Source organism: Triticum aestivum, chromosome 5D, assembly GCF_018294505.1.
Source record: "Triticum aestivum cultivar Chinese Spring chromosome 5D, IWGSC CS RefSeq v2.1, whole genome shotgun sequence".
Classification (NCBI taxonomy): domain Eukaryota; kingdom Viridiplantae; phylum Streptophyta; class Magnoliopsida; order Poales; family Poaceae; genus Triticum; species Triticum aestivum.
In genome coordinates this window covers 542,447,351-542,517,656 of record NC_057808.1, presented here as the reverse complement: position 1 = coordinate 542,517,656, position 70,306 = coordinate 542,447,351, and the positions used below count along the sequence as shown (strand labels likewise).

Here is a 70,306-nt window from a genome sequence, read left to right as displayed (position 1 = left end):
TATTTCTATAAGTTCTTTTTTCATACATTAGGAACATTGTATTTACTTTCTACCAATTTACTACATTTAATAATAGAATAATGTCTATTTAGAAAACAAAAGATATTTTGAAAAGACAAAAAATAGAAATTAAAAAAACACAAAAGTTAGAAATAAATAAATATGGGAAATGTGGGAAAATTGTAAATTCGGCACATGGGTGGGCGAAATGGCTATTATTCTTTGCTTAAGATAAGTGAATTACAAAAAACACCAGATTCGCTTCAGATATTTGGATTTGCCACCACATTTCCCCGCCTCCCCAAAAGTCTACAACTCTAGTGGTAAAAAAAAGTAAACACCGATGACCGATTTGAACCATTTTAATCCGATTTGTAACATGTCAGGCTCGCAGGTCAGTGCCACGTGGCACTAAGAATCAACAACGTTTGTTCTCACCATTAAGTCAGATGTGGGGTTTAGGGTTTTTAAGTCAGTGATAATGTTGTTCATATCCTCAGGCCCTGGTAGAGCTGGCACACCTGTCTCCTTAGCCTTCCGAGCTTTCAACTCCCTCCACATGTCTTTCCCTATGAACATTTTTGACATGGTGCTCATGAGAAGACTTGCACGTCTTGAACAGATAATTGAAACCTCGAATAAACATATTCTTCTCCTTCTTGGAGTCATCAGCAAAACTTCGGTAAAACAAGATGCATTTTAGATTCATCGGCAACCCGTAGCCGATATCAATGTCGCTCTACCATGCCCAAGCACCTTTTCCTCCATTTCGTGGCCGCACTAGCCATCCCTTTAAACCCTCTCTTCTCTAGCGCCGATAAAGCCCCCCTACCCATCCACCCATCAAACTCTTGGATTATCCTCGTCGGCCAGGATGGCAATGGGCCGACCCGGCCCTGGCCTTGGACTAGGCCCCTGTGGCCCCAAGGCCAATTTGAGAGGCCAGGGGTCGACCCATATAAAGAATAGTCAATGGCCTCGTTGGCGCGATGGGTATTTCGTGTCTCAAATTCGGGTCCTACGACAATGCCGACGTGACAAAGATTGCAACTACTGTGAGATATAAGACTGTAAGATGAACTGACCCGGCTGGCCCGGTGGGTCACCCGGTGCCGACTCTGTTGACCTAAATCTCATTTGAGACCAACCCACATGACCCATTGGCCTCAAATTTATGGGTCACGGCAGCGACCCGGCCCATTCCCATCCTGACTCGTCGGACACCGCAGCATCAACCGTGTCGTCCTATCTCTGGCTCATTCTTAGATTCGGTTCTGTGTAGGATTATTCTCGCCGGTGTTCTTTGTACTGCCATAACCATAACAGCTAATGAATAGATTGGAAGTTTCTCGAAAAAAAAAATCCTCGCCAGTGATGCCGCAGCCAACCGTGCCATTCGCAGAATTTACTGACGCCCGAACCATTTTCGGTCAATTTCAAATAACAGTCACGGAAAAAAAAAGTGAGCATGAAACACGAGTGCTCCAGCACTACCAACTGGCCGGAGCAGTTGCCATGTCGTAGCCAGAGCTCAGATGACCAACGGTCACCTTCTACTTGCACCCTTTGTTTATACGACCCCACTGGTCTTGGTCTTGGTCTTCTTCTTGCTCTGCTCTCGTCTGGATGGCCATTGGCCACAGCCACAAGACCCGCTCGCCATAAGTCTCCGGCTCCAGCCCCTCTTCTCCCCGCCCCTCCTCGCCGGACTTCCCGCTCCAGCTCCACGCTTCTCTCGCAATCTCCATCCGACCAGCCAGCCAGGCGAAGCGAGCCATGGGCACTTTCTGGGAGTACGAAGATTGGAACTGGAAAAAGATCGGCATCTGGGCGGCGATCCTGCTCGTGCTCGGGGCCGTCCTCGTCGTCCTCATCCTCGCCTTCGCCGTCATCAAGCCGCCGACGGCCACGGCCGAGGACGCCCTCCTCACGCGCTTCGACCTCGCCCCGTCGCCCAACGCCTCCAACTCCACCACCGCGAAGCCGCCGCTCCAGCTGCTGTCCTACAACGCGACGGCGACCGTGTCGATGCGCAACCCCAACCTGCACTACGCCATCAGCTACGGGCTAGTGGCGGTGGCCTTCTCCTTCAACGGCACCCGCTTCGACGAGTCCGGCACCGTGGCGGCCTTCGACCTCGGGGCCCGGAAGGAGACCACGCTGCGGCTCAAGGTGGGCGGCGTCGACCGGGCGCTGCCGAAGCTGCCGGCGGGCGGCGCGGCGGAGTTCGAGCGGCAGAAGGAGGCCGGCAGGTTCGAGGTGGAGGTGCGGCTGGACACGGTGATGCAGTACAAGGGGCGCAAGACCAAGTGCCCCCTGGCCGTCATCTGCCCGCTGAGCCTGCAGCTGGTGGACCCGGACGTCGCCGCCACCTCCTTCCAGAAGACCAAGTGCACCATCCTCCGGGCCAAGATCTCCGGCTGCTAGCCGGCGGCCGCCATTGGCGCCGGATGATCTGATTCCATTCCATTTTCCTTTCATTTCCTGCTGTAAAAATCTCCTGTTGCTGCCCGCCGTTCTTCATTATTGCTACTAGTGGATGCAGAGCAAGCATCATTAATTTCTCTTCTAGTTTCGCCCAAAGAACAAATTTCGCCTGATTGATTGATGTGTCCGTTGGTAGATTAGAGGGTGCTCTCTCTATGACTGGAATATTCGATGCTATGATTGATGATTGGGTGCTTGCTCTGTCTCTGTGCTGATTTGGGGGGTTAGAGCATCTCTAACAGACTTCTTAAAAAGCGCAAACTGTAAAAATCCGACGATCATACGGGTTTGGTCCGTTTTTGGGCCAGACCAAAGCCCGTATAGTCGCCCCGGCTCATAACTCTTTTTCGATGGCCCGGAAAAACCCTCCTCGCGCGTATAACTACGGGTTCATGGCCGCGATACGGGTCGAAACCATATCCCCCATCGCTGCGATTCCCCATCCCCCCCTCCTCTGATTTCTCGCCGCCGGTGACCTAAATTCGCCGCCCCCGCCCACCGATCTGCCACGATGTGGGGCGGGATGTGGAGCTCTGGCCGGCCGGTGGCGGCGAAGACCCGGAGCGCAAGCGTTGCGTCGCCACCGATGCGGCGCGGAAGCGCTCGGCCCGACGGTACACCAACTGCGGGCTCGAGGTGTCGACGTCCCTCCTCTGCCGCGAGATGGAGGAGTATGACCCGCCAGGCGCGGCGCTTCGACGCGGGGAGCTCTTCCGGCGCGCCGCCGCTTCCGGTGAAGAGGGAGCTGTTGGAAATATGCCCTAGAGGCAATAATAAATTGGTTATTATTATATTTCCCTGTTCACGATAATCGTTTATTATCCATGCTAGAATTGTATTGATAGGAAACTCATATACATGTGTGGATACATAAACAACACCATGTCCCTAGTAAGCCTCTAGTTGACTAGCTCGTTGATCAATAGATGGTTACGGTTTCCTGACCATGGACATTGGATGTCGTTGATAACGGGATCACATCATTAGGAGAATGATGTGATGGACAAGACCCAATCCTAAGCCTAGCACAAGATCGTGTAGTTCGTTTGCTCAGAGCTTTTCTAATGTCAAGTATCACTTCCTTAGACCATGAGATTGTGCACTCCCGGATACCGTAGGAATGCTTTGGGTGTACCAAACGTCACAACGTAACTGGGTGACTATAAAGGTGCACTACAGGTATCTCCGAAAGTGTCTGTTGGGTTGGCACGAATCGAGACTGGGATTTGTCACTCCGTGTAAACGGAGAGGTATCTCTGGGCCCACTCTGTAGGACATCATCATAATGTGCACAGTGTGACCAAGGAGTTGATCACGGGATGATGTGAGTTACAGAACGAGTAAAGAGACTTGCCGGTAACGAGATTGAACAAGGTATAGGGATACCGACGATCGAATCTCGGGCAAGTAACATACCGATAGACAAAGGGAATTGCATACGGGATTGATTGAATCCCCGACATCGTGGTTCATCCGATGAGATCATCGTGGAACATGTGGGAGCCAACATGGGTATCCAGATCCCGCTGTTGGTTATTGACCGGAGAACGTCTCGGTCATGTCTGCATGGTTCCCGAACCCGTAGGGTCTACACGCTTAAGGTTCGATGACGCTAGGGTTATAGGGAAAGCATGTACGTGGTTACCGAATGTTGTTCGGAGTCCCGGATGAGATCCCGGACGTCACGAGGAGTTCCGGAATGGTCCGGAGGTAAAGATTTATATATGGGAAGTCCTGTTTTGGTCACCGGAAAAGTTTCGGGTGAAATCGGTAATGTACCGGGACCACCGGGAGGGTCCCGGGGGTCCACCAAGTGGGGCCACGAGCCCCAGAAGGCTGCGTGGGCCAAGTGTGGGAGGGGACCAGCCCCAGGTGGGCTGGTGCGCCCCCCCACCAAGGCCCAAGGCGCATGGGAGAGTGGGAGGGGGCAAACCCTAGGTCCAGATGGGCCTTAGGGCCCATCTAGTGGGGCGCCCCCCCTCTCCTCCCCTTGGCCGCCCCCCCTTGATGGGATCTAGGGCTGGCCGCCTCCTCTTGGGGTGGGAAACCCTAAGGGGGGCGCAGCCCCCTTCCCCCCTATATATACTTGAGGTTTGGGCTGCCATACGGACACGAGAACGTCTCTCTTTCGGGCAGCCATACCCCTCTCCCTCCTCCTCCTCTCCCGCGGTGCTTGGCGAAGCCCTGCGGGATTGCCACGCTCCTCCACCACCACCATGCCGTCGTGTTGCTGCTGGATGGAGTCTTCCCCAACCTCTCCCTCTCTCCTTGCTGGATCAAGGCGTGGGAGACGTCATCGGGCTGCACGTGTGTTGAACGCGGAGGCACCGTTCTTTCGGTGCTTAGATCGGAATCAACCGCGATCTGAATCGCTACGAGTACGACTCCCTCATCCGCGTTCTTGCAACGCTTCCGCATCGCGATCTACAAGGGTATGTAGATGCACTCCCCTTCCCTTCGTTGCTAGATTACTCCATAGATTGATCTTGGTGATGCGTAGAAAATTTTGAATTTCTGCTACGTTCCCCAACAGTGGCATCATGAGCTAGGTCTATGCGTAGTTTCTATGCACGAGTAGAACACAAAGTAGTTGTGGGCGTCGATGTTGTCAATTCTTCTTGCCGCTACTAGTCTTATCTTGTTTCGGCGGCATTGTGGGATGAAGCGGCCCGGACCGACCTTACACGTACACTTACGTGAGACAGGTTCCACCGACTGACATGCACTAGTTGCATAAGGTGGCTAGCGGGTGTCTGTCTCTCCCACTTTAGTCGGAACGGATTCGATGAAAAGGGTCCTTATGAAGGGTAAATAGAAATTGGCATATCACGTTGTGGTTTTACGTAGGTAAGAAACGTTCTTGCTAGAAACCTATACAAGCCACGTAAAAACTTGCAACAACAATTAGAGGACGTCTAACTTGTTTTTGCAGCATGTGCCTTGTGATGTGATATGGCCAGAAGATGTGATGAATGATATATGTGATGTATGAGATTGATCATATTCTTGTAATAGGAATCACGACTTGCATGTCGATGAATATGACAACCGGCAGGAGCCATAGGAGTTGTCTTTATTTTTGTATGACCTGCGTGTCATTGAATAACGCCATGTAAATTACTTTACTTTATTGCTAAGCGCGTTAGCCATAGAAGTAGAAGTAATCGTTGGCGTGACAACTTCATGAAGACACAATGATGGAGATCATGATGATGGAGATCATGGTGTCATGCCGGTGACAAAGATGATCATGGTGCCCCGAAGATGGAGATCAAAGGAGCAAAATGATATTGGCCATATCATGTCACTATTTGATTGCATGTGATGTTTATCATGTTATGCATCTTATTTGCTTAGAACGACGGTAGTAAGTAAGATGATCCCTCACTAAAAATTTCAAGAGACGTGTTCCCCCTAACTGTGCACCGTTGCGAAGGTTCGTTGTTTCGAAGCACCACGTGATGATCGGGTGTGATAGATTCTAACGTTCGAATACAACGGGTGTTGACGAGCCTAGCATGTACAGACATGGCCTCGGAACACAAGCAAAACACTTAGGTTGACTTGACGAGCCTAGCTTGTACAGACATGGCCTCGGAACACAAGAGACCGAAAGGTCGAACATGAGTCGTATAGCAGATACGATCAACATGGAGATGTTCACCGATGATGACTAGTCCGTCTCACGTGATGATCGGACACGGCCTAGTTTGACTCGGATCATGAATCACTTAGATGACTAGAGGGATGTCTATCTGAGTGGGAGTTCCATAATCAGATGAACTTCATTATCATGAACATAGTCAAAAATGTCTTTGCAAATTATGTCATACGCTTTAGTTCTACTGTTTAAAATACGTTCCTAGAGAAAATTTAGTTGAAAGTTGGTAGTAGCAATTATGCGGACTGGGTCCGTGAACTGAGGATTGTCCTCATTGCTGCACAGAAGGCTTATGTCCTTAATGCACCGCTCGGTGTGCTGAACCTCAACGTCGTCTGTAGATGTTACGAAACATCTGGCATACACGTTTTGATGACTACGTGATAGTTCAATGCGTAATGCTAACGGTTTAGAATTGTGGCACAAGAGACGTTTTGAAACGTCGCAGAACATATGAGATGTTCCGAAGACTAAAATTGGGATTTCAGACTAGTGCCCACGTCAAGAGGTATGAGACCTCTGACAAGTTTCTTAAGCCTGCAGCTAAGGGAGAAAAGCTCAATCGTTGAGCATGTGCTCAGATTGTCTGAGTGCCACAATCGCTTGAATCGAGAGGGAGTTAATCTCCCAGATGAGATAGTGATGGTTCTCCATAGTCACTGCCACCAAGCTAGTAGAGCTTCGTGATGAACTATAACATATCAAGGATAGTTATGATGATCCTTGAGCTATTCGCGATGTTTGACACCGCGAGAGTAGAAATCAAGAAGGAGCATCAATTGTTGATGGTTAGTAAAACCACTAGTTTAAGAAGGGCAAGGGCAAAAGGGATACTTCATGAAACAGCAAGTCGTTTGCTGCTCTAGTGAAGAATCCCAAGGTTGAACCCAAACCCGAGACTAAGTGCTTCTGTAATGAGAGGTACGGTCACTGAAGCAGTACTACCCTAGATACTTGGTAGATGAGAAGGCAGGCAAGGTCGACAGAAGTATATTGGATATACGTTATATGAATGTGTACTTTACTAGTACTCCTAGCAGCACCAGGGTATTAGATACCGGTTCGGTTGCTAAGTGTTAGTAACTCGAAATAAAAGCTGCGGAATAAATGGAGACTAGCTAAAGGTGAGATGACGATATGTGTTGGAAGTGGTTCCAAGGTTGATGTGATCAAGCATCGCATGCTCCCTCTACCATCGAGATTTGGTGTTTGCGTTAAACATGATTGGATTATGTTTACCGCAAAATGGTTATTCATTTAAGGAGAATAATGGTTACTCTGTTTATTTGAATAATACCTTCAATGGTCTTGCACCTAAAATGAATCTCGATCGTAGTGATACACATGTTCATGCCAAAAGATATAAGATAGTAATGATAGTACCACATACTTGTGGCACTGCCACTTGAGTCATATTGGTATAGAACGCATGAAGAAGCTCCATGTATATGGATCTTTGACTCAGTCGTTTTTGAAAAGATTGAGACATGCGAACCATGTCTATTGGTATATATGCATGAAGAAGCTCCATGCAGATGGATCGTTTGGACTCACTTGATTTTAAATCACTTGAGACATGCAAATCATACCACATGGGCAAGATGACTGAAAGGCCTCGTTTTCAGTAAGATGGAACAAGAGAGCAACTTATTGGAAGTAATACATTTTGATGTATGCAATCCAATGAGTGCTGAGGCATGCAGTGGATATCGTTATGTTCTTACTTCACAGATGATTTGAGTAGATGCTGAGTGTATTTACTTGATGAAACACAAGTCTGAATTATTGAAAGGTTCAAGTAATTTCAGAGTGAAGTTGGAGATCGTCGTGACAAGAAGGATAAAATGTCTATGATATGATCATAGAGATATCTGAGTTACGAGTTTGGCACACAGTTAAGACATTGTGGAAAGTGTTTCACGATTAATACCGCCTGGAACACCATAGTGTGATGGTGTGTCCGAACATCATAACTGCACCCTATTGGATATGGTACATACCATGATGTTTCTTATCAAATTACCACTATCGTTTATGGGTTAGGCATTAGAGACAACCACATTCACTTTAAAAGGGGCACCACGCAATTCCGTTGAGACGACACCGTTTAGAGAAACCTAAGTTGTCGTTTCTTAAAAGTTTGGGGCTACGATGCTTATGTGGAAAAATTTCAGGCTGATAAGCTCGAACCCAAAACGGATAAATGCATCTTCATAGAATACCCAAAAACAGTTGGGTATACCTCCTATTTCAGATCTGGAAGCAAAAGTAATTGCTTCTAGAAACGAGTCCTTTCTCGAGGAAAAGTTTCTCTCGAAAGAATTGAGTGGGAGGATGGTGGAGACTTGATAAGGTTATTGAACCGTCACTTCAACTAGGGTGTAGCAGGGCACAGGAAGTTGTTCCTGTGGCACCTACACCAATTGAAGTGGAAGCTCATGATAGTGATCATGAAACTTCGGATCAAGTCGCTACCAAACCTCGTAGGACGACGAGGATGCGTACTACTTCAGAGTGGTACGTGATCCTGTCTTGGAAGTCATGTTGCTAGACAACAATGAACCTACGAGCTATGGAGAAGCGATGGTGGGCCCATATTCCGACAAATGGTTAAGAGCCATGAAATCCGAGATAAATGGATCTTTGAGAAGAAGACGGACGTGGACGGTAATGTTACCGTCTATGAAGCCCGACTTGTGGCAAAGAGTATTTCTACAAGTTCAAGGAGTTGACTACGATGAGATTTTCTCATCCGTAGCGATGCTTAAGTCCGTCGGAATCATGTTAGCATTAGCTGCATTTATGAAATCTGGCAGATGGATGTCAAAACAAGTTTCCTTACCAGTTTTCGTAAGGAAAGGTTGTATGTGATACAATCAAAAAGGTTTTGTCGATCCTAAGGATGCTAAAAGGTATGCTAGCTCCAGCGATCCTTCCATGGATTAGAGCAAGCATCTCGGAGTCAGAATATACGCTTTGATGGGGTGATCAAAGTTTTTGGGTTTATACAAAGTTTGTTAGAAACTTGTATTTACAATAAAGTGAGTGGGAGCGATACAACATTTCTGATAAGTATATGTGAATGACTATTGTTGATCCGAAATGATGAAAAAAAATTCTGGAAAGCATAAAGGGTTGTTTGAAAGGAGTTTTTCAAAGGAAGACCTGGATAAAGCTGCTTACATATTGGGCATCAAGATCTATAGAGATAGATCAGGACGCCTGATGATACTTTCAAAGAACGCACACCTTGACATGATTTTGAAAGAGTTCAAAATAGATCAGCAAAGAAGGAGTTCTTGGCTGTGTTACAAGGTGTAAGTATTGAGTGAGACTCAAGACCTGACCACAGCAGAAGATAGAGAAAGGACGAAGGTCGTCCCCTATGCTTTAGACGTAGGCTCTATATTATGCTATGCTGTGTACCGCACATGAAGTGTGCCTTGCCATGAGTTGGTCAAGGGGTACAATAGTGATCTGGGAATGGATCACATGACAGCGGTCGAACTTATCCTTAGTACCTAGTGGACTAGGGAATTTTCTCGATTATGGAGGTGAAAAGGAGTTCGTCGTAAAGGGTTACGTCGATGCGAACTTTGACACTAATCCGGATGACTCTGAGTAGTAAACCGGATTCGTATAGTAGAGCAATGACTTGAAATGGCTCCAAGTAACGCGTGGTAGCATCCACAAAAATGACATAGATATTCGTAAAGCACACGGATCTGAAAGGTTCAGACCCGTCGACTAATAACCTCTCTCACAAGCATAACATGATCAAACCAGAACTCATTGAGTGTTAATCACATAATGATGTGAACTAGATTGTTGACTCTAGTAAACTCTTTGGATGTTGGTCACATGGTGATGTGACCTGTCAGTGTTAATCACATGGTGATGTGAACTAGATTATTGACTCTAGTGCAAGTGGGAGACTGTTGGAAATATGCCCTAGAGGCAATAATAAATTGGTTATTATTATATTTCCCTGTTCACGATAATCGTTTATTATCCATGCTAGAATTGTATTGATAGGAAACTCATATACATGTGTGGATACATAAACAACACCATGTCCCTAGTAAGCCTCTAGTTGACTAGCTCGTTGATCAATAGATGGTTACGGTTTCCTGACCATGGACATTGGATGTCGTTGATAACGGGATCACATCATTAGGAGAATGATGTGATGGACAAGACCCAATCCTAAGCCTCGCACAAGATCGTGTAGTTCGTTTGCTCAGAGCTTTTCTAATGTCAAGTATCACTTCCTTAGACCATGAGATTGTGCAACTCCCGGATACCGTAGGAATGCTTTGGGTGTACCAAACGTCACAACGTAACTGGGTGACTATAAAGGTGCACTACAGGTATCTCCGAAAGTGTCTGTTGGGTTGGCACGAATCGAGACTGGGATTTGTCACTCCGTGTAAACGGAGAGGTATCTCTGGGCCCACTCGGTAGGACATCATCATAATGTGCACAGTGTGACCAAGGAGTCGATCACGGGATGATGTGAGTTACAGAACGAGTAAAGAGACTTGCCGGTAACGAGATTGAACAAGGTATAGGGATACCGACGATCGAATCTCGGGCAAGTAACATACCGATAGACAAAGGGAATTGCATACGGGATTGATTGAATCCCCGACATCGTGGTTCATCCGATGAGATCATCGTGGAACATGTGGGAGCCAACATGGGTATCCAGATCCCGCTGTTGGTTATTGACCGGAGAACGTCTCGGTCATGTCTGCATGGTTCCCGAACCCGTAGGGTCTACACGCTTAAGGTTCGATGACGCTAGGGTTATAGGGAAAGCATGTACGTGGTTACCGAATGTTGTTCGGAGTCCCGGATGAGATCCCGGACGTCACGAGGAGTTCCGGAATGGTCCGGAGGTAAAGATTTATATATGGGAAGTCCTGTTTTGGTCACCGGAAAAGTTTCGGGTGAAATCGGTAATGTACCGGGACCACCGGGAGGGTCCCGGGGGTCCACCAAGTGGGGCCACGAGCCCCAGAAGGCTGCGTGGGCCAAGTGTGGGAGGGGACCAGCCCCAGGTGGGCTGGTGCGCCCCCCCCCCCACCAAGGCCCAAGGCGCATGGGAGAGTGGGAGGGGGCAAACCCTAGGTCCAGATGGGCCTTAGGGCCCATCTAGTGGGGCGCCCCCCCTCTCCTCCCCTTGGCCGCCCCCCCTTGATGGGATCTAGGGCTGGCCGCCTCCTCTTGGGGTGGGAAACCCTAAGGGGGGCGCAGCCCCCTTCCCCCCTATATATACTTGAGGTTTGGGCTGCCATACGGACACGAGAACGTCTCTCTTTCGGGCAGCCATACCCCTCTCCCTCCTCCTCCTCTCCCGCGGTGCTTGGCGAAGCCCTGCAGGATTGCCACGCTCCTCCACCACCACCATGCCGTCGTGTTGCTGCTGGATGGAGTCTTCCCCAACCTCTCCCTCTCTCCTTGCTGGATCAAGGCGTGGGAGACGTCACCGGGCTGCACGTGTGTTGAACACGGAGGCACCGTTCTTTCGGTGCTTAGATCGGAATCAACCGCGATCTGAATCGCTACGAGTACGACTCCCTCATCCGCGTTCTTGCAACGCTTCCGCATCGCGATCTACAAGGGTATGTAGATGCACTCCCCTTCCCTTCGTTGCTAGATTACTTCATAGATTGATCTTGGTGATGCGTAGAAAATTTTGAATTTCTGCTACGTTCCCCAACAGGAGCCCGGCGAGCTTCCGCTGCTCCGCGCCGTCAAGAGGGAGCCTGGGCTCAGGCGCCGCCGCCCCACATCGTGAAGACGGAGCCGGGGGAGGAGCCCCTGCGCGACCGCGGCGTCATCGGCCCGGAGGCCTACCTCGTCGGGCCCGACGTGGACGCCTTCGAAGCAGCTCGCCGAGCGCACTGCGCACGAACATGAGGAGGAGGACGCGCGTCGCCGGTGGGACGAGGAGCTCAGTGAGCTCCTCTACGAGCAGGCGCTCACTGCCGCGCGCAAGTTTGTTGCCAAGCAGGCAGGATGGCGCCGCGAAGCCGAGGAGCAAGACAAGATGTACATCGATCTTGTCTCCGACGACGACGACGACAAGATGTACATCGATCTTGTCTCCGACGACGACGACGAGTGAGCGTCGTCGCCTCCGCCGCACCCGGAGAGCTCCGGTGAGCTCGGTTTTTCGCTAGTTTAGGATAGGGCGGCATCGCGACATAAAATATCTTCGAAGTGTAGCGATGATCAAACTATGTATGCAGTGTTGTGTTCTTTATTTCGTCCGGGAATGTTTTCTTTTCCAAATTTACAGTTTCAATTGCGGGTTCTGTTCGGCCGCAGCCGATTTCGCTCATCAAACCTCCGATTTCTCGGTCCTTATCCGCGACTAGAGATGCTCTTAATTTGGGTGGATTGCAACGACTGTTGGATGATGGATAGAATGTGCACTGCATTGTAATTTCGTTGATGTTGCTAGGAGGAGGAGTTGCCATGACTTTGAGGGTTGACTAGTGACTGGTTTGTTGGGGCATGTTGGCTCTGTCGGGCGCACAAGGTGGAGGCGGCTAAACCTAAACTGAACGCAGGGTTGTTGAGGCCATGATTGGCGACTGACAGAGAGGAGAGGGCAGCATTCTACTACAGAGACAACGACAAAAAACGCGTTATCCGGGAGCCTAAATGTCCTTCATCTTCATCTCTAACAGTTATATAATGCTTGCGTCGCTGTAACGGTAAAGAACACGTTCAGAAAGCGCGTGGCAAAGTTAAACAACACGTTGAGTACAACCGAGAGAGAAACAGACAGAAAGACAGTCACACCCCTTTTCTTTCTTTTTTCCAACCGGGCATTCCATTTCCATTAATTTCTCAACGGAAAGATAAGAGCAACTCCAACGCGTCAATCCAAACGGACGACGATTTTTATCCCCTTTTTTGTTTGTTTGGATCGTCCCAGCGGACACCCATGTCCGCTTTCGCGTTTGGGTTGGCGCTTGCGCCCAACGCTGGCGTGACACTATTTTATATGACGTGCAAAAATAAAATAACGCACATATTTTGAAAATAAAATATGATAATTAAACATTAATGCCGGCCACAAAGGCCGGCGAGAGTCCATGAGTCCACTTTTACATTAACTAAAACATTAAATAAAACTAAAAACTAGGAGGAGGCGCGCTGCCCTAGGCGTCCTCATCCTCGTCGTTGGGGTCTGTGAGGTCGATGAGCGTCAGCGTCGGGCCAGCCCAAGTGAATGCCGTCGACCAGGCTCTAGCGACGTCGTCCGCCGCCGGCTAGGCTGGCCCATCACGGGCAAGGTGCTCCTCCTTCGCCTTGCGCTCCAGCTGCTCGAGGTACTCGCCCTCGTGGCGCTCCTCGACCAGCCTTCGCTACCGCTATTGCTCGAGGTAGGCTGCTCCTGCGCCGGCCTCGCCCCTACCAGACCGGTGGTGTGCTGGCCCACTCGTGCACCACCCCAGTCCATGAGTACCACCAGCCGCCGGAGCGGCAAGCAGAGGGGAATGTGAATCCACGGACTCGCCGATGAAACCTGGAGGGAAAAGTTTGCCCTAACCAACTATGATTAGGAAAGGAAACAAACAATCTGGCTTACTCCATATCGCCATTTTGACCAATGTAATGCAAAACCATATACTATAAAAGATACCCCTAGAAACTTGTTTCGGTCACAAATCCAATGGTATACTTTGGTGTCGAGCATCTTCAACAGCCGCCCAACACGCGGCGCGTTAAAAATCAGAATACAGCGTCGGGTGAGCCAGCTTTTGCGCGTGGCGGTGCGCTGGCTTCAACGGCCGCCGCAAAATAAAGTGCGCCCGAGCCGCTCCAGCAGGCGCGCTATATTTCATCTTTTTTTCCTTGACGCCTACTGTGTGAACTACGATTCAATACACATTTGGTTCCGATAGTACAAATGGGAGATAGTTCGTCACATAGCCTGCTTCTACGATACAAAATAGTGCATAGATAGTTCATAGTCTTCTACTACGATAGATAGATAAAACGAAAAACTACTACTACTCGTCATTCTCCGACTCGGACTCTGCCTCGGTGATGTCCTCCTCCGACGTCTGAGCGTAGGCGTCAAGGAACCGCTCCTCGTTGGAGTCCCAGGACGACGCATCTCCTAGCGCGATGTTGAATTTAGCGACCGCCTTCCGCGTTCGCTTGTCCTCGCGATAGACGACTCCCTCCTTTCCTCCCTCTCCGCCCTCCTCTCGATGAAGAACTATTGCTCGTTGATGATGTCTTGCAGGAAGCGTTGGCGTCACAGCGCCATGGCTTCCTCGTCCATCTCGGGCAGGCTGAGACGGCGCTCCTGCCTCTGGTTCTCGCGACGATCCTCGTCGGTGATAAGCCGCGGGGGAGGCGCCAACTCCTGTGCCCGCTCCCGCATCGCCACGTCCGGGAAGTTCATGTCCCAAAGGGATCGCCGGAGGCTCCACGCCGCAGCGTCGTACGCGCGGGCGCCCTCCTGGGCTGTGTCGAAGGTCCCGAGGCCGAGGCGCACGTCGCCCAACCGAATCTCAGCGGAGTAGGTGCCGGACGGACACACGCGGACGCCGTGGTAGCCCGAAGCTCCCCGGCGGCGCGGCGGCATGGTGGCGCGGTGGTGGCGTCTCGGCGGCGAGGAGAGAAAGCAGTAGAGGAAGAGACGAGAGAGCGGCAGAGGGCGCTGCAATTTTATAGGCGCGCCAGACACGGTGCGCCAAATCTAGTGCGCGAGCTGCCGCTTTTTCCCGCGCGCGCTAGTTTCCCGCCTCCGCTGAGGCGCGCGAAAACGTCCCCCGCGCGTCTTTTGGTGCCGCTGTTGGAGATGCTCTTATAAGCCAAAAGATGGACTATTTTATTGCGGGATGATCTCTCTCTTTTTTTGCCAAAAAATAGCATATGACAAATAGTTTGATAATAATATTAAGTTATTACAAAATTAGTGTTAAGTACACCATATACACTATATTCCCTTTTTTGTAGGGGGTGCTTGTCGAGTTGGGCATTTCGAGGACCGGTCTCCATGAAGGCCTTAATTTTGAAAAAATCAAACTTTTCAGTTTCAAAAAATTCTGAGAATAATACACATGTATACAAGGATGTAATGTGTGTGTAAATTTTCAGAATGAAATACTTTCAATTACGAGCTGCACAAAAACAAATTACGAACTTTGAGGATGAACATTTTTAGCTCTCATTTTAACGTATTTTGATCTGAAAATTTACACATATATACATCATGTCTCTAGGTACCATTTGGCATTTTCGATGCTTGTCTAACCAGTTTTCGCCTATTTGCACTGGTCAACTTGTTTTTCTACTTGGGCATGCACGCAAATACCAAAAGATGCCAGGGTGGCAAGGAAAAACATTGACACGGATCGCCAGAGGGGCGGATGGATGGATGGCTGTGGTTGGAACACGGGGCCACCCAATCGCTCCTGCCATCATCTCCCCCGTCTGCACCACTCAAAACCACACCCCCTTCCATCCTCCCTCTGCGCCAGCCTCCCTCCCTTCCTCGCCCAGCCGGCCATGGAAGCTCTGGCCGTCGCCTCGCCGGCCGCGGCACGGCCGCAGCCCCGTCGACGACGCCTCGCCGCAGGTTCTTGTAATTCTCAGTCACCCAGCTAATCGAGCTGCATTTCCATGCCTAGTTCTTCTAGTTCCCTGTTGTGTTTGTAGTCGTCACGTGTAATCAAGCACTGTCTGCTCTGGGACTGGGATAGCCTAGAATTTGTTCGTTCAGAGAACAGGTGCACGGTGACGGTGCATCACATCAGTGATAGCACCATAGACTGGGTGATGCGCTACGTGCACTGGCGCGTGGCCACATGATCTGCCTCACCTTCTCTAGTTTAGGCCGGCCCTTCGCATCTCCTCGCCTCCCGTGATGAAATCTTCTATGCTTTCTTTATGTTTTCTTTTTCTTTCAAAAGAAGCAGAGACTTAATGTTTGTAGTTCTGAAAGTTCTGAAAAAGGCAAGGTTTTGCTTATGGATATTTGGTTCCAGTTATGCATGATACTGCATTGGGATTCAAGGTTGTGACAGTCTACATTATACTGAGCCAACTCTGTCAGAATTATATCGGTTCAAAACCCTGTGGTAGGATCGCAAATCATGGAGTTCTGAACCAAATCAGGATCATTTCAAAACGAACAGAGGCTTAATGTTTAGTAGTAGTTCTGTAAAAAAAAAAAAGCAAGTCTACCGTTGCATCAGTTTCTGTTATGCATGACAGTGCACTGGAGGCCAAGTTGTGCTAGTCGACGACACACCAAGGTTTTCAGTATCTTGGATTATGAATCGGATCAGAACTCTCTATGAGAAGATCGCAAATCGTATTGTAGAATGGACAACATTGCAGCGTGCACTCTATGAATCTAAGATAAAATTTCAGTATGTTTCTGACACCATTCCTGATTTCCAGGTTCATCGTGCCAGGGGAGGACGAGCCAGCTGCACACCTCCTTCAGCGGCATCACCGTGCAGCGCCGGCCACAGAAGCCGCTGCCACACCGGCGATCATCGACGGTGGTGGCGATGGCGACGACGTCGCGGCCGTCGATCCAGTTCATCCAGGGCACGGACGAGCAGACGATCCCGGACGTGCGGCTGACCAAGTCCCGGGACGGCAGCAACGGGGTGGCCATCTTCACCTTCGAGCAGCCGTCGGTGTTCGACTCGTCGGCGGAGCTGGGCGACATCACGGGGTTCTACATGATCGACGAGGAGGGGACGCTGAGCTCCGTGGACGTCAGCGCCAAGTTCGTCAACGGCAAGCCGGCGGCCGTGGAGGCCAAGTACGTGATGCGCACCCCCAGGGACTGGGACCGCTTCATGCGCTTCATGGAGCGCTACTCCCAGGCCAACGGCCTCCAGTTCCTCAAGAAGTAGCAGCCATCTCCGTCCATCCAATCCATCATCATCATCCATGAATAAATCTTTTGATCCTTTTTCTTCTACCTTTTCTTTCAAGGATTCCTGACAGAAACTACGTAGCTGCTATCTATAGCTGCATTGAGTTCAGTCATCACCGTGACTGCTGATTTGTGTCAGTGCTCTGTTGCTGCGTGCCTTATTCATGCTGCTTTCTCTCCTTGATTCTTTGGTAATATGCTTTTTTGAACAATACTCATGTGCTTATATTCTGATGATGTGTCAAAAACGCTCTTATATTATGGGACGGAGGGAGTAACTAATAACACATGCTTGCAAAAGCTCATGTAGGTTGTAGAGTGCCTGCCTTACCTCTTTCTTGCAGACCACCACATCGCCGAGAAATTGCTCCACCGAATACAGACTGCAATGAGGAAGGTGGCGGATAGAAAGAATCGATGATGATCGCGGCAGGGATCGGTATGAGTACATTCTCAATCTCAATGAGGAAGGTGGGCTAAATTTACATGATACAGTTACAATATAATCCTGTACAAGCCGAGGGTGAAGATGTATTAGAAGGGGGTGGTCATAGTGCTGTCAATAGTACAGCACATCAGTACACTGCAGAGCATGTCCTTGATCCGGTTGTACTCTGACGCAAACGACCTGGGCATGTCCACGCGCGATCAGTCATCGATTATCTGATGTCTGTCCGCTTCGGAGTAACTGGCTGAAGACTGATTCGAGGAGGCGCCATGAGCAGTGCTGTTGCTGCCACGGCAATGCAGTAGCTGCACCTGGAGGCTCTGGATGAGCTCGGTGAGCTGCTGGATGTTCTTCTCCTGCGCCAGTATTATCTGTAGATTGATACATAAACTTGTGAGTGTTGAATGTTGATTTGAATCCGCGCAAAAGGGATGGAAACAAGAAAACCGCCTTGCGTGTCATAGGCACTGGCACTGAACACCTGCTTATCAAAAAGTGTCGCATGAAGCGCAATACTTCCCTAAAAGTTCTTGCGTAATAAAGCAATCACCATACCAGTAAGCATGGCTGCATAATGTATCAACTAAGGGGCTGTTTGGTTGCAACCCTGAGGAGCATGCCTGAGTGTGGCCTGACGTTGTATCATAAATTGAGGAAGATTGCATACACCTTCTAAAAATAAAGCCACTGGCTCTTTCTTCAGATGACAAACTTATGCTATTCCTGTTCTACCGTCAGATCCATCACAAAGCATAGGCGTTGAGAAAGAGTAATAATTAGCGCCATCACAACAAAGAAACAGGTCACTCAACTTCCACAGGTCACTCAACTTCTTCACTAAGCAATACTTGCATATATTGGGGATGCGCTAAACTCAAAATTGACTTTCTTGAAACTGAACTATAGTACGTACGTAATTAACAAACTTATGTTGTTCCCGTTCTACAGCCAGATCCATCACAAAGCATAGGCGTTGAGAAAGAGTAATAATTAGCGCCATGATCGTGACAAAGAAACAGGGCTAAATCTGTATGCTCCAAATACAGCAGAAAGTGGACAAGTGATCATGAAACTTCCACAGGTCACTCAACTTCTTCACTAAGCAATACTTGCATATATTGTAAGTTTAGAGAGGGGATGCCCTAAACTTAAAACTCACTTTCTTGAAACTGAACAGCAGTATGCAATTAAATGGAAAGAAGAAAAGGAAATAGTACAGAACATTCCGACATAAATGCACACAGATTATTCTGAAGCCAGCTACTAGTATCATGCCACACAATTTAACTATTTCGATCAACATTATAGTAGCATCAAAAAAGAAAAGTTGGCTTCTAGAGAGGATGAAATGCAACCAAAAGAACTAAGTTGGTCACACATCACAGGTTTCAATTTGTTTTCATAGACAACACTTGTGGTGGTGGTTCCAAATTTTCAATCTATGTGTGTTCAAAGTTCTAAAAACGCTACCATATGCCAGCACCAATTCTTCCGCAACATGTACAAAACAAGGTAGCACAACAAACAATGGCAATAAATAGGGGTGCCTCCAAGAAGATACGACCTAGAGCGAGTGCAATTTGACAAACGACAAGAACGCCAGGAGAGCGGCTCACTCACTTTCTCTTTAACGGCATCTTCCCTTACGATCTGCGGTTGCTGCCTCCGCCGTGTAGCTTCCGGGCTCGCCTCGGCCTCACCGATCTGCTGCTTCCACTCGAACTGCGATGATATGATGAGCACGAGCAGGAGGAAGACGAGCACGATCGGCCTCGAATTCATCACTGCAGTCAGCAGCCAGAGACCTACAGAAACACATGCCACCGTCAGCTCGTTACAATCTCCAAGGATCAAAGCCGCGAAACAATCACTATAGCACACGCGAGCCTAATGCCTATTCATGTGTAGTGCAAAAATCCCCAAAATGCTACATCAAGTATTTACCAAAATCCCACAGTGCCGCGGCCAACTCACGCGCAAAGGAAATGGGGAATTTGACTCGAACTGGCAGCGCCCACGGATCGAGGCCGGCCTGGCCGTCCCAGCACGAGAACCGCCCGGGGGGATCCGGCGACGATCTCGCCCGAATTTGAACCCTAGAAGGATAACAAAATTACTGCTGGGTGGGTGGGGGGCGGAGATCGAACCATCGCAGAGGCGGGCTGCGGAATCGGATGGCCGGCCCGGCCGAAGCTCCGGGGAGCCTCCTCTCTGCGCCGGACACCCGCGGATCAGATCTGCTTCTGCCGCCGGCTGCCAGCCCTAGCCGCCGCCACCAACCTCGGAGATCGAGAACTGAGACTGCTTCCTCTCTCCTACCTCGGCTTTCCGTCCCGCCGCGCCGCCCCCAGTTTTCCAAGTAGCCCTCTTCCTTCCCCCTTCGTGCGGCGCAGTCGGCCAGCCAAATGCTGCTGGCTGGAAAAACCGATGATGCGATGCGTCATGCGTTGCAACTTGGCATCATTGCTTACGCGTCGTGAAGCAAAGGGAGGAACCGTCCTGCAAGGCACGTGGGTGCTTCTAGATGGTCCGTTGTAGGAGTATTCATCAAACATTTCATCTCCATCTCCATCTTCACTACTATTAAACAATCAAACAAGAACTTTCTTATATGCACCCCGCAAAATGTACACGGATTCATTATGACCGCATGATTAAGCCCTCTAAACTTAATCTAACGGCTAGCCTTAACCTAATCCATTCTCTATGTGCACTTAACAATTTACATTGACTGACCATGCTTCACCATATGAAACTCCACGTCCGATCAATTAGGAAACTATAATTATGATCGCGTCTTCTTAGGAAACTAATCACGATCGCGTCTTCGTAGGAAACTAATTACTATCGTGTTTTATTAGGAAACTAATCATGATCGCGTTTTATTAGGAAACTAGTCACGGTCGCATTTTATTAGGAAACTAATCTGGTATTCGCACACATTGACACGTCCATCACCTCGGCCTCCTGGATCACGATCCTATCTCTCCCAAGAAAAACCACCACGGCCAGCCTCCACTCGGCATGGCGACAAGGAACTGAGGACCAACAACTCCTTCTCAGGGGACGCCGCCGGAGTGCCGGTAATTCTCTGTACTTGCTGACTTGAAGGGATTATGATTTACAAAATGACACTTTTGCCGAGCTTCTAGAAGAGAATCAGCTTGTATGAAATATTTAGCATGCACTTCTGAAGAAAATAGTAGTTAGCAAATGCCATATGACCTAATAGTCCTCCTGCCAAGCAACCTTTTCTGGAAAGAGAAAATATTCTATGATGACATGCAATGTGATAAGTAATGAGTAGTGGAAGGTTCCTAAATTGACATGATAGCGTGATTAAATTTTCTTTACTTCACCATTTTTTGAGGGAATTATTTACTTCACCATGTTACTTATGAGCAATTGCCATATTTTGACATAGGTTCCTGGTTTCCTCACTTCTACTGAGGTGAAGGCTATTAATCGAGGTGAAAATATGAAGGAACCACTGGGTAACCGCCCCCACCGCCTCTGGGGATGTGGGAGTCACATTTGCCGCTGCCACCAAGACGCGCTAGGCGCTGCTGCCGCAGGGGACACGAGCGCACATGGAAGCCCATACTTCTCACAAGTTCAAATGTGGTTTTTGTGGTACTCTATTTTTAGTTTTGTTTCCTTATCGAGGTTTTTGTGATACGGGCGCACACGGGTGCACTTTTATTATTTTCTCAATAATATATTTCTGTTCGTTTTGGCACATCTTCACTACAGAATGTGACCGCAATGGAAGAGGCGCTCCTGCAAACTTTGCTTCATGTACCTTTTAATTTAGATTTGTTATGTTGCTTGTAAGACAACTGCCCAGCCAGCATTTATGGTTTCTTGTGAACTTACACGGCGTGCCTGACTTGTATACTTCAAAATAAGGTTTCTATGCATTGCTAACCAGAGTGTGCTATCTTTATATCTTCGGTGTTTCTTAGCAGATGCCGTTTACATGTGTCATCAATACATTATTTGTTTTTTCTTAATTTGTAACACTTGTATTGCTGGAGTTGGTTTATTTTAAGTTGTTACATTTGGAACTCCTTTAAGTTGTTTTCCTGTGTCTACCCTTGTATTTATTTAGCGCATTGTTCTTTTCGCATTTTGGCATGAAAGCTTGTTGGCTTGGAGGAGGATGAACACAGATGAAAGAGGGGAAACTTTGTAGAATTGTGTATGTTGCTTGCCAAGTTTAGCTTTGGATTTTTAGTGCTTTGACACTTCATGCAGAATGAACTAAACATTTACATGTCAAGAGCATCTTGATGCATATAAAAAGTAAACGGAGGCATGAAATTGCGAGTTGTATGGGTTGATTTATATTCTCCAGTTTTATGTATGTTTGTGACTTTGTGTGTACCAGACATGAACATTCATCGTTTCATGCGTTGTCAATTTTTCCTATACGCCACGAGACACAAAGCAACCTTTTATCTACCAGATGTTGGCATCTACTTGAAATGCAATCAATAATTATACGTGCGTTGCACGTGCACACTTACTAGTTTAAATAACTGTAAAAACGTCTTACATTGGTGTATAGATGTTAGTAGCTCCCACGATGATCTATCGTATATGTTGTCATGTGTTTTTTTAGGGGATATGTTGTCATGTGTTGAGGACGGGTTGCGTATTATAACGCTGTGTTCGAGAACAATGGCATGTTGGTGTCGGCCATGCTAATTTTGTTATTTTTTCATTTTTTTTGTATTTGTGATAGTGTATTATAGAGTTTGGGGTAGCATCGGAACTTAAAGGGCAATACATAACGGTGTCTACATTAACTATGAGGTGGAAATCTAGTTTCTCTACTATTAAAAGCATGCTCGTTTTACGCAGAGAAATAAAAAAAATATAATGCATATACAAAACACACATGAGATATGCTAGAGAAAATGAGAGAGATGACATGTGTTATGAAAACTTTTGTCGAAAAGTGCCATAGAGAAAACATCATTAGAGATGAGTCCTTCAGGCTCCCTGCACGCACCCATCCTGCAACCGCCGCCAACCTCCAGTATCACCGTTACGCATGACAGAGGCTATTGCCATCACATGCGAGGCTATGTGCAGAACCGATGCGAGCCACAAGACAATTGTCGATGCGGTATGACGGGTGGGGCCTGGGGGAATGTTCCCTTGTTGACCTAGGCCCGGATCCGTCGTCGACGATGCCGAGGAAGAACACCAAAAATCCTCCACCGAGAAACCTCCAACCAAGCTCTAAGACGTCACCCTTGCTCCGTGGTGAGCAAGAGACCAGGGGCCCAGCTTATTCCATGTGACTGCCACCCTTGCCGCTCCGGTGCCACCAAACGGAAAGCCGAGCCTTCCTCTGTATACAAACGGAAAACTCTCATTATCGTCGAATCAATAGACAGAGCGTGGGAGGGGATGAAAGCCGTTGCCACGCCGTTGGGGACCCACCTCCGGCTTCTCTCAAAGGGTGAAGAGAGCGGAGTGATGTTTTGGTTTTCCTACCGAAAGCAAACATTGCATTTTTAAGGAAACTCTCAACAAACTTGTACATACCTAAAAAAAATCTACATACCAAAATAGCATTTTTGTTTTTGTGAGACGACATACCAAAATAGCAGGGTGCGGCCTGCCGTGGAGCATGTACGCGCGGCCCACCCACCCATCCCGTCCACCAAACCAAAGAAAGGTTCCGAGCCCACCGAAGCGAGAGAAAGGAAGGAAGGACAGAGCTTCCCGAAGCAGGCGTCGGCCTGTCTGCCTGAATCCCACGCCCAACGACGAATACGTCTGTCCGGCCCCGCCTGCCTGTGAGAGTGTGAGTGACGCCCAGCGCGGACGGAAAATATCTCGCGCCGCCGCCGGGATTTAGGGTTCCAACGTTTCCACTCTGGTCTAGGATCGTATCATCCCATACATATAAAATCCCCCCCGCGCCACTACTGTACTGTACGACGCGGTCTCTCCTCCGCTCCGCTCCGGTCAACCCAAGTTCCTCCTCGCCTCCCAAGCCGTCTTCCTCCTCCTCGCAGGTGAGATCTCTCGCCTCCTCCCCCGCCCCAGCCTCTCCCGGAGATGGCCGCGGTGGCCGGCTGTCTGGTTGCGTGCTTTCGGCCCTGTTTCTGTTCGCTCTCGATCGTCCCACGGGTCTAGACTAGGGCTTGATTTGGTCGGTGCTCTGTAGAATATCGAGCGATTGGTTGCTCGGCCTGGCTCCAGTCTGTATCTCTAGTCTGAATGAAGCTCGCGTTTCTGGTGTCCATTCCGCATCCAGGACGAATCCCCCAACGGCACAACGCACATCTAAGATTTAAGCTTCTTATTACTGTAGCGCTGTTCGGCAGTTCATCCCATCCTCCCTAATAAAACTGAGCATGTTTTTTTAGGACACCTGTTTCCTCAATTAGCCTTGGGTAAAATACTAGTACTCCCTTCGTCTCACAATATAAGATCGTTTTTAAGCTATGTTAGAAGATCCAGAAGAATTGCTTTTCCTTTTTATGTTAGAAGATCCACAATGTAAAAAACTGCGATGCCATTCTGTTTGATGTCCGTAGTCGGTTCAGCTTCTATTCTAGTACTATCTGTTTGTCCATACGTGTTTCAGCTTCTCTCCTCTGCTACTCTGCTTCCAGTAAAGCATCCTCTTCTCGACCAACAGATATGCAGTTTAGCTTAGATGAGTTGATTGATACCGCCTATTGACAAATTGCCATGGCATGCTCAGTTTTTCCTTTTTTTTTGCTGCCTAAGATGTACTAAATCTTTGAGGTACCTATGAATCGAAGCACTCATCGCTTAGGAGGTTGAATGAACAGAATATTTGTTGATCGCCATATAATCTGTATTGCTCTTGTTCTTTTGGCAAGCTCTAACAGTTTCTTACCTGCCCATCTGTTGTTGGATGTGTTTATATCCCCCCAGTGATGGCTGATGAGGATGAGTACCGATGCTTCGTTGGGAACCTGTCCTGGTCCACAACTGATGAAAGCCTCAAGGATGCATTCTCAAAATATGGCAAAGTTACCGAGGCAAAGGTGACGTGGACAATCTCTTGGTCATCAATTCTCTGTTTACAATTCAACAACTGCATATGTTCGAATTATTTTCCTGATCCTACGCTCAGCGTCTGATAGAGCATTGATGAAGCAATTTTTATGCCTTCTGCTGGACTCTTTTCGTCACTAGTTATTCACTTATTTTGTCTCAGAGATCAATCTTTTCCTCAGTTCTGTGTCCAACCTTGATACAATAGAGCTTTAGGACATACGGTTGCATATCTACACATTCCCAACTATTGATTATATGTGGAATGTTTTTTGTTTACTTGTTATTAGTTCCTGAATTGTTTTGCAAATATTGGCTTTATGTTGGTTGACTGAGTGATGCCTTTTATTACCTTCACAACTATTCCTCATATGCACTTTGCCGTTTATTCATCATGAGCTTTTATTTATCTTTGTTTTCTGGTAATGTGCAGGTGGTTATGGACAAGTTTTCTGGACGTTCACGTGGATTTGCCTTTGTGACCTTTGATGAGAAGAAAGCCATGGAAGAAGCTATCGAGGACATGAATGGATTGGACTTGGAAGGGAGGGCCATCACTGTTGATAAAGCTCAGCCTCAAGGGGCTGGTAGAGATCGTAACGGTGACCGTGATTTTGATCGTGACCGTGGGTCTCGTGGTGGCCGTGACTATGGCGGTGGTCGTGCGCCGCGTGGTGGTGGTGGTGGGGACTGCTTCAAGTGCGGCAAACCTGGACACTTTGCTAGAGAGTGTCCAGATGGTGACGGCGGGAGAGGTGACCGATATGGTGGCAGAGATGATAGGTATGGTGGTGGTAGATCTGACCGTGGCGGTGATCGTTCTGACCGTGGCGGCGATCGTTCTGACCGTGACCGTTCTGACCGTGGCGGCGACCGTTCTGATCGTGACGGTGATCGATCTGAGCGTGGCAGTGACCGATATTCTAGCCGTAGCCGAGATGGTGGAAGCGGGGGTGATCGTTACAGTCGTGACCGATCAGGTCCCTACTGATGGCCTGGATCTTGAGAAGTGTGTTTCATCCAGGTATGAAAACCCTATCTACTATCATGAGGTGTGTTTCCTTGTGTCTGAAACTTTGTGATCATGTATTTGAATCATAATGATGTACCGTGAGTAAGCAGATCCTTTATTACAGACCATATTACTGACCTGCTTATTATTTGCTTCCTGGTTAATGTGAGTCACATGGACTTTGGCCATAAAATGCTTGGCGCTGGGCCCTACATGTTTGCTTGATATGCTGCTCGGTGGTTCTTGCTTGGTTGAGAGGTGGCTTTTGGTCGCGCTGTGTGTTGATGCTCCATCATGCTGGTTGTGCTCATGCGAGATACGTGGGTTATGTGGGATTGGACGGGCATACCATGTTGTTGTTCCTGTGGTACCGGGAAGGAAACGGTGAACTAAACTTTGCTTGAAAAATTCATCGCAAGAAAAGGGGGAGATGACAATCATCGGTCCGTAAAAGGAAAAGCAAACCGGTAATCTCTTTCAATGCTCTGTTTTTGAGATTGAGTTGACCTATCAATCTTAAATGATCTTCTGTTTTGGCAGGCCCCCTTTTGGGTTGCTTATTTTGTTCTGGATCGGTTTCGTTGTTGTCTAATAATGACTGAGGTCATGTTGGCTGATTCCAATCCGTGCCAGTATACCATAGCCATTGGAGGACCCCTGCTTCTCTGCAGCCTGCCTAAAAATGTTGGTCTGTGCCTTTGCCGCTGTTGGTCGGCTTTGGTACCTGGTCACTGGAGTTTGTCCCTGTTGGTCGGCCTTGCTACCTGGTCGCTGGAGTTTGCTAGCTGTTGTTTCCTTGTTTCGTTGAGCTGTGCCGTTCGTCGCTAGAGATGCATCACTGGGCCGTGTTCGTCGCGAGAGATGCGCATGAGAATAATGCTGAGCTACCTGGCTATTCTTCTTTGGCAATGCACCACCGGAGTAGCAGGTTCCGTTAGTATGTAGTGTATTATAGTGTGCCATTGCAAGTTTACATGGCCATCAGATAGGTCATCTAAAGAGTTTTTCCTTGTTTAAATTTAGTTTACATGGCATTGCAAGTTTTACATGTTTTAATCGTCTAAAGAATGTTTTGTTCACTTTATTTGTTTTTCCTTGTTTAAATTCATGAGCTGTTCATCCTTATGTGTGTGGAATTGTTGTACTAAGAAAAGTGATTGCTGGTTTCAGTTGCTAATACAAGCAAAGTTTGCATATAGTTGGTCCATACAATACATGTAGCCTCAAAATACCATAATCTGACCATGCCGATGACAGCATCTGTAGAGTGCGTGTCGGTCTGTCACATGCCGAAAACAAATGCCGCCACCTCGCCAATTAAACTAATAACAAGTAAATAATTCAGGAGCTGGGGTCAGAGCGAGCCAGCATCGGCGCAAATCGCCGGAGATGGAGTTCAGGGGAGCGCGGTGGCGAGGATGGGGTACTTGTTCTTGGGCATGCGCACCAGCGTCGGCTGCACCGAGGCGTCATCCTCCAGCGCCTTCCAGCTGCACAGAAACAAACACCATTATTACCGTTAGCCGGCCGTTTCAGAGCTAGTGACTGGACACGGTGGCCGGCGGCAGAGTTCGCCGGCGGGGGGACAGCGACTCACTCGTATGTGCAGACGAGGTGGTGTGCGAAGACGCAGATCTCGAGCTTGGCGAGGCTCATCCCCGGGCACATCCGCGGCCCGCTGCCGAACCCCAGGAAGCTGTACGGCTTCAGCGACCCCTGCATACGTGCATTGCACAAAGTCAGTCGAGTCGTTAGCTAGCTCGGCTGCTCGCCGGAGACGAGGAAGAAAGGAAGCTAGGCTAGGCACGCACGTCGAATCTGTCCGGGTCGAAGCGCTCGGGGTCGGCGAAGACGGCGGCGTCGTGGTGGATGGACACCACGTCCAGGTTCACCGACGCGCCCTTGGCCACCTGGAAGCCGTCGATGTTGAAGTCCTGCGCGGCCTTGCGCGAGTACCACGGCAGGATGGTGGCCCGCCGCAGCGTCTCGTTCATCACCTTGGTCGTGTACGGCATGCTGCTCAGGTCCGACCACCACAGGTGCTGCGTGTCGTCGCCGTCGTGCGCCGCCCGGATCCCCATGTGCTCCTCCCTGAGCCTGGCGAGCACGTCCGGGTTCTCGCCGAGGAACTTGACGAGCCAGGTCAGGCCCGCCGTGGTGGTGTCGTGGCCGGCCACCAGCAGCGTCAGGATGTTGTCCTTGAGCTGCGCGTCCGTCAGCTTCTCCTCCTCCGCCGGGTCCGACGATCCTTGCTGGCCGCGGGCGTGCTTCATGAGGAGCGTCTGGAGGAAGTCCTCGCGGACCTCGCCGGCCCTGCGGCGCGCGATCACCGCGTCCAGCATGGCGTACATCCGGTTCCGGCCGCCGAGGCCGCGGTGGAAGGCCGTGCCGGGGAGCTTGAGCGGCAGCGACGCGAAGGAGGAGGAGATGGCCTTGAAGTTGGCCCGGAACTCCTCCTGCTCCGGCCCCTCCGGCTCCAGGCTGACGAGCATGTTGGCGATGACCTTGAGCGTGAACTGGGAGGCCTCGTCGAGGACGAGCACGCGGCCGCGGCCGGCCCAGGAGCCGAGGATCTGCACGGCGAGGCCGTCGATGAAGGCGAAATGCTTCCGTAAAGCGTCCACGGAGAGGGGCTGCGCGATGAGCCGGCGCAGCCGCCGGTGCTCGTCGCCGTTGGTGGTGAGCAGGCTGGTGGGGCCCAGCACCTGCTTGCCGGTGTAGAAGAGGTTGAGGCTCACCACGCCGTCCTTGCCGGACAGCAGGATCTTGGCCGCCTCCCGCCCCGTCATGAACACCGTCGTCCGCCCCAGCACGTACGTCTTGAACACCTTGCCGTACCTCGCCTGCCGCTCGCGCATGAAGCTCAGGATGCCGGCCGGGTTGGAGAAGGCGGCGATGAAGGCGAAGGTCTCGCCCACCACCGGCCACCCCATGTTCCCCGGGATGCCACGCATCGGGTCGTCGGCCGGCCGCCTCAACGCCCGGAGCCAGAAGAGGAGCCCGCAGGCCGCCCCCAAGGCAGCGGCCAGCAGCACGGGAGCTCCCGTTCCCAAGATGGCCGCCATTGATGGTGTCGGAGGAAGGTTGACAGAGCTGTACGTATCACCATCGCCATTCTTGGCCTTATATATCGTTGTCTCTTGTCCTCTGTTGCCTCGTCGTCGTTACGCCCGAGAGGGAGCCATTTGGTGCCATGCCAGAGGTTCACTCGAGTTCCATTGTGATCGGCTCAGCTAGCTCTAGCCTTTGTCTTTGGTGCCGATTTGGTTGTCTTTTTTCTTTTAGATTATACACCATGCATACATCTATGATTACGTGCTCTGCTTTAGCCCTTGTCTTGTTCACACAGTTTCCTTGTAAACTGAACATATCGTTTTTCTTAGGTTATATAGAAGTTGCTATAACAGCTCCAAAGAAGTACTAGTATTTGTGTGACCTGTAGAGTGTGCCGGCCATGTGCATGGAGATAAGCTTTGTTTTAACTTGTGCCACGAAGCTCATGGACAGGCTTTGATAAGGACTATGATGCCCACAAACGTATTATTCTTGAGGTTAACGTAGCCACGTAGGCAGGATTTGTTTTCTACTCACAGGTACCTACCTGTGGTACAGGTCTATGTTCATTTACAAAAGTTGATGAAGCGTGAGAACCAACTTATGGTTGAATGGTTAACAGGATGGTTGTACCTTAGCCGTTGCATGAATGCGTGTATATGGCTGACGACCTGACACCTTCATCTTGTTCGCGCTGCCCCCGCGACAGCCGGACAATCCCCCACCTCCTCCACCTCGTTGCCGCCAGAAGGTGTTGTCGGGCGAAGCTCGACCTATGTCAACGTCGACGGTGGCGCGGGATGCGGTCGGTTGTCAGGGTTGCGATGCTAGGTGCGGGACGTGACAGCTGTGTGGCGGAGGGTGCGTGCGAGACGACTGTGATGCGTCGATGATTCTCTCAAGCGATACGGGCAGACTCCCCGTTCCATAGGGCAGGGGCTTGCCTGGGTAGGCAGAAACATGGGGTGGTAGTGCGTGAGGCTCCGACAGCGATGCTGGGCAGGATCGAGGGTTTGGGCGGCAGTGGGACTTGGAGATTTCTCCATGGCCAGATCTGGCCCATGTAGGCATGCTACCTCGGCGGCACGCCTTGAGTGGGTGCTGCCCCCGCGATGCATGTCGGGAAATCGTCATACGACGTGTTGCTGGCTAGAGTCGGTGATCCCCGCTTTTCGACGACCTGATGTCCTGGCAGCGATGTCTCTCTTGGAAGCTAGGGCGGTGACCCTGGATGGTGAGGTTGCATGCTTGGCTCTCTGGCGAGCAACGTTTGTAGTAGTGGTGGTGTATGCTCTTGACCATGTGGATAACAATGGGAGGGGTGGCGGGTGATCTTGGTGTCGTCGTCGCTTCGGTGGTGACAATCCTTGTTTTGGATATGGAGGCCTTCCACTGGTGGCAACGACCCCTCCCTCGCGGGTTGGGTCGGCAACCTCTGCTCTGTCGGGTGGCACTTGTGAGGGTCAGAGCAAAAGCCTCGCGCTCAAGCGCCATGGACAACGAAGCCCACGGTTGTTGCTTCCCTCTTGAGGGCATTGTTGTGGATCCCCAGTCACCCAGGTGTTGTGGACTGGGCACCTGGGTGAAAACCCTAGTCCATTTGCTCGGGCTTGATGATGATGGCGCCTGGTGGCATCACTCTCTTGAGGGCGTTGTTTGCGGATCCTCGATCCATTTTGTTGCCGCTGGCCAACATCTTCTGATTTTGCCTTGTCCTTCGCATGTAGCGTCCCGACTCTAGAGTGGGGTGGTCTCGGCGATCTCTTTTATTATACATGTGTGCTCATAGTCTTCGTTTTCAGCCCTTGCCATCTCCTGGCAGGAGTGGAGCTCCACAACCCAGAGTGAGAGGGCAGTCTCAATGGGGAGTCGACACACTCTGGAGATGGCTCGGTGTGTTTGGTACTACGGTGTCCAGTGGTAGGTGTGGTGCAGTTTCGTTCATATCCAGTAGTCTAGGTTGTCTCTTGTTAGGTGAGGCGTCTCCTGTTTTCGTAGTCAGTGTAGCGTTGTTAGCACTTGTGTCTCTCACTCGGATGTCGTTTATTTTTCTTTTGTCCTACTTGTATCGGTTTGACTGTCTGGGCTTTTGAGAATGTATGTGGTGGGTGTGTGTGTTCGTGTATGCATCTAAATTGTAACCGGTGTTTATATCTTTTTTTACAAACTATGTTTAAAGTTTCAAAATATCCAATAAAACCTCACACATACAAAATTTATAGTACATTATATTCGCAAAAAATATATGTGAAAATTTTGCAGGATTCTCCAAACACAGTAATAGAGAAAATGAATGAGTGTCATCTCCTCTTCAGTCCTATAGTATCAGAAAACAGAGTGAATTTGCATCAAAGGATGTGTTTCTGTGGGGATCATCAAAGAGTAGTGTCTGACAACACAGGAAAAACAAAGGAATTCTACCAAGAGCTTTACGTTAGTGATTTTCTCTCTCTCCAAAATAGAGTGCAGATGAATGCTAAATGAAAATCTCTATTGGTCCTAATCACATGGATCAAATGAACAATATTGGAAAATTTCCTAAGAATTCAAATCCTCCAAAAAAGATCGGGTAAAATATCTCTGAATGAAAGGACTCGAGTATTGTGGTGTACAGTGAAAAACTAAAATGAAGGGTAAAGAACAACTCTCTCTTTTCAGACACTACTAATTGTGTACATGCACACACGTCTAGTTTGACAGTAATATTATTTTTAGTGTTAACTGCAATTAATTCATTCCGAGATTAATTATGTTTAATGCAATTAATGTCATTTCTAAATTATGATTAATGCAACTAACATGTTTCAATGTATTGATGATGTGACTGGCAACATCATTGGAGCAGCGTGAGACGTTGGATATAGGTGAATGGATGGCTCAGATCATTTGGATTCACCAAACTCATGCTTTTATAAGTAACAAGTATAGTAGCAGAATCTAAAACACGTTTCTAAAAAAAAGTGGAAATTCACAACAAATGCTGGATGAGTGGTCATTGGTCCAGCATCAAGAAGTTTACAACAAACGAAAATAAGTAAAGAAGAAGCATCATGATAATTGCAGCCCATCCCGAAAGGCTTCGCAGCATTGAGATTTTTGGAGGCTGCAACAACCACTGGGGACACTTCAAGCACATGCACATCGACGACTGCCATCGTCTCCATCGAAGGGCCATCACTCCGGCCACCGATGCAGCATCCCGAACACCGACCTAGGTCGCCGGCTAACATTTGCCAGCACCTTGAGCTCTCTTGCTACCAATTCTTTTTAATAGACAACAAGCACACATGAACTATCTATTCTGGTCAACATGCTTGATCAGCCGAACTGTTATATTTTAGCCACTTGTGTTGAGCAGGTGCAACACGACTTCTAAGGCACCATCGCTGTTCCTTTCATTTATAAGGTTAATATTTGACTGTATTTCATAGGCATCAGTCACACATATGTATTTTATCGTTTGGACCAACATCCAATTGATCATATGAAGATCATTCTCTTCCATCCATATAAATGTTGACTTGGGACTGAAGAAGAAAACCATACATCCTGTGTATGATCCTACGATATCAAAACCATTAGGATATGATCTAGCATATCAGCAAGATGGTACGTAGCTTCCCGAAAATCCCAAGATATTCCTGGGATCAGAAACATACTTACTGTTCATAAGCCTCATACTGGAACTCCATATATCAAGCCAGCTGTCTTCTGGGCCCACGCCATCTCATCCAAACGACTAGCTTCGACCTCTTCTCGGATTTCTTTCAAACAACATTACATGATTCATTATTATCGGATTGATTCGGTCTTACAGGCGAAGATGCCCAGTGACTAAGTCTTCCTTGTCTGAACTATAGGCTACATCTTTGTCTGAACTCAATGGCCTGCAGCAGCACCTTCGTTGGCTTGGTTAATTTGGTTGTCAATTCAATGACATGCACCTTCCCGCACCGCACTGAACAAAACGCATGAGGTTGACAGCTGAACAAGCAGCTTTTTTTTCTTTGAAGAAAGAACAAATATGGAGTACTAGTATTTTGAAGTGGCGCATAAATCTTGAAATCATATTTTGACTTGTATGTATCCCAGGATTTTCTTTCTAAAACTTTTGAATGGTTTATTTGTTGACAATTGATAATAAGTACTCGATTATAATTTGTTGAATGTATAAAAAAAGCAAGTCAAACAAGGACACATTCGTACCTGCTATCACATTTATATAAATAACAAAAGCGATAATTTTATTCTGGAAACAAAGGCAGACATTAAGACCAAAGGGAACACAACTTCCAGAACAAATTCAATAGTATTTAAATTGTGATGATGGGAAGTGGCAAATTGACCAACACCTTAACTGAAGAGCTGTTATCAAGATAGCTCTCATTCCCATCCCAGGTGCTGAGAAGCCTGGAACAGCTTCGACTCTTGTTGCGTTGTTCAACCGTAGAGCTGCTTGCTCCGGCGAAAGCTGAAGAGTTTGGAACTGAGCATCTATACAGGCTCAGAAATTCTCTATCTGTATCTCCGATGAGCCAAATCCACCTGAATGAAGAATGTTTATCAAACCTTGCAATTCACCAATGATAGACTCAACAAGAGACTCAACACATGAGATAGGGCCTCTGCCAATCTTGCTAACCTGTGTTATTATTCAGTAGCCAATATTTCAAACGAGGAAGAGAGGCACAGTAAGTATAGTGGAGGACTCTTCGCATATATTAACAGCATAGGAGAACAGTGTTTATGAAAGGAGTTCATTTTTTCTTTTAAAAAAGAGAGCTCAATTAGATTGTACAGAATTATTGACGTCGATGACAATCTAAGTCTGAAGTCTTGATGTTCAGAGCCGGTTAGTTGCTTGCTTTTGTTTTGCATCGACGACTAAAGCACTATTAAAGGCCCATTTTTTTAAGCCAACGTCAACCGTGATGGCCTTATCCTTGAACAATTCTGTCATAGCTGATCATTTTGCATAAGTGCATCATCACGGTGAGGTAAGCATCATAATAGCGCACAGAGCGACATAATGAGGTGAAATAGTGACCTCTTCAGGAATAATTGCAGAAACATATTCTAGAAAACTGCAACCTGATCTCAGTCATGCACAACGATGAGGTGAAATAGTGACCTCTTCAGGAATAATTGCAGAAACATATTCTAGAAAACTGCAACCTGATCTCAGTCATGCACAACGATTTTGTGGACGGCCTTTGGACCAAACATTGTGTTTACTGAAGACCTGCAAGATTCCAGCAAAGTTCAACATGTTAACACCAAAAAATTCTAGTTACATGAAAGGAAATAAAAAGTCCAAGTAAAAATAACAGCATAGCAAATATAAACAAAATATACACTTGCAGTTGTAAGATGCTGCTGATAAAAGTACATTTTTTTAAGTTTGGAAAGATTGCTCTTGAGTACTTACACATCTGTAAAACGAGTTCTAGAAGAAATTAGATCTCAAGATCTGGAGGTACCAAATTTACTCCCAAAAGACCAGTACTAAAGCAACCCGAAGGCAGATGCATGTTAGAAAAAAAAAGCCATTATCATATTATGTGGATTAGCATTAGCTTGCCCTGATTATAAAATTATATGTTACACTGCAGGAGATTCAGAAAACTCAGGAAAATTTATAGCATTGTGATTCACACAAGTATTGTTGCTAATCCCAAAGTTACAAGCTAAGAAACAATTGCTGCATCTGTACCAGGATATTGGACTGCCTTATTCAAAACGGTAACTTTCACTCACCTAGACCAACTGTATGCAGCATTGCCCTGAGACCAGGTCCTCCTTCCCAGTAGACACAGTAAGCCTTCTTCAGGTGTCTTATATTTATAGTGGATTTTGAAGATGTGACAATCATCAAAATGGATAGCCAGTGCTTTAGCAAATCCTGCGCCGTCTTTTTAACATATCCTAAAATTAAACTCTGCATTTTTTTATCATGTGTCTTAATGCAATGAACTTTCTTGCATATTTCGCTTTGCAAGTACAAGTTACAACAAGCAGTAGATAATGGTGTTTAGTTTCACCGTTTATTTGCAGTACAAGGATCAGGATGTACTCGGTCAGCTCAGAAAAAAAAACGATTATATGATGAGACCATTAACAAATAAAAAAGTGCAAACTAATCATCTGCAAATGAGAAAATGAATTCAAAGACAAGCAAGTGAGCTCTTTTATGTGCAGGTCCAGCAACAGGACTCTAGAAGAAAACTCATCCCCACTGTCTTGGCCTCTTGGATTACAGAGTCTAGAGAAACCTTGAACTAAAGTTATAGAATATAATAATGAAGACAGGACTGTAGTAACAAGATGAGACCAAAAGCAAGCTGGAAAGATTTTGCCATGGCACTGTAAATTCCTGATTGTGCAGTAAATTCCTGGTTATTTGCTCTGCAACTGCAAGTGTACAAGAAAAAAACCAGTAGCAGAAAACTGACTTTGTTCTAACATGAAAGCATGAAGAATTAAAGAGTTCTGGTGTGGCTGTGAAAATAGTGGAAAAGCCACTATTTACAGAAGCAGAAATGATAGGAGGTTACTTGGGAACTTGTTCATGAAATTCCAGCAATCCAAGCAGCAACTACCGATGTGAAAATCAAAAGAAATTTGTCAAATGAGTAAATAAGAATATAGTACACTGCATGTGAGCATGCCTTTTCTTCTCTGTAAAAAATAATGTAATGCAGTATATCATTTTACTATGAAGAACAATTTCCTTCAGATACATTATCCTGAAACAGAAGAGTTAACAGAATGTAGCACCATTTTCAAGCTGATACTCGTCTTGCCTGTAGTTCAGTATTAGTTCAGTATAGTGCTTCATTCCAGTTAGGGAACCAACCAAAGTTTGAACTTTGAACAGGGTTTTACAACCCTGATGGAAATCATCAACAAAGCTCAATTTTTTCTCCATGTTTCGTGTTCTTATTGATTGAAGGTCAAGAATAATTAGGGACAACCAGCAATAGTCATGGTACCAGAAAAACACTCCGTAGGGGCAACAGTGGTATCATTACTGACTAATACATAATCGGAGAATAAATATTTCACTAGAATAGAACCTAAGGTTTCTTCTTTGGATTGACTTTTGGCTGCAGTGGAGCAGTGGAGTGCTTTCGTGGCTTTGCTCTGCTTCGTTAGTCTTCTGGGCTGGAGTCGGAGACTGGCTCGTCGTCATCATCGGCGTCGTCCTCCTCCGGGTGGTGGTCGCGGCGCTGCTGCTCGTGCGACTCGGCGCCGGTGAGATGATGGCTGAACTGCTGCTGGTGGTGGTCCGAGTTGGTGTTCTGGACCACGGTAGAAGCAGACTGCTGCTGTTGATGGTAGTCGGCGGCAACGTTGGGGAACACAGCTCCAGCCGGCATGGTCTGCGCGCCGGCGAGGTTGATGAGCTGTGGCGCGGACTGGAAGGCCCAGTACTGGGTGGGCTGGTTGGGGGCGCCGGCCGGCTGCGGGACCATCCACACGGCGGTGGCCTGCGGGATCATGTGGTTGGCTCCGGCGGCCCCAGCGGCGGACGGGACGGCGAAGACGGGGACGAGGCCCTGCTGACCGCCGATTGGAGCGAGGCCGCTGGCGACGGAAATGGCCGCGCTCCCGGCGCCGCCCTGCAGGAGAGGGTCGGCGAGGACGGAGTAGTAGGCGGCGGTGGGCGGCACGGTGGCGAGCGGTCCGGCGGCGCGCGTGGGCTGCAGCTTGCGGCGGCGCTTGGCGGAGGCCTCGTCGTCGACGACGGCGGAGGAGGCGGACTGGGTGGGGATCCGGAGCACGCCGTCGACGGTGGTGGCGATGGCGGGCACGGTGCCGGTGCCGGTGGCGGCGACGATGGCCGGCTCGGACTGCTGCAGCAGCCAGCGCACGGTCTCGCCGTCCGACTTGTGCCCTAGCTCGCGGGTGAGCTGGAAGATCCTGGCGGCGCAGGCGGCCGGCATGCGGATCCGGCGGCCGCGGCCCTCGACCTTGGTGTGCCGGTCCCGGTTCCTCGGCGGCGGCTTGCGCACCACCATCCCGCCCCCGCCGGCCCCGAAGAGCTCCACCGGCTCCGGCTTGGGCACCACCATGTACCCCCCGCGTACCGGCACCGGCACCATCGCCATCGCCCCCGGCTCAGCCACCCCGCCGGCGTTTGCTTCCCCCTCGCCCAGCGGCCTGTCCTGCCCCTCCGACTCCATCCCGGCCGGGCAAATTCCCCGGCGCGCCGCGGCTGGTGGTGTTTTCGCGTGTCGCGGGAGATGGTGGGGTGGGGTTGGGGTGGGGGTGGGTGGGGTGTTGTTACTTGGTGGTGGTCCTACCGCTGCCCGTGTGGTGTCACTCGGCGTGGGGCCACCGCCCATCCCGGGTCCCGGCGCTGGTGGTGGGGACCGGGTCCACCTTCCCCTCGCCGCGCTGTAGTGGGCCCGGGCCCCGCGGGCAGGCGCGCATTTGATCCTGATCCTGGCGGATCCGGGGGCCCGGGAGCGGCTGTCGTTTCCCCCCCCCTGCTCCTGCCCGTTGGGCCAGCCAGTCGGATCAGCCCCGGGCCCACCACGCCCATTGAGAAACCGCTGGCCCCACTGCCCACGGATGCGTGTGCGTGCGTGCGTACGGGTCAAATCCAGGCGAATAAAAGGGGTAATTAACGCGTGATTACGAGGTGGGCCCGCCTGATTAGGGTTTAATGGGGGTTGATGGCCTTAAGATCCGCGTCCGTGCACGTGACTGACCGCTCCCGCGCCTTTCGAAACCAAAATGCAAATGTAGCACTCGCTGGAATAAAAAGGCACCTTTCGGACGGGGTGGGGTGGGGCAGACGGCGCGTGTGGCGGGGGTGGCCCCGCTGGCGGTGGGTGGGGGTGGGACTGGCAGCTGGCCTGGCGTTGGTCCCAGCTGGACCGTAGCACGCCGACGGCGGGGACCACCCGCCCGTTACGGTGGAGATCTGGGCCCGCGTCTCCAGAGATACCACCGTGCGTGCGTCCACGCGCCTTTTCCTTCCGCTCGGCACTGGACGATGGGGTATTTTTTTTCTCGGAAATTATATGGGGCGAACGTCAGTTTTTTTGGCTTAACTTGTCACGAAGGGCTTTTGACAAATTCATAGGTTGATACAATGCTTAAGTCTATGCGGATTATGATGGCAATTGCTGCTTATTTCGATTACGAGATATGATAGATGAGCATCAAGACAACTTTCTTAAGTGGAAACTTCGAAAAGAATATATACATGACACAACCTAAAGGTTATGTCGATGCTAAGGATGTCGCTAAGGTGTGCAAGCTTCAAATGGCCATTTATGGTTTGAAGTAAGCATCAAGGAGTTGGAATATACGCTCTGATGAAGTTGTCAAAGGGTATGGCTTTATCAGGAATGGCGTGTCAACAAGAAGTTTAGTAGAAATTCAAAAGTATTTCTAATCTTATATCTGAACGACATATTGTTAATTGACAATGAAGTGAAATTTCCTAGTGCAATTAAAGAGTCATTGAAAAAGAGCTTTTCGATGAAAAACTTAGGTGAACAAGGGTATATACCTTGTAACTCTACAAGGTATATGTGACAGCCTCTTCCATACCAATAGTGCCCCTATGAAGTGTATTGGTTTTTATAGAAATAGATCACCATACCTTCCAATTGAGCATCAAATGTTACACATGGACCATCAGACCAAGTCAACTGCTCGATCATATTCTTTCTTCTTCTAAAAAACACTTACGGTGGAAAATTTTCGTATTGCCATCCCTGCGGGGATGGAGAGGGATGCGTTGTGGCTTCAGAAAACACCACATTGGACACAGGCGCAAAGACTAGAGAGCTCCTAATTGACACTCACTGCGCCTGTTAGACTGTTGGCGCTCACGTGCATGCTATGTGGGCTGGTGGGCCGCGACCAACGGGAGCATTTCACCATAGATTGTTAGACCGTTGCATTCACCTTTGACCATTGACCTTGACCATGAACGTTGGTCGTTGATTTTTTGAAGAAAAAAATGAACTAAAAAAGAGTTCATTTTTTTAAGAAAACAGTGAATAAGTGTTCATGAATTTAAAAACATTCATAAATCTGAAAGTAAATGTGAACATGGAAAAGGTTCATGAATTTGATAAATGTTCACAAAAAACACGAATTTGCAAAACTCTGCAAATTTAAGGAAAGTTCACAAAAAGATCTCAAATTTTAAAAAGTTCACGAATTAAAAAGTGATTTTAAAAAAGTTCAAGAATATGAAAAATTTCAGGATTTTGAAAAATGTTCAGAATTAAAAAGAACTGAATTTGAAAAGGGTCTGCTAATTTAAGAATATTTCATGAAACTTAATTGTTTCCCCTCAAATTTGAAAAAGGTTCCCGAATCTGGAAAATGTTCACGAATTCATGAATTTGCAAAAAGTGTATGCATTGAAAATATAATCATAAAAGAAAAAAATTGTGCCAAAAAAGAAAAAATAATACAACAACAACAACAATAACAGGGAAATTAGCTTCACATAAACATGCGTGTACTTAAGAAATTTAGTAAGGGAATGGGTATTTGTTGAAATCGCTAATTAATGGATAACTCTTACAATGGCCACTTTCACCTTGTTAGAGCCTGACAAGTGGCAAACTGGGATTTTCCCTTTTTTTCATAGATTCGCTTTTAAAAATGTTTTATCTTTTGTACCATGCGTCCAAATTTTGAATCGTTTTCACCACTGGATTTCTCGCATCGAGATCTTCGAAACTAGATACAATGTTAATAGGTTTCGATGAAAATATTCACGAAAGAATTCACAAAAATTGATAGAAAAAGTAATCATAACTGGAAACACTTTTTTTTAAACATTTTTTTCCTTTTCGAGAGGCACACCCGTACTTCTCACGGAGGTAAATATGTGCCTCCCCGAGAAGGAAATCTATGCCTCACGTGGGAAAATGCATTTTTTTTATTTTTCAAGGTAGAACTGTGCTTCTCATAAAAGCAAAAAAATACAAGTTTTTTTCATTTCCTAGCCTCTCGCGGAAGCAAATCTGTACCTCTCGTTAATACAAAAAAATATGTTTTTTTCTTTTTCGAGAGGCACAGTTGTGCCTCTCGTGGAAACAAACATGTGTCTCCACAGAAGCAAAGTTGCTTGTGGAAGAACAAAATGTTTTTTTTTCTTTTCGAGAGACATAATTGTGCCTTCACGAGAAAGAAATTTGTGCCTCTCGTGACAGCAAGAAAAACAACACGTTTTTTTCTCCAAAATGTCGGGAAAACCGAGGGAAAAGCGAAAGTAAAAAAACCAATATAAACCCGAAAATGCATAAAAAAAGGAAAACAAATTCCTGAGGGTGCGTCTAGCACGGGACACGTGACGTCGGCTGAGAACGCGCCATGTAGCACGCTCTCAACCCACCAAAAGTAACCCATGAAGGCTCTCGCAAGGGATACCCCTCAGTCAATTGCTTTCATTGTGTGTTAGTTTGTACGTGTATACTGCGACCGCTACGTGCCTCTTTGCTGCAGGCAGATCACTGCCTCGCCAATCAGGCACTGGGGTTGGGCCAGCCCTATAGGACGTGGGTCATCAAGCTGCCATCACTCTAATATCTTTTCCCCTATTTTACTTTTTATATTTTAAATGCATATATTTCAAAACCTTAATTGTACATAAGAATGTTATGACCATGAGTTCGAAAAATGAAACACAGTATAAAAGCATTGTTAGCGTGATTTGAAAAAAATGTCGATAACTTACAAAAAAAATCATAACATTTTTTGGAAATATTCCCGCGTTTCAAACAATGTATGCGTTTTGAAAAAAAAATACAGTGTAGATTTTTTAAAAATTGTTGCGTGATGTTAAAAAGTTTCATGCTATATGTGAAATTTTATTGAAATATTCCTGCAATCCAAAACAAATGTTTGTGACATTTAAAAAGTGTTATATACAATGTAGAAAAATGTCCATATAGGTTAAAAGATGTTTATTTGTAGTATTAAATGTACGTGATATTTTAGTAAGTAAACATTCTCGTTTTCCAATAAACTGTCCGTGACACTTAAAAATGTGGATCATGTATCAAAAAACTTTTTCACATGTACTCTAAAAATATACATTGTGTACCGATAAAAAGAGGGATTGTGTTAAAATAATAAAATTGATAAAAAAACTGACAACGAAAGAAGAAGAAAATCAAAGGAAGCCGAAGAAAACTAAGCAACCAAAGTATAACAAAGAAAGAAAAAAACCTGTGAGAAAACAAAGAAAAACCAAAGTAAAATGTTGAAAAAAGAAAAACAGAAGAATAAATAAATAAAACCAGAGAAAACAGGAAATAACGAAACCGAAAAAACTGGAGGAAAGCGAACCAATAGCTTGAAATGAGCTGCTGCGAGCTGCCACGCTAATGGCCCAGCCCGCTGGTTGTCACCCGTAGGTGATTCCTATTTGGAATCGGTTCGAGCGACATATACTATTTGGAATCGAATGAGGGATGTTACGTTTCTATCGCATTTCCTATCGGGTGCCTTAAGCGCCCGTTTCTTCATCGCAATAACCACCACGGTCAGCTCACAGCTCTTGGCTACCTACTCGTTTTTTTGTACATCAACTTGCAACCCTGATAAGATCTCTCTTTTTTTTTTGCGACTCTGATAAGATCACTCTACTCTTGCTTTTTCTTTCAGCTTTCGTTGGCCAGTTTTCATTCGTTTTTTTGCCCGGCTTTTATTCATGAAAATTTTCTTGAAAATTTGTGAACTTTTTTTCAATAGTGATGTACTTTTTTCAATATCCACGAACATTTTTAAATTCATGACCTTTTAAAAAAATTGATGGACTTAAAAAATAGGTTTTTTAAATCATTGAATTTATTTTACAAAATCTTTTTTTTCTAAAAACAATGATGAACTATTTTCAAAAGCGAGGAACATTCTTCCAAATTTGTGATATTTTTCAGAATTGAAGAACTTTTTCTAATTCGATTTTTTTTTCAAAATCGATGATTTTTTTAAATTCCTGAATTTTTTCAAAAATCGTGGTCATTTTTAATTGCTGTGAACTTTTCTCTTAAGTTGGTGAACTTTTTTCAATTTCATGTTTTTTTAATCCTTGAACTTATTTGAATACATGAACTTTTTTTCATTGGCCAACTTTTGATGCATGTTTGTGAACTTTAAAAAAATCACATTTTTTTCCCAAATATTCACGTTTTCCAATAATATTTTCAAATAATTCAAAAATCTACGTGAGGTACTGTAGAATAAATAGCGCAGCTGGTACTTAAAATAGTTCGCGCTTATGTGAGTCAGTCGCTTCCAGTTGGTGTATCAGTTAGCCAAACTCGAAGACAAATTTAAGGGCGCGAGTTTGATTCCTATATGGGGCACTTTATTTGTGGTTGCTAAATAGGCGCTCCCAGTTTTTTTATTTGTTATTCGGTATGCGTTCAGTTTGTTCAAAATATGAGATCTGAGATGTACATAGCTTTATATTGGTCTATTCCCATTTCTTTATATTTCCAATATTTTTCTTCTTTTATTTCTAATTTGTAGTTTTAAGTTTCCCTTTCATTTATGCATTTCTTTCCTTTTATTTTCTTCTATTCTACCTTTTTATTTTGTCAAATTTTTCAAAAAATTCTTATTGTTTTTCTCCATTCTATTAAATTTATTTTAATGCGAGTAATACATGTATATTATTTGTATGATACATGGACACTTTATGTGTGTAATACATTTCGTCATATATTAAAATATATATATAATGTAATTTAAAAATGCTTTATCATGTATTAACAAGTTGCTCCGCTTTTTGCACTTTATTTTTATTTTTTTCGTTTATACTTTTTTCCTTTCCCCTTTTGATTTTCTTCACCTTTTCATGGTCAACTTTCTGCTTGTTTTTGGAAAGAATACACACTTTCTAAAGCTTGGGCTGGTATTAAAATAATGTACATCATGTGTTAAATTATGTTTATCATATACTTCAAAATCTTAACCATGTATGTAAATAATATTCATCATGCTATTAAAAAAAATACTCATGGCATATTTTAAAAATGGTCATTGTGTATTTTCAAAAATATATGTTGGGTATTTAAGAAATCTTCCTATATTAAAAAAACATTATGTAACTTTAAAAAATATTGGTCATGTATTTTCAAAACGTCCATCGTATATTTTTAAAATTGTTCATCATGTATTAAAAAAATCTTGATAATGTTTTTTGAAAACATTCATCGTATTTTTCAAACATGTTCATAACATATATTAAAAATGTTTAAATTATTTCCTATCATGTTCATTTTGTATCTAGAAAATGTTCATGTATCTCAAAAAAACATCTTAAAAAATCACATGGTTGAAGGATTCTAGTTTCTCACAAAAAAATGTATGAAGGACTCTCATCGCTCGCTTTCGTCAACACACACGTGTATGAAGGATTCCACGTCTCATCGACCGCATGCGCTCGCCCTCAGCCGCCAACGCTTGCCGGCCACCAGTGTTCACATCTTTGACTGCCCCCGCTCGCCAGCCACTCGTGCCACCGCACGCTCTCCCTCGTCCGATCATGCTTGCCGCGCCATTGCTTTGGTAGCGATGACAATTCGGGTTGCAGCTTTTGTCGTCGGTCGGTCGCAGCTTCTCCTGCCGATGGGTAACATCATCGTCGTGTATTGGTCTCACACCATCGCTAGCTTTGCCTGCGGCTGAAGCTTTTTTTATCACTAGCTACATCATTCGCCATTGTTGTTCGCAGCTTTCACCAATCGGAGCTTTTTTGTTGCCGGTTGAAGCGGTTTCCATTGTCGATCGCAGCTTTATGCCCTCATCTATAGCTTTTCGCTGAATCCCATTGAAGCTGTTTTGTCGCATCTTGAAGGATTTTGCAACGCCGATCACAGCTTTTGGCCATCATCTATAGCTTTTCGCTAAATCCCATTGAAGTTTTTTCGTCGCCAGTTGAAACCTTTTCTATCATCGGTTGCAGCTATCGCGGTTCGTAGTCGTCGGCCCTAGCTTTCGTGATTTCCGGTTGAAGCTTTCGACGTTGTTAGTTGTAACTTCCTCGGTCATCGGTTGCAGCTTTGGCTATTGCACAGTGGCCGGTTCCAGCTTCCGCCGTCTCCGATTAAAGCTCTTTGTGTCGCCAGTTATAACTTTCGCAGTCGCCGGTTTCAGCACCGGAGGTGGCCACTCGCAGCTCCAGTGATGCACCTCCCACCCCCATGCTAGCTACACCTGTTGTAGCTTCTCGTGCCTTGGGGTGTAGCTCCTGCGTTCTTTGGTTGTAGCACATGAGGATGCAGGCTGGTTTTGCAGCACGAGCCCCGCCGAGTGCTGATCAGCAATGCCGCCATGAGCTCGTACATTGTAGGCTCATGGCAGCCACGCATGGCGTGGCCGCACGATAGCCAGGCACAATTGTCACGACATACCCTGCACCTGACAACAATGTGGGCTCAATCTTGTGGGATCCATGGTAGATTGCTGCAGGAAGGAGAGTGGACAACATGTAGGAGCTCAATCTCGAGGCATCCATGGAGGATCGGTGGCGAGGAGGAGAGCCAGCTCATTGGACCTATGAAGGAGAAAGACGATGCGACGCTCAATGGAAGAAAGCGTGTGGACGAGAACTTTCTGAGGGGATAAAGGATGCGGGGAAAGAGAGCGGTTGTGGGACAAATAAATGTGGTCAAGCTACCCGCTACCGACCAACCAACCAAGCGTTCCGCTGGCCAACCAATTAGAATAATTTGCGTTTATGTAAGGGAACGGTGCATGTTTTCAGAGAGTACACATGTTGGCTACAACCGCTTAACGAACATGCTTCTGGTAATTCCTATTTGCTGCCTGAAGCATCACTTATAGGTTTACCTTTTTTTTTGAGACAGCTTATAGGTTTACCTGATACATGGCACACACCCTCTGAGCACTATGTAGAATTGGGCCAGCCCATGTATGGCATGATTTAGAAGCTTTCCAGCACGGTTTTGTGGAGCTTTTAGAAGCTTTCAGCTGGTTTTATGAATCCTCTAGAAGCTTTTGACCTTTTTTGTATCTTTTTTCATTTTTGTTTTTCTTCTCTTTTTCGTTTTTGAAAACTTCTTTTAAAATGTGTGAACCTTTTTTAAAAATCATGTACTTTTTCAAATCCATGAACTATTTTGAACACATGGACTTTTAAAATTCAATGAACTTAATTTAAATTCATATAGTTTTTCAAATTTGTGAACATTTCTTGAGTTAGCAAACAATTTTTGCGGCCATGAGCTCTTTTTATTTTCGTGATATTTTTGAAGTTATGATCTTTTTTGAATTCATTCATTTATTTGATTTTGATAAACTTTTTGAATTTGTGGATTTTCTGATTCAGTTTTTTTTGGAAAATTCAATGGTCAATTGGTCATCGGTCAATCAGTCAGAAAAACAAATGAACCTGTAGTGGCTGGAGAGCAATCGACACTAAGGGGTCGCAACCCATCTAGTAATCCTGAAAAAACCAAAAACACGTGTAGGAAAACATTGTGCTCCTACGAGGTGCACTCGACATGCGGCACGTGGCAGCGGCTGGGTGCAGTACGCCTACCTTCCTGCTGGGAGCCCCTTCCAGGGGTACCGGTTGGTTAGAGCATCTCTAGCAGACCCCATATAACGTCAACCCGCAAAACGCGTTTACAGTTGGAGAAAAAATGGCTTTGCGGGCCGGCGCAGGCGAGGGCAGAGTCAGACCCGTAAAAAAGGATATTAACAGAAGATGCTCTTTTACGGGCCGGCTACACGGGGTCTGCTCAGGCGCCGCCGCTTCGAGCCGCAAACCGAAAACCCCCAATAAGCAAATTTGACAGCGATTCCGATAAATGAGTTCAAATTCAAACAATAAAACATAGTTCGGGCGTAAATAAAATCATAGTTTTGTAGGACAAATGCAAAAGGACTTGCAAACGACCACGTCCGTCATCATCTTGGTCGCTCTTCACTCCGCACCACTTCCATAGAGGTCATCGCCGCCCCTGAATCCATCGCCGACACTTGTTCCAACTCGGGCACCGAAATCACCATCGGGCGCGCTGAATGCATTGGCGATGTTGGTTCCAAATCCCGACGAGAAACCATCGCCGGCACTGTAACACGCACCGGCCGAAGCAAGCATCCTCCTCTTCAAGATGTCTCTCCTTGCCATATCATGCCATTCTTTGGTGATGTCGTCCATGTCATTGCGCTTTAATGTCATGATCCTATTCTCTTCGGCAAGAAGCTTGGACATGGCTTTGTTCTCAGCGATACATGCTCTTCTCTTCTTAATGGCCGCCTTGCGCAACCCCTCGTCCTTGAGCAATTGCCACTCCTCTTGCTTCTCTCATGCCTTCTTCTTGGCCAACTCTTTCTTTGTCTTCATGTCTTCGCTAACATCAACTCATTTGATTGCACCATGGCATCTATCTTGTCCCGCAAGCTCGATGCTTCGTGTTCCCTCTTGATCTTCTCCTTTGTCTTCTTGTCACCATCAGGCTTGTTCAAGTTTCTTGGGCCATCATCATCTTCATCTTCATCCATGTTCGTAAGTGAACCTCTCTTCGGTGGGGATTCTTTGTCAATCAACTTCCACTTCTCGCACTCTTTGAGCATATCCCAACAATGCTCAAGTTTAAAAAGTTTGCCTTCGGAAGCTTCCATGTCTTTGTATCTTTGTTGGGCAATTTTGTCCTACACATTTAAAACAAAGTCAAATGATGCAATCACTTCATATGATGCAAATGATGTGCACAACTTGGGACGTGAAAATGAACTCACATAGTCGGATTCCACGGTTCCACTTGGAGGTGCACTGCGAACTTGTTCCAAGCAAGCTGCCCAATGGCTACAAATCGGCTTGATCACGTCCCAACGACCTTGGAGTGACCTAAAGGTCCATGGTGTCCTATTGGGATACTTGGCCATCATGCGAAAGTATTGATTTTCGATTCTTTGCCAATATCTCTTGGAGGTTTGAGACGTACCCGTGCAAGCATCAAGAGACACCGCACTCCAAGCCTTGATCAAGATTTGATCTTCCAAGATCGTGTAGTTCTTCGATCTCACATTTTTTCCTTGCGCTTGCTCATACGCCCCCTCATCTACCTCCTCCACTTCATCTTCACCACTGTGATCGTCCACACCACCCTCCAGTTCATTATAATCAAAATTAGCGAACGGGGCTTGATCGATGTCGACGGTGTTGGTGTCCAGCAAGTTCATGAACTCGACTTCGAATCGCCGCTACATTGAGTGACATCAAGTCACGAAAACCACAATGGCGCAAAGCCAAGCAAGACAAAAGATCGAAGATGTATACCTTCCGGCCATTTCGTCGAGCACCTCGCTTGCGATGGAAGCAGCGCCGTTGAACGGCATCGTCGGGGAACATCTTGCCGGGGCGGGGGGAGTGGACGAAGGCGCCGGCCTTTTCGTAGGAATCTTCTTCCGCTTCACGCCCAAAACCTTGCTCACCTTCTCCGCCGGCGGCCGGGCAGATCGCGCAGCGGCGCGGTGCCCGGTGCGCGTGCCTTTCCGGCGGGGCCAGCCGGATTGTCGCCCTGCACAACAACGTTGCCCTGCCGCTTGCGAGCAAGCGCATTGGGGCCTTGGGCGACGGCGGGGGCGACATGGCCGGCGACGAGATCCGCCGGAGGGGATTGCGCGTGCTCGACCTCCACGATGACGGGGGGCGGCCCGCAATGGCGGCCGAGGAGGGGGGGGAGCGGGAACGGCCGTGCGAAAAGTTCCCTCGCGCCAAATCTCGCTGCGGATAGGGGGCGAGCTCGGGTCGGCCTCCCATCCCGTGAATCTAGAGGTTGAGGTCGAACTTTTGCCGTGCCTCGCAAAATCTTTTACGGGCCAGACGCGTTTGCGGGGTCTGCTCGGGCAGAATTTTCCGCGCCGGCCCGCATTTTGGCGGTTATTTTGCGGATCGCGGCGTTATACGAGGTCTGCTTGAGATGCTCTTATTTGCCCCCTGTACTTTCTACTTCTAGTGACGAGGCATGGTGCTTCGTGGGATAATTAGTTCTTGGACCGGCCCAATTCCTGTTCGTGTAGGTAGCAAGACAAATGGAGCTCTCGCCACCAGCAAGGGAGCTCCTCCTTGGCGCTTAAAGTGCAATGGTGGCTAGTTGGCGCTCACGCGCCATCGCGATGGTCGGCCTAACAAAGCGTCCGCTCATGCGCTCGTTCGCTTAAGGAAAACTATGTTCGACCTATTGACCATTGACCGCTAATTTTTGAATAAAAAAAATTCTAAAACGTAAATTTGATAAAGATTCTTGAAATTTGAAAAAATTCATGAATTTTGAAAAAGTTTGTGCATTCAAAAAAAATACCGTGAATTTTCAAAAATGGGATCTGAAAAAATTCATGAATTTGAAAAGAATCACACGCTCAAAAAAGTCCATGGATTTAAAAGAACAAAATTTTCATGAATTTAAAGAAGTTCATGGGTTCCGTGGATTTAAAAAGTCCATGAATTGGAGGAAAAAAAGTACAAATATGAAAAAATATACATGGATTTGAAAAGAACTTCATGAGTTTGAGAAAGAAAATCACAAAATAGAAAAAGATCACGGATTCAGAAAAGTAAAAAGAAACATGAATTAGAATAAAGTTTGAGCATTTAAAAAAAAGGCAAATTAAAAGAGAGAAAGAGAAAGAGAAAAAGAAAATACCGAATAAAACAGAACAAAAACTGGTCGGAAAACCCAAAACCAAAGAAAAGAAAAATCGATCGGAAGCTTCTTGAAGCTTCCCAAGCCGGACCATGGAAGCTTTTGGAGCTTCCGAAAACCAGGAGTGGGAGGGAGGTTCTCGCTCGTGCTTAGTTGGGCTGGCTCATTTTAAATATATCAAGGGGAGGTGGGGGTGGGGGGGGGGGCATTGTCTTTAACGGATGCCTTAAGTGCCAAATAGGAATGGGGACAAGCAAGATACACACGCACCCGGACACATGATACAAACGACGAAAATGGCATAGTGTTTTCCTTTTTTCTTTTGGAGGCTAAATTCTAGGGTCGCACGTAGACTGAAGAAGGGTATTGCTATGCCCATCGCCCCTAGCAAGGTTTTGTCAAGATCAAGGTTGATGGGGCTATGGTCCGGAACAGTAATGAAGGATCTTTTGGCGCAGTTTGCAGGGATGATTCAGGTACATACATAGGAGCCTCAGTTTTCAAATGTTCGGGGATCTCAGACCCGGCAATTCTTGAAGCTTTGGCTTGTCATGAAGCCCTATCTCTTGCCCTGGATCTCTCCCTCTCATCTATGATCATAGCCTTTAAGGAAGGCACGGGAGGCAAATATGCAAGCATTATCAACGAGATTATAGTGACATCAAGGCAACTTGAAAGACGTTCCATCATCTTCGAAGGATGTGACACCATTATTGAGGCGCATAGTCTCGCTAAGCATGCTCTAGGACTTTCGATCGGACGCCATATGTGACTCCTTAATACTCCAGATATAAGTTGAATCCCTACAAACCTTTTTTATGATCATTAATAAAGAGTGTGGTTAGACTAAAAAAAGTGTATATCATCTCATCTAAAGAAAGGAAGAAAGGAAGAGAGGAATCCTCTGTGGAGATCCGTTTTCCAGCTTGTCATGCGTCATGTGTGTACACACCGTGGAGTATGCATGGACCATGAAGGTGTGTGTGTGTGTGATCGATCAGATCGGTGCTGGCCCGGCCCGGCCGGCCGGCCAACGCCCAACGCCGCGCCTGTCTGCTGTTAGCCAGCAATGCCGGCCCATGCAAGCATCGTATACCCATGATCACTATTCCATGTAGTACTAGGTGTGTCTAAAAAAGTGTTTCTCAAAAAAAAAAGGTAGTACGAGGTGATTCTTACCACTAAATAAGGTGATTCTAAAAAAAAGTAGTACTATGTGGCTTGTGTACTTTTTTCTTCAAGAAAAATGGCTTGTGTGTGAGTTGAAGCTAAAATGATATTGCGAGTGACTAATTGACTATCTCTACTCCTAGTTGGGGAGTTGGTAAGTGGTATCGTCGCTTCGCGCCCCCCCCCCCCCCCCGGTTTCGTTGATTAAGGCGTTTTTTCACAAACCATTGCCAATCTGAACTTGCCAAACTGCTCCTCCTTCCACGCCCCCTCCTCTATTATAGCATACAAATTAACTGCAATATCTTAATTTTCTTTTCATGGGTTTGGCCATAATTAGAAACCGAGCATTATGCGTGGATTACTTCAACACGGCGTAACATGAGGGCTACAACGAGCATGGCCTGCGAACAGGAAACGAGAAACCAGTCTGTTTCGGATCTGATTTTAGGGATACTACGGGAACCTATTTTAGGCAATTTGCAATCATCAGGTAAATCTTATGGCAAGTGGCAATCATATAAACAATATATGGCAATTGACAATGTGCAACTAATCCTCTACTAAAGCTCTCACACGACACATTTGGCAACAATCACCATTATCGACCACAAAAGCAGGCCGCCACACTACCTTCGTGGATGTGCGTGCACTCCAACATCGCGGGGCACCACACCCCTGCCCAACGTGTGTCGCATTGGAGGAGAGGGCATGAGGAGCCATGCCGCAACTCACATGGTATTCAGGAATCAGTTCGATGTGTCTACCTGCCGCCGTTTGGACCCCACCAGCGTGGCCAATCGACCACAACAGACCAAGCTAGTCACTAAAAGGAACCCGCCGTCCACGTCATCGCCGGATCATGGGCACACCGGGATCTGGCGTCGTCCGCTTCCCATCCCCACCATACTGGAAGCCATCCGTGGTGCACCAACGTCTCAGGTACTCCCGTGCTGCATGGAAGCCTCGCCGCCGAACACGTCTTCGAGGAACCACGCCAGCAGCGGCGCCAGAAGAATGACACCGTCAACAGCTCCTTCTGAGGGATTCCGTGGGGAGAAGTCATTGTCACCCGGCATCGCGATGGTGGAGGATGTTGTTGGACGCGCACTTGGCCCTTTAGTTTTTGTGGTGTGCTTGTGGAACTTTGTGAGAACGTGAGTGTTACCAGTATACCAGTTTTGTAGCTAATCTTTTTCCAACAGTCTAACAGCCTTTGAAGACCATCAGGAACCCTAATGTCGAGAATGAAAATTTTAAGATCAATATCTTACCAATTTTGATATTCTTTAAGAAACATCATTAAAGAATACCAGATATACTTATTGTTAGTTCTTCGTCGACACCTATTGTTCTTAATGAACCTTAATTGTTAACTATATGTGTAGTACTATAGGATCAATGGAAAGAACGTTCGGTTGTCCAGTTGATGCTACTAATGTTGGCTATACCAAAGTATCTCTTCTGCATGATATCTTCTTAATATGGATCCTGTCATTTTGGGAAAGTCAGTATCTCGAGAGCAAGCAGGCAGCTTAACCAACGCTGTAGGACGATCCAGTGCTTCTGGAATCAAATTATTGAGTTGGTACCGTATATTCTGATTTCGTTTGTAAACAAATGTGAGGAGTGGAAGAGGATGTGCATTTATAAAATGTACTTAGGTTGAGGTTCCGTTTTTAAGATCCGATTGTTATTTATTCTTTTTCATTGTAATAATTTACTAATTATAATATTTCTTATTTCTTCTGGATATAATCTACTATTTTTGGATTCATGGGGGCAAGATGGAAGAGTTAACATTCGTTGTTTTACACCAGTACAATTGCTCTTGAGAGGTGGAGCACTTGGAAAGTGGGTGCATTAAAGAGCAAATCAAGTGGGCTGAGGCCCTTTGGCTATGTTAGATGTTGGAACAACAAGGATATGGGGATTGTTCGCACACGTCACCGTGTACCCTCGGCGTCGAGCGCGATATGCAAAACACATTGCCGAAGGAGGCTCACTGGAAGCGCGATACGCAATACAATCCGGCGAGCTCTTTTGAAGACCCAAAACCCCACGTGGTCGGGAGAGACCCCGTCTGGACGCATGGCGGTGATGGGCTGCCCTAGGTAGGTTCGCCCGCCCCTAAGATTTCGTAGATCGAAGCTCTCCGAAGCGAAGAACACCGATGAACAAGAAGCGGAAAACTAGGGTAGGAGATGAAAGTTTGTAGATGGGTTTTACGATTGTGTGTTGTTCCATTGGCCGTCAACTCTTGTCAATATAAGAGGAGGATGGACTTCCCGTACAAGAAAAGGACTCCAAATCACGTCCAAACATTTCCAAAATTAACCGAACTCGGATTTAGGTAAGTCTGGGACATTAGTTCGGTTTTTGACTCTCACAGGCCACAAACGACCACGGATGAAGATGCACCCCAAAGAAAATTTAACTGTTTCGACGAGACAAATAACTTTTATGTTGAATGTTTTTCGATTCGAGGCCATCTTCAGGGCCGAATCGCTCGCGCAAAACAACCTATTACTCGCGCTACCCATCAGATACCATGTCTGATTGGGCGAGCGACTTTTTGCCTGGTGGCAGGGCTGCACTCGAATGGCTCTAATTTTTACATACAACCTTGTATTGACACGATTTTTATACCAGAATCGACCATTTCGACAAGACGAAGACAATCCGTGTAGAAACTTTTCTCATATGAGGTCGTCTTGGAGGCTTAATTGGCCGAACAATACTCTGAATACAAAATCTTAATACTTTGAGCATGGTTTCGGCCCTGGAGATGAGGTCGGATGGTGATGGCCCAAACTTCAAATATGTTCATGTCTACAATATGAAACTTTTTCATGTAGATCACTTCTCCATTTGAGGCCACATTAATTAAGTTCTTGACCGTGTCAAAATTTGATGTCAACAGGGATGAATGGAGAGATTTTAAAGGAGAAACTACATTATTTTTCTATAAAAAGTTCTCCAATTGTTGATGAAAATGTGAATGTTGTAAGTCCATGATATGAAGTTTGTGTATGAGTCAAGTACTATTGGGTGGATGGATCTTATGTAGGCGACCCTGAAATGGAGAATGCAGGCATGTCTCTGATTACTTTCGTCATCCCCTAATCTCCAAAAAAGTTTGGTGATGGAAGCCATCAAATTTTGTACTAATCTTACGATGCGCGGAGATCATTGTTCTTACCCTCAAAAGTTCCATCGAATCTATCTATGTTATTTATTCCTTTTTATTCATTTTATTACATTGTTTGTCTTTAATGTTATAGCTTCTAGGATATACTGTAGCGGACAAATGTTAACACGAGCAAAAATTAAGCTGTACCAAACTAAACTTTGAGTCTTGAGGGGGAGAGGGGGGGGAGAGTCCGTGTGTATGTTTGTGCGCGTGTGCGTGTGTGTGAGAGAGAGAGGGGGGGGGGGGGTGGGAGAGAAGGGAAGGGAGAGAGATGGGCGAGGTAGAGAGTGTGGGAGCGAGAGACAGGTATCAATTGTATTCATAGGTGAAAACAGAAAAGTAAATTAAAAGGCCCGTGGCAACGCACGGGCCTCTACTAATATCTATAGGTGACAAATTAACACAATGGCATGCAGTAGTATATAATATACATATATTTTCGCTAATCCGTTGGGTAAATAGAGCATCTTTCCTTAAAAATCCATGCCTTACATTGGTTTTATGGAGAGTTTGTGAACACATTAGGGTTGCTTAACAAAAATAACACACTACTTATAATACATTCCTTATAATTTTTGCCTAGACATCGACAAAACAAATCCCTGACGGCCCACAAGTATAGGAGATCAATCATAGTCCTTTCAATAAGTAAGAGTGTCGAATCCAACGAGGAGCGGAAGGAATTAATAAACGATTTCAGTAAGGTAATCTCTGCAAGTGCTGTAAAGTGGTAGTAATAGATAATTTGATAGCAAGATAATTTGGAGCAAGTAATAAGTAAGCAAAGTAACACGGTGCAGCAAGGTGGCCCTAATCCTTTTAATGCAAAGGACAAGCCAGAAATTCTCTTAAGAAAAGCGTTCTCAAGGACACATGGGAATTTCGCCTAGTCAAGTTCATCATATTTAGTTGGTTCGCGCTCACTACTTTGATAAATTGATATGTGGGTGGACCGGTGCTACGGTGTTGTTCTTACTTGAAGAAACAACCTACTTATGATTACCCCTCTTGCAAGCATCCAGAACTACGAAAGAAGAATTAAGATAGATCTAACAATAGCATGAAACATATGGATCCAAATCAGCCCCTTACAGAATAGCGCATAAACTAGGGTTTAAGCTTAAGTCACTCTCGCAATTCATCGTCTACTTACTACTCCATGATTGCTGACGCTCAAAGCATATTTTTAGAACAAACATTTCAGTCAGACACATAGGAAGATGGGGGTTTAATGTTTCACCACCCAACTTATTTACCTCAGGGACAATGTCAACAGTAATAACTCATGATCACCTACATCCAACTGGATATATGTGCCTAGATCTTTCTCTGCCATATGAATGCTTGCTAGGTGGAGAATAATTGAGGTCGGATAAGAATGAATATTATTGACTCTTGCATAATAGTAAAAGCTGAAAAGTAAAAGATAGACCCTTCGTAGAGGGAAGCAGATGTTGTCATGCGCTTTACAATTTGGATGTGCAATATCTTAATGCAAAGGAACTCACTTTATATTGCCCCTTGTGATAGCAACCTTTATTATGCAATCCATCGCTTTTATTTCTTTACCATCACAAGTTCTACAAAACTTATTTTCCCTTACAATAAAGATCATACATATTTAGGAGTATTTTTTATTGCTTTGCACCGATGACAACTTACTTGAAGGATCTTATTCAATCCATAGGTAGATATGGTGGACTCTCATGACAAGAAACTGGGTTTAAGGGTTTTTGGATGCACGAGTAGTATCTCTACTTAGTACGAAATTTTGACTAGCAAAAGATTATAAGCAAGCACCACATGTTAGAGGCTCCATGACAATATAACTTCTATGTGAATATGAGCAAACACAACCCATTACGCTGTCTTCCTTGTCCAACATCAACTATTTGATCAAGCTTGAAAATAATTAATGGAGGCTCACAATCATAAAAGATTTCTAACATATTTATTTATATGTGACATCTCTCTTCCTTTATTATTATATCATGAATTGCAAAAATGACCAATGCTATGTTTGTTAACTTCCAATAAATTTTATCAATGTACTTCTTATATCTGAAGTCATTACTCTCCATGGGATAGCATATGCTCTTTTATTTTTGCTAAGATGGAACCAAGAAAGTAAAGCAACAAAACTCAACTACTCTTTATTATATAAATCTCACACACGATTACATAGATAGATCGATCATGAAACAAGCACTCAAAAACTACTTCATACTAATATTTTATTCTTCTAAATCACGAAATAACTAAGGACCGAACTAAGATAGATAATGATGATAAATCTGATGGTGATACGATACCGGAGCACCTCCCCCAAGCTTGGAACAAGCCAAGGGTGGAGCCCATACCCGTGTACTCAAGTTTCTTTCTTTGGTGATGGTGGTGATGAAGTAGTAGGCTTGTCCTCTGTCTTACAAGGCATGGTTTCCCCATTGAAGAAAGAAGAACGAGTCTCTGGAATCCTGAAATCTACAGCTAGGCTCATCCTTTTAAACCTGGATTCATACTCATTTTTTTATTTTGTAGGTCAAAGATTTGTTCTTGGAGATTTCCAATCTGGTCATGAAGCTTAAAGATGGCCTTGATAACCCACAAGTATAGGGGATCGCAACAGTTTTCGAGGGTAGAGTATTCAACCCAAATTTATTGATTTGACACAAGGGGAGCCAAAGAATATTCTCAAGTATTAGCAGTTGAGTTGTCAATTCAACCACACCTGGATAACTTAATATCTGCAGCAAAGTATTTAGTAGCAAAGTAATATGGAAGTGACGGTAATGATAGCAAAAGTAATATTTTTGGGTTTTGTAGTAATTGTAACAATAACAACGAAAAAGTAAATAAGCGAAGAACAATATGTGAAAAGCTCGTAGGCATTGGATCGGTGATGGAGAATTATGCCAGATGCGGTTCATCATGTAACAGTCATAACATAGGGTGACACAGAACTAGCTCCAATTCATCAATGTAATGTAGGCATGTATTCCGAATATAGTCATACGTGCTTATGGAAAAGAACTTGCATGACATCTTTTGTCCTACCCTCCCGTGGCAGCGGGGTCCTAATGGAAACTAAGGGATATTAAGGCCCCCTTTTAATAGAGTACCGGAACAAAGCATTAGCACATAGTGAATACATGAACTCCTCAAACTAAGGTCATCACCGGGAGTGGTCCTGATTATTGTCACTTCGGGGTTGCTGGATCATAGCACATAGTAGGTGACTATAGACTTGCAAGATAGGATCAAGAACTCACATATATTCATGAAAACATAATAGGTTCAGATCTGAAATCATGGCACTCGGGCCCTAGTGACAAGCATTAAGCATAGCAAAGTCATAGCAACATCAATCTCAGAACATAGTGGATACTAGGGATCAAACCATAACAAAAATAACTCAATTACATGATAGATCTCATCCAACCCATCACCGTCCAGCAAGCCTACGATGGAATTACTCACGCACGGCGGTGAGCATCATGAAATTGGTGATGGAGGCAGGTTGATGATGACGACGGCGACGGATTCCCCTCTCCGGAGCCCCGAACGGACTCGAGATCAGCCCTCCCAAGAGGTTTTAGGGCTTGGCGGCGGCTCCGTATCGTAAAACGCGATGAATCCTTCTCTCTGATTTTTTTCTCCCCGAAAGTGAATATATGGAGTTGGAGTTGAGGTCGGTGGAGCGTCAGGGGGCCCACGAGGTAAGGGGGCGCGCCCTAGGGGGCAGGCGCGCCCTCCACCCTCGTGGACAGGGTGTGGGCCCCCTGACGTGGATTTTTCTTCCAGTATTTTTCTTATTTTCCAAATAGATGTTCCGTGGAGTTTCAGGTCATTCCGAGAACTTCTGTTTCTGCACATAAATAACACCATGGAAAGTCTGCTGAAAACAGCGTCAGTCCGGGTTAGTTCCATTCAAATCATGCAAGTTAGAGTCCAAAACCACTAGTAGAAAAAGGGGCTTTTGTCCCGGTTGGTAAGGCCCTTTAGTCCCGGTTTTTGAACCGGGACTAAAGGGTCGTTACTAATGCCTCTCCCCTTTAGTCCCGGTTCTTACACGAACAGGGACTAAAGGCCGCGGCCACGTGGAGCTCCACCTTTAGTCCCGGTTGGTAACACCAACCGGGACTAAAGGAAATTTTATGATTTTTTTTTTGAATTTTTTTTTGATTTTCAAATTTCTGAATTATTTTAACCTCTAATCTCTAATCATCACCCCTCATCACTGCTCAATTTATCCTCTAATCTCTAATCACCCCTCATCAATCCAAATCATCTAACTTCCCGAACGGTCACCCATCCTCCCACTCCCCCAGCCTGAGCACGCTTAACTTCCGGGTTCTATTCTCCCTCGTTTCCATGTCTGCACTTGTTGTTTTCCTGACAATAGTAATATGTCAATCCTATTAACCCTCAGGAATTTTGCTTGAGCATGAAGTGACACATTTCACTGTTTGAGTTTGAAACTATTGTCTTAAAAAACAATAATTATTTAGTAACACTAATATTTCTTGAATAATTAGTTTGACCATTGTTTGACCATAGTTTGACCAGATTTGACCAAAATTCAAAATAACTGAAATGATTATTTAGTAACACTAATATTCTAGAATAATTAGTTTGACCATTGTTTGACCACAGTTTGACCAGATTTGACCAAAATTCAAAATAACTGAAATAATTATTTAGTAACACTAATATTCTAGAATAATTAGTTTGACCATTGTTTGACCACAGTTTGAAATTTTTTCGATTTTTTCCACTCTAGATATTAAAAGCCCCGTAACTTTTTTTCTGTTAGGTTTTTGAGGATTTTGAAAATGATTAACGGGGTTCCCTCGGTTAAATTCGGATGTTACTTTTCGAGTAGATGATTTTTCATATAAAAAACTTTTTCATCCGAGTTCGTATGCAAAAGTTATGCTCATCTTACAAATTCCACAAAGATTTTGCAAATAAAGTCGAAATTCATATTTGTTAATTTTCCCAACAACTAGACCACATATCACATGGGAAACTTATTTTATTTTATTTTTTTGACATTTCCATCATTTTCTTTTGTTTTTTCTAAAACTGAAAAGGCAGTCCACGGGGGGGGGGGGGGGGGGGGTAGAGTTTGAAAATGGGACCTTTAGTACCGGTTCGTGCCATGAACCGGTACTAATGCCTCAAAGCCCATTAGTACCGGTTGGTGGCACCAACCGGGACTAAAGGACTAACCTTTAGTCCCGGTTGGTGCCACCAACCGGGACTAATGGGCATCGCACCCTTTAGTCCCGGTTCGTGGCACCAACCGGGACTAATGGGCCCAGGTGAACCGGGACTAATGCCTTAGCCGCATGAACCGGGACTAATGTACATTAGTCCCGGTTCGTGACTGAACCGGGACTAATGTGAATACTGCCCTGTGACCAAAGCCCTGTTTTCTACTAGTGAACAAGGGCAAAAGTGTTTGGAAAAGTAGATACGACGGAGACGTATCAACTCCCCCAAGCTTAAACCTTTGCTTGTCCTCAAGCAATTCAGTTGATAAACTGAAAGTGATAAAGAAAAACTTTTACAAACTCTGTTTGCTCTTGTTGTAAATATGTAAAGCCAGCATTCAAGTTTTCAGCAAAATTATAACTAACCACATTCACAATAACTCTTAGGTCTTATGTTTACTCATGTCAATGGCATAATCAACTAGCGAGCAATAATAATAAATCTCGGATGACAACACTTTCTTAAAACAATCATGATATGATATAACAAGATGGTATCTCGCTAGCCCTTTCTGAGACCGCAAAACATAAATGGAGAGCATCAAGGACTGACTAGACATTGTAATTCATGGTAAAAGAGATCCAGTCATAGTCATACCCAATATAAATTAATAGTAATGGATGCAAATGACAGCAGCGCTCTCCAGCTAGTGCTTTTTAATAAGAGGGTGATGACTCAACATGAAAGTAAATAGATAGGCCCTTCGCAGAGGGAAGCAGGGATTTGTAGAGGTGCCAGAGCTCGGTTTTAAAGCAGAGATAAATAATATTTTGAGCAGCATACTTTCATTGTCAACATAACAACCAAGAGATGGCGATATCTTCCATGCTACACACATTATAGGCGGTTCCCAAACAGAATGGTAAAGTTTATACTCCCCCTCCACCAACAAGCATCAATCCATGGCTTGCTTGAAACAACGAGTGCCTCCAACTAGCAACAGTCCCAGGGGGAGTTTTGTTTGCAATTATTTTGATTTAGTTTGCATAAAGCATGGGACTGGGCATCCCGGTGACCAGCCATTTTCTCGTGAATGAGGAGCGGAGTGCACTCCTCTTGAGTATAACCCGCCTAGCATGGAAGATACGGACAGCCCTAGTTGATACATGAGCTATTCGAGCATACAAAACAGAATTTCATTTGAAGGTTTAGAGTTTGGCACATACAAATTTACTTGGAACGGCAGGTAGATACCGCATATAGGAAGGTATAGTGGACTCATATGGAATAACTTTGGGGTTTAATGGATTGGATGCACAAGCAGTATTCCCGCTTAGTACAAGTGAAGGCTAGCAAAAGACTGGGAAGCGACCAACTAGAGAGCGACAACAGTCATGAACATGCATTAAAATTAATAAACATTGAGTGCAAGCATGAGTAGGATATAATCCACCATGAACATAAATATCGTGAAGGCTATGTTGATTTGTTTCAACTACATGTGTGAACATGTGCCAAGTCGAGTCACTTAAATCATTCAAAGGAGGATACCACCCCACTATACCACATCACAACCATTTTAATAGCATGTTGGCACGCAAGGTAAACCATTATAACTCATAGCTAATCAAGCATGGCATAAGCAACTATGATCTCTAATTGTCATTGCAAACATGTTTATTCATAATAGGCTGAATCAGGAACGATGAACTCATCATATTTACAAAAACAAGAGAGGTCGAGTTCATACCAGCTTCTCTCATCTCAATCAGTCCATCATATATCATCATAATTGCCTTTCACTTGCACGACCGAACGATGTAAAAATAATAAGAGTGTACGTGCATTGGACTAAGCTGGAATCTGCGAGCATTCAATAAACAGGAGAAGACAAGGCAATATGGGCTCTTGGTTAAATTAACAATAATGCATATTGTTTGATGAAGTTTTGTACTAAAAAAAGAGAGGTTAAATAAGTACTAAAAAAGATACAGCTCAACTCTTTTTCCTCTCTCTTACATGACTAATTGCTTAATTGTTATTATTATTATTATTATTTTTTCTGAAGAAAGGGAATTTTCGGGAGTACAGGATAAACAGGGAAGAGTATATGTACACACATGGTGGACTAGTGCATGCACGAATTAGCTAATATCTTGATTGATCTTGTACGTGGTGCATGGCAATTTTGCCTACGTACATACATGCACGCGTGAGGACGGCAATATGTACAGCGAAAATATATGCCTCGGTTATACGTGGGGGCCGCGACGACGGACATACAAATAAGCATATGAACACCCGCACATATGATGGATTGATCAATATATTTTTGAGGTCTAGATGTGCACTCGAAGGTCTCGCGGCTGGTGCAAGACAAGTTGAAGCTGTTACATCAAGCATTGGTGGAGTCCAACGAGGACCGAGCGAAGGACTGCAGCATATACACCAAGGAGGCTGTGGTTAGCTAGCCTCATCAGTGTTGGAAGCGGATACAATGCAGCTCCATGGCCAGTATGAAGCAAAGACCCAGCAAGTAAAAGTAAAAAAGGAGATATATCACAAAAGCTATTATTTTTATTGATCGAGGATACAAAAGTTCACTGGGACTAATCAAACTATGTTCTGGATGAGCTAAGACAAATTATATTTAACTAAGATAGAACTTATTTGAACTAAGTGCAGTTTTTGCAGAGCAGTCCATGATCTCTAGCCCGCTCCCTCACTCAGGAGCTTTGTATGCTAGGATCGTCGCGATCTCCGGAAGCGTTCCGCCGGCGGCCAGGAAGGCAGCCGCCTCCGCACGGCGTCTTGTGTACGACTCGGCCACCTGTGATGAACTCCGGACCACATCTTCATGAGCTTCAAGATGGCGGGAGCTAGAAGTCATCATGTCAGCTAGGACGCCTGTGCACTTTTCAACCAGTGCCGCCATCTCTGTTTCTTTCTCGTAGAGGGCCTTGTACTCCTCGGCAAGTTGCTGATGTGTGCCGGCAAGCATACGATGTTCTTCAGCCAACTTCTTTTGTCTGTTGCAGATGGAGGCGAGGTCAGCAAGGCGTCCCTCTAGGCGTGGCCCTTCCTTCTCGAGGCGACGAAGTCCTTGAGTGATCCCCGCATGAGCTGCATCAAGTTTCTCCAGCAGAGATGGCACTTGAGCCGGCGCGGGTGTCGATGTGTGGGAAGTGCCAAGACCACCTTTTCCCCCGAGACGAGCCACCACCGCTTCAAGATGGCGAATCAGAATCTCGAGGTCTGGCTGGACCTCGTTCGCATATGGGATCTTCGACATACTTATCACAGACTCTATTTTCGTGATGGTTAGCTCCTCATTGATCGGCTGCTCCCTTAGCGCCTCTTGTATATCTTTGAGTCCTATTGAGATGTACTTTGCTGCTATTCTGGGCGGGAGAACAAGGCTTGGCGTTGAGATGTTACTAGTTGGAGGGACTTTGAGCTTCTCGAGCAGAGTGTTTTCTCCAGCAAGGATATTCTGGTGTTGCTCAATTAAGATACGGAGCTCCTTTGCCTCAGGGGAATAAAAGCCTTCTAGATTAGTTGATTTGCTGGAGACATCTAGAAAGGCGACAAAAAGAGAAAGTGTCAAGAAAGCATAAAAAATCAAATCATGCAAAGGTGGCGGGGGTACTATGCACGTACCGCAAGTAGACGGCCTTGGCTTCTTTGCATATAAGAGCCACTTCAACAATTTAATCATGGTCTTCTCCTATCGACCCCCAAAGAAAAGAAAAAAAATAAAACTATTTACACGGGAAAGCTCCCAACAAGCAAAAGAAGAACGGGAAATATTTTTGGGTTTTCTTTTTAATTACTACTACTACAGCAAGAAAAGAAAAACTAGCTAAAAGCTACACTAATTTTTTTGGTTTTTCTTAAGATTTTTCAAACACACAAGAAGAAAGCAAGAAAAAGAAAATAAACTAGCATGGATATTGCAGTGAAAAAGTATGAGCACCGACATCTAGTAATGAGTGTGTGAACATGAATGTAATGTCGGTGAGAAATACGTACTCCCCCAAGCTTAGGCTTTTGGCCTAAGTTGGTTTATTGCCACATATGGCCTGGCGGATATCCATAGTTGTAGCCGGGGTCGTACTGAGATGCAGCAGCTATCGCCTCCTGAGCTGCAGCGTGGCGGCGAGCTGCCTCCGCTCTCCTCTCGTACTCATCTGCCTCCTCTCTGGTAATAACATATCTTCCTTTTGCCTGATAATCAAAGAAGGCAGGAGCAGGAAGAGTAATACGGATAGCACGACGTCTGTCAAAGATTAAGCGATACCGGAGAGGTGATTCATTCCTCTCGACAAACTAGTGGTGGACCATAGCATTATACTCTAAATAAGTAGGAGGCAACTCAATATCATCCTCACGAATGTCCACACCAAGAAAATTAGCTAAGCGGGTTGCATAAATTCCTCCAAAGAAATCTCCATTAAATCTATTATGATGCAACCTACGTGCAACAATGGCTCCCAAATTATAAGATTTGTCTCCTAACATAGCACTCCTAAGAATACTAAGGTCAGGGACACACATGTGACATTCTTCATCCTTACCATTTATGCACCTACCTATAAAGAGAGCAAAATAATGTATAGCAGGAAAATGAATGCTCCCTATGGTAGCTTGTGCTATATCTCTAGATTCCCCCACAGTTATACTAGCAAGAAAATTTCTAAATTCAGATTTGCGGGGTTCACTAGCACTACCCCATTGTGGAAGTTTGCAAGCAGTGGTAAAATCCTCTAAGTCCATAGTATAAGATTTTTCATAGAGATCAAACAGGACAGTTGGAGAATTACGTGAAGATGAAAATTCAAACCTCCTCACAAATGAACTAGTGAGATAGTGGTATTGGCGGCACTTCTCTACCTCGAAGCTCACAAGATCAGCGTTACGCAAATATGTGTTAAATTCTTCCTTGATTCCCGCTCGATCCATAAAATTTTCTGAAGGCCATTCACAGGGTCGGACTGGAGCGTCCCTTGGTGGCTCATCGTCAGCATCACACATTGCAAGCCTGGGTCCTTGCTTCCTTGAAGAACCACCTTGGAACATTTTCCTAAGCATATTTCTTCCTTTGAAAAATTTCTGAAATTTTTAGTAACTTCAAATAAAAGTGAACCAAGCTCAACAAAATTGATAGCAACTACTCCTACAAGTGCCTAGAGCCTATATCAAGCATTAGAACTACTTGGAACCATATAAATTTGACATGCAAGCTCAAGAACATGGTCACCTAGGCAGCACAAATTTGCAATGAATAAAGCACTAGAAAAAAAACTAATTGGACCAATGGAGGAGTCACATACCAAGGAACAATCTCCCCAAGCAGTTTTGTGAGAGGTGCTTTGAGCAAGGAGATCGAAAATCGCAGCAAAATGAGCTAGAACTCGTGCTTGAGCTGGATGGGGATTTTTTTGGGAGGAAGAAGAAGTGTGTGGGTGCAGGAATAAGTGGAGGGGAGCCACCGTGGGCCCACGAGGCAGGGGGTGCGCCCTGTAGGGGTGGGCGCGCCCTCCACCCTCGTGGCCAGGTGCTTGCCCCTCCTGCTGTGTTCTTAGTGCCAGATATTCTCAAATATTCTAGAAAAAATTATATTTCATTTTCAGGGCATTTGGAGAACTTTTATTTTCGGGGTATTTTTATATTGCACGGATAATTCAGAAAACAGACAGAAAAATACTATTTTTTGCTTTATTTCAACTAAATAACAGAAAGTAGAAAGAGGGTACAGAAGGTTGTGCCTTCTAGTTTCATCCATCTCATGCTCATCAAAAGGAATCCATTAACAAGGTTGATCAAGTCTTGTTAACAACTCATTCCGAATAACATGGAACCGGAGAAATTTCGAATAACACTATGTTACCTCAACGGGGATATGCACATCCCCAATAATAAGAATATCATATTTCTTCTTGACAGTAGGAAGGGGAAATTCAAAACCTCCAAAAATAATTGATGGAATTTTTCCAATAGAATTGATACTGTGGACTTGAGGTTGTTTCCTCGGAAAGTGTACCGTATGCTCATTACCATTAACATGAAAAGTGACATTGCCTTTGTTTCAATCAATAACAGCCCCTGCAGTATTCAAAAAAGGCCTTCCAAGAATAATAGACATACTATCGTCCTCGGGAATATCAAGAATAACAAAGTCCGTTAAAATAGTAACGTTTGCAACCACAACAGGCACATCCTCACAAATACCAACAGGTATAGCAGTTGATTTATCAGCCATTTGCAAAGATATTTCAGTAGGTGTCAACTTATTCAAGTCAAGTCTACGATATAAAGAGAGAGGCATAACACTAACGCCGGCTCCAAGATCACATAAAGCAGTTTTAACATAGTTTCTTTTAATGGAGCATGGTATAGTTGGTACTCCTGGATCTCCAAGTTTCTTAGGTATTCCACCCTTGAAAGTGTAGTTAGCAAGCATGGTGGAAATTTCAGCTTCCGGTATCTTTCTTTTATTAGTAACAATATCTTTCATGTACTTAGCATAAGGATTCATTTTGAGCATATCAGTCAAACGCATACGCAAAAAGATAGGTCTAATCATTTCAGCAAAGCGCTCAAAATCCTCATCATCCTTTTTCTTGGATGGTTTCGGAGGAAAAGGCATGGGTTTCTGAACCCATGGTTCCCTTTCTTTACCATGTTTCCTAGCAACAAAGTCTCTCTTATCATAACGTTGATTCTTTGATTGTGGGTTATCAAGATCAACAGCAGGTTCAATTTCTACATCATTATCATTACTAAGTTGAGCATCATCATGAACATCTTCATTAACATTTTCATTAGGTTCATGTGCATTACCAGATTGTGTTTCAGCATCAGAAATAGAAATATCATTTGGATTCTCAGGTGGTTCAGCAATAGGTTCACTAGAAGCATGCAAAGTCCTATCATTTTTCTTTTTCTTCTTTTTAGAAGGACTAGGTGCATCTATATTATTTCTCTGAGAATCTTTCTCAATTCTCTTAGGATGGCCTTCAGGATACAAAGGTTCCTGAGTCATTTTACCAGTTCTAGTAGCCACTCTAACAGCATAATCATTATTCTTACTATTCAATTCATTGAGCAAATCATTCTGAGCTTTAAGTACTTGTTCTACTTGAGTGGTAACCATAGAAGCATGTTTACTAATGAGTTTAAGTTCACCTTTAACATTAGCCATGTAATTACCCAAGTGTTCAAGCGTACCGGAATTGTATTTCAATTGTCTACCAAAATAAGCATTGAAGTTTTCTTGTTTGACAATAAAATTATCAAACTCTTCTAAGCATTGTCTAGCAGACTTATAGTGAGGAATATCACCTTCATCAAATCTATAGAGAGAATTTACCTTTACTACCTGTGTCGGGTTTCAAGACCATGAGCTTATTCAATAGATAATGGATTAGGATCACAAATTTCTTCAACAGGCGGTAAATCAAGACCATGTATTTCTTCAATAGGAGGTAAATTCTTAACATCTTCAGCTTTAATACCCTTTTCTTTCATAGATTTCTTTGCCTCTTGCATATCTTCAGGACTGAGAAATAGAACACCTCCCTTCTTCGGAGTTGGTTTAGGAATAGGCTCAGGGGTTGACTCAGGAAGTGTCCAATTATTTTCATTTGTCAACATATTATTCAATAAAATTTCAGCTTCAGCCGGTGTACTTTCCCTGAAAACAGAACCAACACAACTATCCAGGTAATCTCTGGAAGCATCGGTTAGTCCATTATAAAAGATATCAACTATTTCATTTTTCTTAAGAGGATGATCAGGCAAAGCATTAAGCAATTAGAGAAGCCTCCCCCAAGCTTGTGGGAGACTCTCTTCTTCAATTTGCACAAATTATATATTTCCCTTAAAACAGCTTGTTTCTTATGAGCAGGGAAATATTTAGCAGAGAAGTAATAAATCATATCCTGGGGACTATGCACACAACCAGGATCAAGAGAATTAAACCATATCTTAGCATCACCCTTTAATGAGAACGGAAATATTTTAAGGATATATAGGTAGCGAGATTTCTCATCATTAGTGAACAGGGTGGCTATATCATTTAATTTAGTAAGATGTGCCACAACAGTTTCAGATTCATAGCCATGAAAAGGATCAGATTCAACCAAAGTAATTATATCAGGATCAACAGAGAATTCATAATCCTTATCAGTAACACAGATAGGTGAAGTAGCAAAAGCAGGGTCAGGTTTCATTCTAGCATTAAGAGATTGCTGCTTCCATTTAGCTAATAACCTCTTGAGCTCGTATCTATCTTTGCAAGCTAAAATAGCTAAAGCAGCTTCCTTTTCAAAAACATAACCCTCAGGAACAACAGGCGATTCATATTTATTAGGGGGAGAGTCTTCATCATCACTTTCATCAATATTATCGGTTTCAATAATTTCTTTCTCTCTAACCCTAGCAAGTTGTTCTTCAAGAAATTCACCAAGTGGCACAGTAGTATCAAGCATAGTAGTAGTTTCATCATAAGTATCATGCATAGCAGAAGTGGCATCATCAATAACATGCGACATATCAGAATGAATAGCAGAAGCAGGTTTAGGTGTCGCAAGCTTACTCAAAACAGAAGGTGAATCAAGTGCAGAGCTAGATGGCAGTTCCTTACCTCCCCTCGTAGTTGAGGGATAAATTGTTGTCTTAGCGTCTTTCAAGTTCTTCATAGTGACCAGCAGATATAAATCCCAAGTGACTCAAAGAATAGAGGTATGGTCCCCGGCAACGACGCCAGAAAATAGTCTTGATAACCCACAAGTATAGGGGATCGCAACAGTTTTCGAGGGTAGAGTATTCAACCCAAATTTATTGATTCGACACAAGGGGAGCCAAAGAATATTCTCAAGTATTAACAGTTGAGTTGTCAATTCAACCACACCTGGATAACTTAATATCTGCAGCAAAGTATTTAGTAGCAAAGTAATATGGAAGTGACGGTAACGATAGCAAAAGTAATATTTTTGGGTTTTGTAGTAATTGTAACAATAGCAACAGAAAAGTAAATAAGCGAAGAACAATATGTGAAAAGCTCGTAGGCATTGGATCGGTGATGGAGAATTATGCCAGATGCGGTTCATCATGTAACAGTCATAACATAGGGTGACACAGAACTAGCTCCAATTCATCAATGTAATGTAGGCATGTATTCCGAATATAGTCATACGTGCTTATGGAAAAGAACTTGCATGACATCTTTTGTCCTACCCTCCCGTGGCAGCGGGGTCCTAATGGAAACTAAGGGATATTAAGGCCTCCTTTTAATAGAGTACCGGAACAAAGTATTAGCACATAGTGAATACATGAACTCCTCAAACTAAGGTCATCACCGGGAGTGGTCCCGATTATTGTAACTTCGGGGTTGCCAGATCATAACACATAGTAGGTGACTATAGACTTGCAAGATAGGATCAAGAACTCACATATATTCATGAAAACATAATAGGTTCAGATCTGAAATCATGGCACTCGGGCCCTAGTGACAAGCATTAAGCATAGCAAAGTCATAGCAACATCAATCTCAGAACATAGTGGATACTAGGGATCAAACCCTAACAAAAGTAACTCAATTACATGATAGATCTCATCCAACCCATCACCGTCCAGCAAGCCTACGATGGAATTACTCACGCACGGCGGTGAGCATCATGAAATTGGTGATGGAGGATGGTTGATGATGACGACGGCGACGAATTCCCCTCTCCGGAGCCTCGAACGGACTCCAGATCAGCCCTCCCGAGAGGTTTTAGGGCTTGGCGGCTGCTCCGTATTTTAAAACGCGATGAATCCTTCTCTCTGATTTTTTTCTCCCCGAAAGTGAATATATGGAGTTGGAGTTGAGGTCGGTGGAGCGTCAGGGGGCCCACGAGGTAGGGGGGGCGCGCCCTAGGGGGACAGGCGCGCCCTCCACCCTCGTGGACAGGGTGTGGGCCCCCTGACGTGGATTTTTCTTCCAGTATTTTTCTTATTTTCCAAATAGATGTTCCGTGGAGTTTCAGGTCATTCCGAGAACTTTTGTTTCTGCCCATAAATAACACCATGGAAAGTCTGCTGAAAACAGCATCAGTTCAGGTTAGTTCCATTCAAATCATGCAAGTTAGAGTCCAAAACAAGGGCAAAAGTGTTTGGAAAAGTAGATACGACGGAGACGTATCAGGCCTCCCCGGTCTCCTTGTTGTCCCACTTATGCTCACGAATAAAATCCATGATCATAGAGTGGTTGGCACTCAGTCCGCGCTCCATCATCCCTTGACACTTGAAGATTTCCTACTCCACTGCTTCAAGCCTGGCCTTATCGCTCCCCTCCTTCTTCGGTTCTTGAACGTCCCGAATGTGAACCACCCCCTCACGCAACTCCATGGTTTAAGGGTGTTTCATCACCTCCAAAAGGTAGGGGTTGATAACCTTCTCAAAGAACTTGTCCTTGAACAAGCTTGATGATGACATGTCGATCTAGATCCGTAAAAAAAAATCCCAAAACAAGAACAGAGGAGAAAATTACGATATGGTGGTCAAAATAATGTGGAGTATATATAATGAAATCTTGAAGGAGAAGTATACGGGAGGAATACAGAGTCGAGAAAGTGCATGAGGGGCCCACAAGGCACCAGGGCGCGCCCCCGCCTTGTGGTCTCCTCGTGGACCTTCTCGGTTGTTTCTTATTTTCCTAATTTTTCTAATATTCCAAAACTGACAGAAAGTATTTTTACAGGATTTTTGGAGTCGGTTTACTTACCGTATCACATACCAATTTCTTTTTCAGGATTATGGAGCATTTCGGAAGGCCTCTTTTAGATGTTCCTCTAGTGTAATTACTTGAATAATGTTGGTTTCCACGTTAATGGGGGTACCTATAATATAATGTTTAATTTTTGCCCATTAACCAGCTTCGAACTAGTACCATCGGCGTTATTGATCTTGATGGCTCCGGAACGGTAAACTTCTTCGATGACATAGGGGCCTTCCCATTTGGAGAGAAGCTTGCCTGCAAAATATCTATAACAAGAATTGTACAAAAGAACTTGATCACCGACATTAAATTCTCATTTTTGAATTCTTTTATCATGACATCTTTTAACCTTTCTTTAAATAACTTGGCATTTTCATAAGCTTGTGTTCTCCAATCACCTAGAGAACTAATATCAAATAACCACTTTTCACCCGCAAGTTTGAAATCATAATAAGTTCTTTAATTTCCCAATAAGGCTTATGTTCTAACTCAAGAGAAATGGCATGCTTTTTCGCAAACCATTTTAACGGGGACATACCCATAGGATTTTTATAAGCAGTGATATATGCCCACAATGCATCATCAAGCTTCTTAGACTAATTTTTTCTAAATCTATTAATAGTCTTTTGCAAGGTTAATTTTATTTCTCTATTGCTTAATTCCACTTGCCCACTAGAGTAAGGATGATAAGGTGATGCAATTCTATGGTTTACATCATATTTAGCTAAGATTTATGAAATACACCATGAATGAAATGTGAACCACCATCATTCACTAAATATCTAGGGACTCCAAACCTCGTAAAGACAACCTCTTTAAGCATTTTAATGTATGTGTTGTGATCAGCACTACTAGTTGGAATTGTTTCTACCCACTTAGTAACATAATCAACAGTAACTAAAATATGAGGATATCCATTAGAGGAAGGAAAATGTCCTATATAATCAAAGCCCCATACATCAAATGGTTCAATAATAAGTGAATAATTCATAGGCATTTCTTTACGTCTACCAATATTATCAATTCTTTGACATTCATCACAAGATATGACAAACTTACGTTCATCCTTGAAGAGAGTAGGCCAATAAAAGCCAGATTGCAATACCTTATGCGAGTTCTATCTCCAGCATGGTGTCCTCCGTATGCCTTAGAGTGACACTTCCTTAGGATTTGTTCCTGCTCATGATCAGGTACACAATGTCTAATAACACCATCTACTCCTTTTTTATATAGATGTGGGTCATCCCAGAAGTAATGTCTTAAATCAAAGAAGAACCTTTTCTTTTGTTGATATGTGTAATTAGGTGGCATATATTTAGCAACAATGAAATTAGCATAATATGCATACCAAGGATTATCACGAGAAGTAGAAGCATTTATAACAGCTAATTGCTCATCAGGAAAACTATCATTGACAGGTATTGGGTCATCAAGAATATTTTCCATCCTAGACAAATTATCTACAACAGTCTTTTCAGCTCCCTTTCCGTCAACAATATGCAAATCAAACTCTTGCAATAAAAGAACCCACCTGATTAGCCTAACTTTGGCATCTTTCTTATCCATAAGATATTTAATAGCAGCATGACCAGTTTGAATAGTAATTTTAGAATCAATGATATAAGGCCTGAACTTATCACATGCAACACAACTGCTAA

The 70,306-nt window shown here is 45.2% G+C and overlaps 6 protein-coding genes across 8 annotated transcripts; 3 read left to right on the top strand and 3 right to left on the bottom strand.

Annotated features, from left to right (window-relative positions):
- The first annotated feature begins 1,508 nt into the window (after positions 1-1,508).
- Positions 1,509-2,600, top strand: LOC123126093 (uncharacterized). The gene has a single exon (XM_044546496.1). The coding sequence runs from the start codon at positions 1,777-1,779 to the stop codon at positions 2,425-2,427; it is 651 nt and encodes a 216-aa protein (XP_044402431.1). The 5' UTR covers positions 1,509-1,776; the 3' UTR covers positions 2,428-2,600.
- Positions 2,601-15,582: 12,982 nt separating this feature from the next.
- LOC123123666 (photosystem II reaction center PSB28 protein, chloroplastic) lies at positions 15,583-17,258 on the top strand. The gene is made up of 2 exons (XM_044544226.1): positions 15,583-15,761; positions 16,589-17,258. The coding sequence occupies exons 1-2, from the start codon at positions 15,692-15,694 to the stop codon at positions 17,053-17,055; spliced, it is 537 nt and encodes a 178-aa protein (XP_044400161.1). The 5' UTR covers positions 15,583-15,691; the 3' UTR covers positions 17,056-17,258.
- Positions 17,259-17,516: 258 nt separating this feature from the next.
- On the bottom strand, positions 17,517-19,990 carry LOC123123667 (uncharacterized). Of its 2 annotated transcripts, none has more exons than XM_044544228.1 (3): positions 19,471-19,990; positions 19,147-19,331; positions 17,517-17,897 (listed from the first exon to the last, which is right to left on the bottom strand). In XM_044544228.1, the coding sequence occupies exons 2-3, from the start codon at positions 19,306-19,308 to the stop codon at positions 17,727-17,729; spliced, it is 333 nt and encodes a 110-aa protein (XP_044400163.1). In that variant the 5' UTR covers positions 19,309-19,331; positions 19,471-19,990; the 3' UTR covers positions 17,517-17,726. The 2 variants fall into 2 exon arrangements, with proteins under 2 accessions (XP_044400163.1, XP_044400162.1); XM_044544227.1 differs by having other exon boundaries at positions 19,674-19,985.
- Positions 19,991-23,290: 3,300 nt separating this feature from the next.
- Positions 23,291-26,782, top strand: LOC123123665 (glycine-rich RNA-binding protein RZ1A). 2 transcript variants are annotated; one of them, XR_006460724.1, is made up of 4 exons: positions 23,291-23,561; positions 24,454-24,566; positions 25,010-26,055; positions 26,129-26,782. XR_006460724.1 is itself a non-coding variant. In XM_044544224.1 (3 exons), exons 2-3 carry the CDS (start codon positions 24,456-24,458, stop codon positions 25,565-25,567), a joined length of 669 nt encoding a protein of 222 aa, XP_044400159.1. In that variant the 5' UTR covers positions 23,291-23,561; positions 24,454-24,455; the 3' UTR covers positions 25,568-26,782. The 2 variants fall into 2 exon arrangements, 1 of the variants encoding a protein (XP_044400159.1); XM_044544224.1 differs by having other exon boundaries at positions 25,010-26,782.
- LOC123123664 (abscisic acid 8'-hydroxylase 3) lies at positions 26,753-28,736 on the bottom strand. The gene is made up of 3 exons (XM_044544223.1): positions 27,400-28,736; positions 27,186-27,304; positions 26,753-27,078 (listed from the first exon to the last, which is right to left on the bottom strand). Exons 1-3 carry the CDS (start codon positions 28,651-28,653, stop codon positions 26,985-26,987), a joined length of 1,467 nt encoding a protein of 488 aa, XP_044400158.1. The 5' UTR covers positions 28,654-28,736; the 3' UTR covers positions 26,753-26,984.
- Positions 28,737-35,541: 6,805 nt separating this feature from the next.
- LOC123123663 (transcription factor PCF2) lies at positions 35,542-36,910 on the bottom strand. Its single transcript, XM_044544222.1, has one exon. It carries the CDS (start codon positions 36,826-36,828, stop codon positions 35,794-35,796), a length of 1,035 nt encoding a protein of 344 aa, XP_044400157.1. The 5' UTR covers positions 36,829-36,910; the 3' UTR covers positions 35,542-35,793.
- Between the last annotated feature and the right edge of the window lie 33,396 nt (positions 36,911-70,306).

What these genes read in the sequence shown, in the direction of transcription:
- LOC123126093 (XM_044546496.1), top strand. Translation starts at nt 1,777, where the DNA reads ATGGGCACTTTCTGGGAGTACGAAGATTGGAACTGGAAAAAGATCGGC.
- LOC123123666 (XM_044544226.1), top strand. Translation starts at nt 15,692, where the DNA reads ATGGAAGCTCTGGCCGTCGCCTCGCCGGCCGCGGCACGGCCGCAGCCC. An exon ending in TCGACGACGCCTCGCCGCAG is followed by an intron (nt 15,762 to 16,588) that starts GTTCTTGTAATT and finishes CCTGATTTCCAG; the next exon opens with GTTCATCGTGCCAGGGGAGG.
- LOC123123667 (XM_044544228.1), bottom strand. Translation starts at nt 19,308, where the DNA reads ATGAATTCGAGGCCGATCGTGCTCGTCTTCCTCCTGCTCGTGCTCATC. An exon ending in AAGATGCCGTTAAAGAGAAA is followed by an intron (nt 17,898 to 19,146) that starts GTGAGTGAGCCG and finishes ATCAATCTACAG; the next exon opens with ATAATACTGGCGCAGGAGAA.
- LOC123123665 (XM_044544224.1), top strand. Translation starts at nt 24,456, where the DNA reads ATGGCTGATGAGGATGAGTACCGATGCTTCGTTGGGAACCTGTCCTGG. An exon ending in GCAAAGTTACCGAGGCAAAG is followed by an intron (nt 24,567 to 25,009) that starts GTGACGTGGACA and finishes GGTAATGTGCAG; the next exon opens with GTGGTTATGGACAAGTTTTC.
- LOC123123664 (XM_044544223.1), bottom strand. Translation starts at nt 28,653, where the DNA reads ATGGCGGCCATCTTGGGAACGGGAGCTCCCGTGCTGCTGGCCGCTGCC. An exon ending in TCGACCCGGACAGATTCGAC is followed by an intron (nt 27,305 to 27,399) that starts GTGCGTGCCTAG and finishes GCACGTATGCAG; the next exon opens with GGGTCGCTGAAGCCGTACAG. An exon ending in CACCTCGTCTGCACATACGA is followed by an intron (nt 27,079 to 27,185) that starts GTGAGTCGCTGT and finishes GTTTCTGTGCAG; the next exon opens with CTGGAAGGCGCTGGAGGATG.
- LOC123123663 (XM_044544222.1), bottom strand. Translation starts at nt 36,828, where the DNA reads ATGGAGTCGGAGGGGCAGGACAGGCCGCTGGGCGAGGGGGAAGCAAAC.